The sequence below is a fragment of the Moschus berezovskii genome, chromosome X (genome assembly GCF_049115385.1).
Source record: "Moschus berezovskii isolate FMDL1 chromosome X, NW_MosBer_1.0, whole genome shotgun sequence".
Classification (NCBI taxonomy): Eukaryota; Metazoa; Chordata; class Mammalia; order Artiodactyla; family Moschidae; genus Moschus; species Moschus berezovskii.
Window position 1 is genome coordinate 92,265,479 of NC_142488.1, and position 72,089 is coordinate 92,337,567.

The following is a 72,089-nucleotide window of genomic DNA, read 5'->3' on the forward strand; positions in this document are numbered from 1 at the left end:
CCAGTTATTCATAGTATTCTTATTAACCTTCTGATTTCTATAAGTTCAGTAGTAATGTACTCCCTTTTACTTCTGGTTTTAGCAATTTTTATCTTCTTTTTTTGTTAGTCAGTCTACATAAAAGTTTCTAAATTCTGTTGATCTTTTCAAATAACCAGTTTTGACTTTTTTATTCTTTCCATTGTTTTCCTATTCTTTATTTTTATATCTCTGCTGTAAGTTTTATTATTTTCTTTCTTTTGTTAGCCTTGCATTTAGTTTGCTCTTCTATTTATAGTCCTTTAATATATGAAGTTAAATTATTGATTTGATACCTATCTTTTTATTATAGATAATTATGGTAATAATCTTTTTGAGCCTTGCAAGTTTTGCACCCATAATTTTTATATATTGTGCTTTTCATTTTTTCATTCATCTCATCTTAACTTTAAATTTCTCTTGTGTTTTCTTTTTGAGCCAGTGGTTGTTTAAGTATCTGTTTCATAATTTTCACACCTTTGTGAATTTTCAAGTTTTATTTCTTAGTGATTTCTAGTTATATTCTTTCATGTTCAGAAAATATACTTTGTATGATTTTAATCTTTTTACATTTATTAAGGCTTATTTTGTTTTCTAATATATGATTTATCCTGGATCCATGTGCACTTGAGATGAATGTGTGCTCCACTGTGTTGTATGGTAAAGTGTTATATATATATATTATATTTTGTTGGTTTATAGTGAGTGAAGTCACTCAGTTGTGCCCGACCCTTTGCAACCCCATGACTGTAGCTTACCAGGCTCCTCTGTCCATGGAATTGTCCAGGCAAGAGTACTGGAGTGGGTTGCCATTTCCTTCTCCAGGAGATCTTCCCGAGCCAGGGCTTGAACCCCAGTCTCCCGCATTGCAGGCAGACACTTTACCATCTTAGCCACCTGGGTTTATAGTATTGTTCAAATCTTCTATTTCTTTACTGATCATTTCTGTAATTCTATCCATTATTGTAAGTGGGACATAGAAGACTATATTATTGTAGAATCTATTTTCCCCTTAAATTCTATCAATTTTTGTTTCATATATTTTGGGGTTTTATTTTTACCTGTGTATATGTTTTTAACTGTCAAATATTCTTGCTTACCTGACCCCTTTATAAATATATAATGCCTTTCTTTGTAACTTAATTTTTAAAATCTAATATTAATATAAACAACTAACCCTCTTTTGGTTATTCTACTCAGGTTTATTTTAATTTTTTCTGCTGTTGTATATTGTAGTTTTCTGCTTAGTGACTTTTCTAATTTTTCTGTCTTTGCAAAGAATGTATTGTTTGCTGTGTGTGGTCACTGAAGTCTCTGTTCCATTAGCCTAGCTGCCAGCTAGTAATTTGACAGAGATTTCCTTAAAAGCCTGGAGTCAATAGAAAAAGAGAAAGTACAAGTAGAAGAAAGAGGAGGAGGAGAGGAGGAGGAGGAAGGAAGAAGAAGAGGAAGGAGATGAGGAGGAGGAGGAGGAAGAGAAGAAAGAGGAAGAGGAGGAAAAAAGGAACAAAGCACAAACAAATAAGCAAGAAAACCTCTCCTGTTCTTTGTGCACTGACTCTGAGTTGGGGCATGCTTTCAGTGCTTAGCCAGGCCATTAAGAAGTCAGCCTTAGGTTTTACTTCCTGCTTATATTGAGGCTTAAGACTGAGCAGAGGTTAAAGCTCGGGCCTTCTTAGGTCTTTTGTAACTATGCATCTATTCTTGGGTATTCATGTGTCCTTTGAGAATCCTCAGTATAAACAAAAGCATTTCAAAACACTGTTCCTCCATGTATCTCCTTCCCCAGCTTCTTCCTTGCAAGCCTTTTCGGTTTGTCTGCTTCTTGCCATGTCTGTTGTTCCTTGCTCCAGATGGTGACTTGTATACTTTTACATGTGTGCTTGGTTGCTCAGTCATGTCCAAATGTTTGCAACCCCATGGACTGTAGCCCACCAGGCTCCTCTGTCCATGGAATTTTCTAGGCAAGAGTACTGGAGCAGGTTGCCATTCCCTTCTCCAGGGAATCTTCCCAAACCATGGATTGAACCCGGGTTTCCCACGTTGTAGGCAGATTTTTTACTGTCTGAGCCACTAGAGGAGCCTTTGTTCCTTTACATGCTTTCGACATACACCACCAGAGAGGCTACTCAAAACCTTGAGGGACGTTCTGAGAGGTGCAAAACAAAGGGAAGCCTCAGAATGGCTTTCAGGGAGCTGCCAGACAGGTCACAATACACAGCCACATTTCTCTGAACACAAGGTTCATGTTGCTCCTCTGGCGCTAGCAAGCCATATCAGGAATGTTCCTTATGAACATCTCCGAGCTGACAAATGGCAGATGATATTTAGGTAAATAAAAATGTTTCAACACGCTCTTACCAGCAATTATCAACTTCTTTCTTCTTTAAGGACTCTCCAGGTGTCATGTTTTTTAAAATTGTGGTTAAAAAAGCCACATAACATAAAGTTTACCATCATAATTATCGATAATTGTTTAGTTCAGCAGGGCTACATATATTCATATTCTTGTGAAACAGATTTCCAGAACTTTTTTATCTTGCCAAACTGAAACTTTGTATCCCTTACATAATGATTCCCCTTTGCCTTGTCCTGTAGCTACTGGTAACTCCCATTCGACTTATATTTCTATGAATTTGACTATTTTAAATACATAGTGGAAGTGGAGAAGGTGCTTGAGAGTACCTTGGACTGCAAGGAGATCAAACCAGTTAATCCTAAAGGAAATCAACCCTGAATATTCATTGGAAGGACTGATGCTGAAGCTGAAGCTCCAATACATTGGCCACCTGATGCAAAGAGCCGATCATTCGAAAAGACCCTGATACTGGGAAAGATTGAGAGCGGGAGGAGAAGGGGATGACAGAGGATGGGATGGTTGGATAGCATCACTGATTCAGTGGACATGAGTTTGAGCAAACTCCAGGAGATGGTGAAGGACAGGGAAGCCTGATGTGCTACAGTCCATGGGGTCATGAAGAGTCAGATACAACTTAGCAACTGAACAGTAACAACAGTAGAAGTGGAATCATACAGCAATTTGTCTTTTTGTAACTCACTTATTCCACTTAGCATAGTATCCTCAAGGTTCATCTATGTGATAATGTGTGATAGGATTTCTTTCCATTTTAAGGCTGAATAATAGTGCATTGTATGTGTATACCACACTTTGTTTACTTGTGCATCTGTTAGTGGACATTTGGGTTCATGTTCAATGTGTTTGATTAAATTCAGTAGTTTAAAAAATGTTGATTCTCACAGTTTTTGGAAGCTTATTTGTTGCTTCAGTGGATTGAAAGTTCCTTGGACTTTTCTACACCACAATTTCAGCAGAGCCACTTAATAAATATTTAAAATTTTTAAATTTAAAAATTTAAAAATATTACCTGTCACACATTGAAATCAATAATGAAATGTGTATAACATTTAGCAATTTTTATTTGCAACTATTTACCTAAACGTCCATCTTTTTCTTAAAACATTAACTTATGAAGTAGAAGGAAAATGGATAATCAACCATTGAATAGGAAATGCAATATAATTTTTATTAAAGGAGCTTTTGTAAAGTGAGGGAGAAATCAAGAAAGTGGTCTCATTCTTTAGATAAACTCAGTTACAACAGTCATTACTGTGAAAAAAATGTGTAAATGACATCATATGTGAGGGCAGTTCATGTACCATAAAGCTTAAAATGCAGTTAGGCCTAGGTTAAGATCTTAGTATTCATTTTCACATCAAGTTTTTTTTTAATAGTTTTTCTAACTTCTTTTTTAAAAATCTTGTTTCAAGCTAAGATAAAGTTAATTGGCTTCAGATTTAAACTTTTAATTGTGTATGCAGGCATGTGTCATTTTATTGTATTTCACTTTATTGTGCTTCACAGATATTGTGATTTTAATCGAAGCATAGTTTATTTAAAATATTTTTAGTTTCAGGGGCACACATAGTGATTTGGATATTATATGCCATTATAAGTTATTACACGATATGGAATATAATTCCATATCTGTGCTAGGCAGTAAATCCTTTTCGCTTATTTATTTTATGTGTAGTAGTTTGTATCTACTAATCCCAAATTCCTCATTTGTCCTTCCCTCTCCCCTTTGGTAACCACTGGTTTGTGTTCCGTGACAGAAACAGACTCACAGGTTTCTTAGATACACATTCATTTGCATTATTTTTTAGCTTCCACATGTAAGTGATACCATGTAATATTTGTCATTGACTGGCTTATTTTGCTAAGCATAATATTCTCTAGGTCCATCCATGTTGTTGCAAGTGAAATATTGTGCTAAGTTGCTTCAGTCATGTCCGACTCTTTGTAACCCAAAGGACTGTAACCCACCAGGCTCCTCTGTCCACCAGATTCTCCAGGTAAGAATACTGGAGTGGGTTGCCATGCCCCTTTCCAGGGATTGAACCCATGTCTCTTAGGTCTCCTGCATTGGCAGGCAGCTTTTTACTACTAGTGTCACCTGGGAAGCCCCATTTTCCTTATAAACATACTTGGATATGTAACAAAATGAAATATTATATTGTATCTTTTACAAATTGAAGGTTTGTGGCAACCCTGAGTCAAGAAAATCTATAAGTACTATTTTTCCAGCAACATTTGCTCACTTTGTGTCTCTGTCACATTCTGGTTAATTCTCACAGTATTTCAAACATTTTAATTATTATTATATTTGCTATGGTGATCTGTGATCAGTGATCTCTGATGTTATTAATGTAATTGTTTTGGGACTCCATGAACTCATTAAGATGGCAGTTTTAATAAATGTGTGTATTCTCATCACTTGACCAACTGGTCATTCTTCTGTCTCTATCCCTTTTCTTAGGTCTCCCTATTCTCTGAAACACAACAATTTAAAATTAGGCTAATCAATAATTCTACAATGGTGTCTAAGTGTTCAAGTGAAAAGAAAACTCACTTGTCTCTCACTTTAAATCAAAAGCTAGAAATGATTAAACTTAGTAAGGAAGGTGTGTTTTGAAAGGTGAGATAGGCTGAAAGCTAGGCCTCTTGTGCCAAACATTAGCCAAGCTGTGAGTGCAAAGGAAACATTTTTGAAGGAAATTAAGAGTGCTGCTCCAGTGAACACATGAATGATAAGCAAGTAAAACAGCCTTATTACTGATTTGGAAAAAGTTTCAGTGGTCTGGATGGAAGATCAAACCAGTCACATTTCCTTAAGCTAAAGCCTAATGCAGAACAAGGTCTTAACTTCAATTTTGTGAAGGCTGAGAGAGGTGATGAAACTGTAGAAGAGTTTGAAACTAGAAGTTGGTTCATGAAGTTTAGGGAAAGAAACCATCTTAGTAACATCAAAGTGCAAGGTGAAGCAGCAAGTCCTGATATAGAAGTTGCAGCAAGTTATCCAGACCATCTAGCTAAGAAAATTAATGAAGGCAGGTACATGAAGCAACAGATTTTCAATGTAGAGGAAACAATCTTATGTTGGAAGAAGATGCCATCTAGGATTTTCATAGCTAGAGAAAAGTCAATACCTGGCTTCAAAGTTTCAAAGGACAGGCTAACTCTTTTATTATGGGCTTACACAACCAGTGACTTGAAGTTGAAACCAGTGCTCACTTATCACTTACCATTCTGAAAATCCTAAGGCCCCTAAGAATTATGCTAGATCTAATCTGCCTGTGCTCTTTAAATGGAACAACAGAGTCTGGAAGAAGGCACAACTGTTTGCATGGTTTAGTGAATATTTTAAGCCCTCTGTTGAGACCTACTGCTCAGGGAAAAAAAATTCCCTTCAAAATATTATGGCTATTGACAATGCACCTGGTCATCCAAGAGCTCTGATGGAGATGTGTAATGAGAAACTGTTCTTGAAAGAAAGTCAATCAATGTGGCAAATTTTGTTGTTTTTAGTCTAAGGAATTGCAACAATCACCCCAACCTTCAGCAACCACCACCCTGATTAATCAGCAGTCATCAACATAGAGACAAGACCCTCCATTAGCAAGAAGATTATGGCTTGTTGAAGGCTCAGATGATGGTTTGAAATTTTTAGCAGTAAAATATTTTAAAATTAAGGCATGTACATTTTTTAGACACAAGACTATTGCACATTTAAGACTACATTATAGTGTAAATATGACTTTTATATGCCCTGGGGAACAGAAAAATTTGTGTGACTAGCTTTAGTGTAATATTTATTTTATTGAGGTGGTCTGGCACTGAGCTGGCAATATCTCTCAGGTATGCCCGTATTTAACCATATTCGGGTAACTGTCATATTTACCTAACTGGAGTCTTTTTTATGTAACACATTTCTAAATTCTTAAATCCTGGTTCATTTACTCCTTCTAGGAACTTGGAATGACTTACCAGTCAGCATTTACATTACTGAAACTTATTGGAGCTACTCTATGAATAGACCAGACAATAAAGCTTGCCTGGCTTATAACTATGTTTTTGGAGATACAGGAGTCAGAACAAAGTGCTTGAATTTCCTACAGATACATCAAATTAGATGGGCTCTTAAGCAATCAGCCTGGCCTCCTACTCATAGAGTAGCCTAATCGTTGAATATAATGATTCCAGCTGCTTTTTACATGTTGTCAGATGGCTATATTAAGAAACCCAGTCACTTTCATTTAGGAAGACAGACAAAAATCTGTCTGTTTTAAGAAGTCACCCAGCCACTGAAGAAGTGATACTCCTATAAATGAAATTTCAGAGAAGTATATAGTGAACAATCTTTCTCAAGGCTGCCAAAATGATTTATTGCATGCTGAGATTTCATACACACACATACAGACTGCCTTAACATTATTTTTTAAACACAAGTATTTTCTTGCAAAACCAACTGAAGTTAGTGATAATATATATTATCCCTGCCATTGGTTTGATATCTAAAAGTTGTTTTTCAAAAATAAATAGTCATAACAGGGGAAAATTAGGAACTATGTTAAAAAGAAATCCAATAATTTATATCAATTATGCCTACTACTGTGGGCAAGAATCCCTTTGAAGAAATGGAGTATCCCTTTTAGTCAACATGAGTCCAAATACTGTAGTTGGATGCAATCTCAAAAACTACAGAATGATCTCTGTTCATTTCCAAGGCAAACCATTCAATATTACAGTAATTCAAGTCTATGCCCCAACCACTAATGCTGAAGAAGCTGAAGGTGAACAGGTCTAGGAAGACCTACAAGACTTTCTAGAATGAAAAACACCAACAAAAAAAGATGTTCTTTTCATCATAGGGGACTGGAATGGAAAAGTAGAAAGTCAAGACATTTAAGGAGTAACAGGAGTTACTCCTGTTAATTTGGCCTTGGAGTACAAATGAAGCAGGGTAAAGGCTAAGAGAGTTTTGCCAAGAGAAAGCATTGATCATAGCAAATACCCTCTTCCCACAACACAAGAGAAAATGCTACACATGTCTATCACGATGGTCAAAACCAAAATCATATTGATTATATTCTTTGCAACTAAAGAATGAGAAGATCTATACAGTCAGCAAAAACAAGACAAGGAACTAACTGTGGCACAATAAAGATCGTGAACTCTTTTATTGCAAAATTCAGAAGTAAATTGAAGACAGTAGTGAAAACCACTAGACCATTCAGGTATGACCTAAATCAGATCCCTTACAATTTTACAGTGGAAGTGACAAATAGATTCAAGGGATTAGATATGATAGACTGAGTGCCTGAAGAACTATGGACGGGGTTTCATAATATTGTACAGGAGGTTGTGATCAACACCACCCCCAAGAAAAAGAATTGCAAAAATGCAAACTGGTTGTCTGAGGAGTCCTTACAAATAGCTGAGGAAAGAAGAGAAGCAAAAGGCAAAGGAGAAAAGGAAAGATATACCCATCTGAATGCAGAGTTCCAAAGAAGAGTAAGGAGAGATAAGAAAGCCTTCCTAAGTGATCAGTGCAAAGGAACAGAGGAAAACAATAGAATGGGAAAGACTAGAGATCTCTTCAAGAAAATTAGATATACCAAGGGAACATTTCATGCAAAGATGGGCAGATTAAAGGACAGAAATGGTATGGACCTAAGAGAAGCAGAAGATATTAAGAAGAGGTGGCAAGAATACCAGAAGAACTGTACAAAAAAGATCTTCACGACCCAGATAACCATGATGGTGTGATTACTCACCTAGAGCTAGACATCCTGGAATGTGAAGTCAAGTGGGCCTTAAGAAGCACTGCTATGAACAAAACTAGTGGAGGTGATGGAATTCCAGCTGAGCTATTTCAAATCCTAAAAGATGATGCTGTGAAAATATTGCACTCCATATATCAGCAAATTTGGAAAACTTATCAGTGGCCACAGTACTGGAAAAGGCCAGTTTTCACCCAAAGAAAGACAATGCCAAAGAATGCTCAAACTACTGCACAATTGCACTCATCTCACAGGCTAGCAAAGTAATGCTCAAAATTCTCCAAGCTAGGCTTCAACATTATGTGAACTGAGAACTTCCAGATGTTTAGGCTGGATTTAGAAAAGGCAGGGGAACCAGAGATCAAATTGTCGACATCCATTGGATCATAGAAAAAACAACAGAGTTCCAGAAACACATCTACTTCTGCTTTATTGACTATGCCAAAGCCTTTGGCTGTATGGATCACAACAAACTGTGGAAAATTCTTCAAGAGATGGGAATACCATGCTACCCTACCTGCCTCCTGAGAAACCTGTATGCAGGTCAAGAAGCAACAGTTAGAACCAGACATGGAACAATGGACTAGTTCCACATTGGGAAAGGAGTAAGTGAAGGCTGTATATTGTCACCCTGCTTATTTAACTTATATGCAGACTACATCATGTGAAATGCCAGGCTGGATGAAGCACAAGCTGGAATCAAGATTGTTGAGAGATAAATCAATAACTAGCCTCAGATATGCAGATGACAGTATCCTTACTGTAGAAAGCAAAGAGCAACTAAAGAGCCTCTTGCTGAAAGTGAAAGAGGACAGTGAAAAATCTAGCTCAAAACTCAACATTCAAAAAACGAAGATCATGGCACATGGTCCCGTCAGTTCATGGCAAATAGATGGGGAAACAATATAAACAGTGACAGACTATTTTCTTGGGCTCCAAAATCACTGCAGATGGTGACTGCAGCCATGAAAGTAAAAGACGCTTGTTCCTTGAAAGAAAAGCTATGACAAACCTAGACAGTGTATTAAAAAGCCGAGACATTACTTTGCCAACAAAGGTTTGACTAGTCAAAGCTGTGGTTTTTCCAGTAGTCATGTATGGATGTGACAGTTGGACCATAAAGAAAATTGAGCCCCAAAGAATTGATGCTTTTGAACTGTGGTGTTGGAGAAGATTCTTGAGCGTCCTTTGGACTGCAAGGAGATCAAACCAGTCAATCCTAAAAGAAATGTCTTGAATATTCATCGGAAGGACTGATGCTGAAGCTGAAGCTCCAATACTTTGGCTACCTGATGCGAAGAACTGACTCATTGGAAAAGACCCAGATGCTGGGAAAGACTGAAGACAGGAGAAGGGGACAGCAGTTGATTAGATGGTTAGATGGCGTCACTGATTTTATGGACATGAGTTTGAGCAAGCTCCAGGAGTTGGTGATGGACAGGGAAGCCTGGCGTGCTGCAGTCTATGGGGTTGCAAACAGTTGGACACGACTGAGTGACTAAACTGAACTGATACCAGTTAAGCAAAAAAAAAAAAAAAGAATAGTTATGGGAAAATATACATTAAATTTAAACAATTATTGTTACTTAGTATCTGACACCAATGAATTTTTATGTTAAAAAAGATAATGTGAATTTTATTTTAAAATATTAAGTATGCATACATGAAATACATATTTTCCTTTAAATTTGAGGAATTGAGTCATTTCATCTAAGTTTTAAAATTTGTGCTTATAGTGTTATTGATAGAATTTTGTCATTCTTTTAACATCCAAGGAATCAGTAGTGATATCCCCTCTTTCATTCCTGATACTGGTCATTTGTTTCTTCTCTGTTTTTCTTGGTTATCCAAGCTAAAATCTTATCAAAACCTTTTCAAAGAAACAGATTAAGTTTCATCGATTTACTCTATTCTTTCCTTGTTTTCAATTTCTTCTACTTGTTTTGGATCTAATATGCTTTTGTTTTTCTGGTTTTCTAACGTGAAAACTTAAGTTATTGATTCTGGTAAAGGGAGTGGGGGAAATGTTGGACTCCATCGTTGCCAGAACTGGAAAATTACTAATTTTTAATAGCTTTCATATATGAAAAAGTTTTAAATCATTAATAAACATTTTGATCCTAAGATGCCTACTTATATTTTATAAAATATTTAATTATTGCAGGTTATTTTAGCCTGAAGGTCCAGAAAAGAGAGTGTGACACAAAAGTTTCCATTTGAGTAGTGCATTTGGAAAGTGGTTCTAGTAAGTCAGAGTAAGGAAAACATATGAGAGAGCTGGACAATAAAAAAGCCTGAGTGCCAAAGAATAGATGCCTTGAACTGTGGTGTTGGAAGACTCTTGAAAGTCCCTTGGACAACAGGGAAATCAAACCAGTCAATCCTAAAGGAAAATCAACCCTGAATATTCATTGGAAGGACTGATGCTGAAGCTGAATCTCCAATACTTTGGCCACCTGATGTGAAGAGCCGACTCACTGGAAAAGACCCTGATGCCAGGAAAGATAGAAGGCAGGAGGAGGAGGGGACAACAGAGGATGAGATGGTTCGATGGCATTACTGACACAATGGACATGAGTTTGGGCAAACTCTGAGAGATGGTGAAGGACAGCGAAGCCTGGTGTGCTGCAGTCCATGGGGTCACAAAGAGTCAGACATGACTGAGTGACTGAACAACAACAACATGGTTAAGCAAGGAAGGGGGAAATGTCAAACAATGGTATGTTAGAAATTGTACATCACTATAGGCAAGTGGTGCTTGACCCTATGGGTCCAAACTTGGCATCCATTTTTGTGATGATGAATAACTACCACCTCTAAGATAGAGTAGGTGCAGTATATTCGATGTAGGATGAGGTAGATGGATGATATCCTTGAAGGAAGGGATGGAACTGAGTGCCCAGGATCAGATGTTGCTCTTGGGGAGTTGTACATTTAGAAGTGGGAGTAGCTTGATCACCCGTGGAGAGAGCCAGTGTTGTTGAACTCAAGCTTAGGCTCCAACCCTGCCACCAGGATAGTTCATGGGCTCATTGTGCCGAACCACGATGACTGAGGAGAGAAGCTGTTTGATAGCCACATGAGTCATCAGATACATTTGGTTTTTAAATGCCTTCTCTACAGTCAGTTCCTTGGATGATCATTAATTACAGAGTGAAGAACCTGATGTAATGCTCACAGTTCTGCCAACCGGCAGTTTCCTGCTTCAACATTATTCTACTCTAACTGAAACTGAAGTGTGGTGGCAGTCCATTTACAGCTATCATCGATATTTAATGCTCATACATCTGTGCACTAAGTTTGAGATTAATAATTTCCTCTTCCAGTCGTTGTTCATAGATCACCCCCTGCCTCATGAGGGGCATCATTGTAGCAGCATTCAAAGGCATGAGGGTTTGTACAGTGAGCCAATTTATTTGTGCTTTCTCAGGCTGGATCCTGGAGCATGTCTAAGGTACTATGGACTGCTATGGAGCTTGCCAGATCTTATCACTTGGTGAATATCATAGCGTACAGCTTGTGGTGGGCAGCTCCTGTCATACAGCACCTTACTTGCTATCCCTTGGTAAGGCACTCCATATATATTTCTACTGAACTCAACAGCATGTAAGGAGCTATGTTTTAATTGGCAAGTAGTTTACTGACATAGGAGATATGAATTTTGCTCAGAACCTCAGGATTCTGTGTTGTAACTCCCATATTATGGCTTAGAATGACTTAGATAATGCTTCCTTATCCATCATAGATACCGTAAGCATTATAAGATATACTGAGGCATATGGCCTGAGTAACAGAAGAACTTGCACTGCAGATCTGAAAACGTGGTAGGGGACCAAGTCTGTTAACATTAGACTTTTTGACTTGTCAAGTCTCATGTTTTTCTTTTCATACAAAAGAACTGTTCAAAAGAAAATTAGTATTGTGTGAATTCTGAAGCACTTTCAACATGTTGTAGGAATAATGTGGACTTTCTTGAGTTTTACACATTCATAAGTAAATGGTCTGTATCTTGTGCCTTTGTTGGTTTTCTGTGAGCTGTAGTTTCTGGGAATTGAGCAGCTCTTATTCCTGTAACTCTTGTAATCCAGTCATTCGTGTGCCTCCTTCATGAGGATTCAGTACGGCTGTGGTGCTGTTATCCCTCTGATAGGAACTCTAACTTGGTGTAAAGCCCCAAAGGTCTGTTACTTATTTTTATTTTATATTGTACTATATTTACAGTGTTGTGTTTGTTTCACGTGTACAGCAAAGTGATAGTCATATATATATATATATATATATATGAATTAACAAAAGCAGTTCCTGTCTTTTGATGGGGTGCTCATGGTTTATAACATAAATGGCATTATTTTGAGAGGGGGATAACTTAGGTATGGCATTGGGTTTTTTTTCTTTTTGCAGCTTGAGGCAGTTGTAAAATAACTTAATGTAGCTTTTTACAGCTGTGTATTCTATAGTATTTTTTTCATTTGGTGAAATTTTAACTGTTAATGTTTTTGGCAATGTGCTTTGTACAATTTATTAAGTATTTAAAAAAAAAAAAAGAACTGTTCATGTATCTAGCCCTGGAATACTATCAATAAAGCATTACCACAGACTTCAGTCAAGCTAGTTTGATTCTACTCTGACTGTGCTTCCCATTATGGTAATTATACTTGTCCCTGAGATTTTGTGCAGCAATCTGGGCTCTGAAATCTTATTATCTCCATTAGAACATAGTTTACTTCTAATGATGACTTGCAGAGGAAAGCATACACTGACTTTTATTAAAATGTCAAATGTTGCCCTTCACCAATGTCAAGTGTTCCTCCTCACTACTTTATTATAGTAGTGTCTTCTCTGCCCTCTGAGGGAAATATACTTTAGAGATAGGTCCTCTTGTCTCCTGTTATTCATGTTATGAAGGTAATTATTTCTAATACCTTCATTCTTTTTGACCTTCTCAACAATTCCTCAGTACTCCGGCAAGCAAGTTCTAATATCTTCTATCTCGTTTACCATACATAGCCTGTTGCCCAAGCTTCAAGATGTCACTCAAACAGCATATGTGAATGCAGCTCCAGGTCACTGACCTCTGAGTCATATGTATGTACTCCCATGTCAGTGAGTCCTCAAAATCCATTCTAACTTGTATTATCCCAGTTCACACAAGTACCTATTAGCCAGTTCCTAGAGCCCTTTCTTGGAGAAGGCAATGGCACCCCACTCCAGTACTCTTGCCTGGAGAATCCCAAGGACGTGGGAGCCTGGTGGGCTGTCGTGTATGGGGTCGCACAGAGTCGGACACAACTGAAATGACTTAGCAGCAGCAGCAGCAGCAGCAGCAGCAGCAGCAGAGCTCGTTCTGGATATTCCACCTGAACAGAGACTGTGTTTTGGTCTTGTGCTGTGATAACACCTTACCCTTGCCATGAGTTGAAAGCAATGAAAAACATCAGTGTTGGCTGTTGAGTAAGACAAGCAGTCTTTTCGAGGCAGCTGCCTTAGATGAGGCTATTGCCCTGTTTTCCAGGGACAGGGAGGTTGCTCTCCAATTGTAAGGGTTAGGGGGCTACTTTTGCCAAACTGAGTGTACAGGGGATGATAGGGATTCAAGATTTTTGCACTTATTACTATTCCAGGTCTCAGAGGTCTGCTCTTTCCTTATTAGGATACATATATTGATATAGAGATCTAAGTGTTATGTGGAAAATTCTGAAAGAGATGGGAATCCCAAACCACCTGACCTGCCTCTTCAGAAATCTGTATGCAGGTCAGGAAGCAACAGAACTGGGCATGGAACAACAGACTGGCTCCAAATAGGAAAAGTATGTCAAAGCTGTATATTGTCATGTATATTGTCACCCTACTTATTAAACTTATATGCAGAGTACATCATGAGAAATGGTGGGTTGGATGAAGCACAAGCTGGACTCAAGATTGCTGGGAGAAATATCAATAACCTCAGGTATGCAGATGACACCACCCTTATGGCAGAAAGTGAAGAGGAACTAAAGAGCCTCTTGATGAAAGTGAAAGAGGAGGGTGAAAAAGTTGGCTTAAAGGTTAACATTCAGAAAACTAAGATCATGGCATCCGGCCCCATCCCTTCATGGGAAATAGATGGGGAAAAAGTGGAAACAGTGGCAGATTTTATTTTTTTGGGCTCCAAAATCACTGCAGATTGTGATTGCAGCCATGAAATTAAAAGGCACTGCTCCTTGGAAGGAAAGTTATGACCAACTTAGCATATTAAAAAGCAGAGATGTTACTTTGCCAACCAAGGTCCGTCTAGTCAAGGCTATGGTTTTTCCCGTGGTCATGTATGGACATGAGAGTTGGACTATAAATAAAGCTGAGTGCCAAAGAATTGATGCTTTTGAACTGTGGTGTTGGAGAAGACTCTTGAGAGTCCCTTGGACTGCTAGGAGATCCAGCCAGTCCATCCTAAAGGAGATTAGTCCTGAGTGTTCATTGGAAAGGCTGATGTTGAAGCTGAAACTCCAGCACTTCGGCCACATAATGCAAAGAGCTGACTCATTTGAAAAGACCATGATGCTAGGAAAAATTAAACGTGGGAGAAGGGGACGACAGAGGATGAGATGGTTGGATGGCATCACCTACTCAATGGACATGAGTTTGGGTAACTCTGGGAGTTGGTGATGGACAGGGAGGCCTGGCGTGCTGCAGCCCATGGGGTCCCAAAGAGTCGAACACGACTGAGCGACTGAACTGAAGTGTCATGAATGCAATTTCCATTCAGGTCTGCAACCTTGCAATTAGAATCAGGGTCTGCTATTCAGCATTCTGTCTTATGACTGGTGATGAGGGTCTTCTTAATCCAATGGATTAGGGTGAATGACAGGCTGTGTATTCCCATTAGACACACAAACCTAGATTACAGATCCAGTTTAAGGCACTCTTAGAGCCTGCCCTAAAAACCACTTGAGGCTGAAAGGGACTTCTGAATTCATGCTGAGCTGGAAGCCAAACTCATCTATTTCCACATCCCAAATGCCAACTTACTCAAAAATGAAAGTGTAAGTAGCTCAGTCGTGTCCAACTCTTTGCGACCCCATGGACTATACTAATACTACTGCTAAGTCACTTCAGTCGTGTCTGACTCTGTGTGACCCCATAGACGGCAGCCCACCAGGCTCCCCCATCCCTGGGATTCTCCAGGCAAGAACACTGGAGTGGGTTGCCATTTCCTTCTCCATGTGTGAAAGTGAAAAGTGAAAGTGAAGTCACTCGGTCATGTCTGACTCGTAGTGACCCCATGGACTGCAGCCTACCAGGCTCCTCCATCCATGGGATTTTCTAGGCAAGAGTACTGGAGTGGCTTGCCATTGCCTTCTCCGCATGGACTATAGAGTCCATGAAATTTTGAGGGCAGAATACTGGAGTGGGTAGCCTTTAAGAAGAAAATCAATGTATATTTGAGGCACATCTCCCTTACTTCAATATATGCCACAATATAAAAAACATCCTAGGAGCAATGTAGGTGCCCTTCCTTTACCCCAAGGCGCAATCTCTGATAGCTCAGATGGTAAAGTGTCTGCCTACAATGCCGAGACCCAAGTTCGATCCCTAGGTCAGGAAGATCCCCTGGAGAAGGAAATGGCAACCCACTCCAGTATTCTTGCCTGGAAAATCCCATGGACTGAGGAGCCTGGTAGCCTACAGCCCATGGGGTCGCAAAGAGTTGGAAAGGACTAAGCGACTTCACTTTCACTTTCTTTCACTTTACTTTACCCCAAAGCAGACACCCAGGAACTCACAAACATGGGGAATCCTGGGGCTCTGCTTTTCAAATACAGTCTATGACATTAAGAAATATTTCCCACTATTATGATGAAGTATATCACTATTATGATGAAGAAGTGATCTAAGATGACTAAGGTCATCTGGTTCACTTTAAATCTGGCATCTTAAATCCTCAGAGCAGAGCTTTAAACCACACATTATTTTTTTCCTTGACTCACAATCGTATGACTAAATGAATGAATAAATGAACTAGGTAGGAAAATATGAGAACCAAGGAGATAGTTAGTTCCACTGAGAAAATAGAAGGTGGGTAATATATTCAAAGGAACACAATATTACAGAGTAAATACAGTGTGTTTTCCCAGGGTATAAGCCCCACGTATATTGTGGTGATGGTCTGCTGTCAAATGATCCTCAGGATCATGAGGAAACTATGTGGATTGGTTCAGGCTGTATGCCCGAGGAGTCTTGGTCATTGTCAGGCAGGAGATAGGGTCTAAAGAAGGTTCTGTGGAATCTGAAGTTTATATACTTCTGAAGGTTTTCTTTTAAAATAACACAAAATCAATCACAACAGTGAGTATTTATTTAGAATGATAAGATAATGTATAACAAGCATTAAAATTATGACAACTGCAATAAGCAAAAATTCCAAACAAATCATGTGTGTGTGTATGTGTGTGTGTGTATGCAGAAACACCACTTATGCAGCTGCACAATCTGAAGTATGGTGAAGTGAACATCCAAGGTGAAAGGTATAATAGTTTTATTGAAAAGCAAAACATCAAGTTTCTGCAATTTTTACATAAACACAAGGCCATGTGAACACATAACAAAACCCAGGTGTGATATTTGTCTTACTTTGAAAAATGCAGACAGGTTCACGTTAAGCCTTTAGGATTTAATTTTACATCAAGGTTTTAAAATAAAATAGCTCTCAGTATTTATTCTCATTAAAAGTCTTGTTTCAAGTTAGAATAAACAGTTTATTGACTTCAGACTTTAACTTTCAATTGTGTATCTTTAAACATGTTGGGATAATTGTCATATTTGTCCAAACAGAGACTTTTTCTGTGACCCATTTCCAAATTCACAGATTCTGGTCCACCTATTCTTTCTAGTAATGTGGAATGATTTACCAATTGGAATTTATATTATTGAAAGCAACTGGAACTACTGTACAAATAAGCCAGATGATAAAAAATGCTTGGTTTGAAGCAAGCAACTCTTGTATTTGGAGATACAAGATTCAGAACAAAGTGCTTGCATTTTCTACAGTTTATATCAAACTAGGTGGGCTCTTAAGCAGTCAGTCTGGACTCATACATCTAGAGTAGCCAGACCATGAATATGATTCTAGCTGCCTTCTATATGTGGTCAGCAAACTATATTAAGATACAGCCAATGTTAGTTATGAAGGCAGCAGAAAGCCTGTCTGTTTTAACAAACTGTTCTGGATATTGAACAATAGACACTCCCACACATGGAATTTCATGGAACTGTAGAATGAATAATCCTGTTTAAGGCTGCCAAAATTATTTTCTGCATGCTGAGATGTTATTCACACATACATCGACTGCATGCAGATAATCCATTTACTTTATTTTTGAAGTCCAGATTGTTTTCTTGCAAAAGCAATTGCACTCAGTTGTAATATATAACAAAGCATCTCTATCTTTGGTTCTATATCTCATATTTTTTCAAAAATAAATAAGCATGGCAGGAAAAATAATTCAGCTATCTTAAGAGAAAGTCTAACATTTTATAAAATTTAAGCAAAAATATATATATTGATGCTTTTTTCTAATTATTTTGCTTAATATCTCATACCAGTGCAACTTTAATATTAAAACGATTGCGCACACTATATTTAACTATACAGCATAGACACAAAAATGTCAAAAAACAAAATAGTACTTTCCTTTATTAATCATATTGGAATTATGTTTTCTAAAAATGCACAGGAAAGTAGAACTGCTGAAATATGCTAATAATTTGATGTTGAAGAAGTGAAGAAAAAGGAAATGAAGATGCAGCAACAGGTCATAGATCCTAGATACTGCAAAAAGAAGTGAACATATCACCCAAAGTCTTCCATTTCTGGAAAAAATATGCTAAAATCATTCAGAGATTTTTCTTTTAAACTAGAATCTATGGAAGCTCCCTGTTACTGGACCCTCAGAAGATTTAATGATCTTCCTTTGTTAACGGTTTCCGCCTCTTTTCAAACAAGATTTTTGAATCAAATAATTCTCTTTCCCTGTATCCTAGAGATGGCCCCTTCAGATACTTTGCTTCTGCTGCCTTGTAATCTAATCCATCAACAGCAGAAATTGAACAGATGATTGCTTCTGGCAGAAGAACTTCCAGGATAAATTTAATTTTATCATCTCTTATCCGAGTCAGCATTTTTTCATCTATTTGTTTGTAGACTTCTTGCAAATATTTCACCACCTCGTCCAACTGATCTTCATCTTCAAAGTATGTTTCAATACAGGGTGTGAATCTATGTGCATTCAAGAATGATTTTAGCCACCTGGACCCTTTTGTGCCATTTAAAATGGCTAAGAGATGGCTCTCTGTTCCCTTTGCATTCACGATGAAGTCCACTAGGTTCTTGTTGGCTCGGTCCCGAGCAGACTTCATTCGGTCTGGAAGAATTTTCTGGAAGGACATTTTCTTGGTCTGGGAAGTCACAGACATTGATCCCCCAGTATTTTCATTTTGCAGCATTGGAAATAAATTCCTGAAGGTATCCTGTTTGATTATTTTCCTAACTGGATAACTAATGTCAGCAGCGTAATACTCAAAAAATGAGCCTGCAAAAGAACCACAACCTAATCTAACTCTGTAGTCACAAATAAGTGAGATGCACCAGTCAATACTTTCACTGTATTCCTCCCTGGCTTTCTCCACTAGTGCCTGCTTCTCTTTACAGTCAAATTTCTTTAATCTTCTAAAAGGCACTCTAACGCCTCTCTTTTCAGGATTCATATTTGCTTCAACAAAAATCACACTTGCTTTTCTCTCTTTTCGCCTGATGCTTTTTATCACTGATGGCCAAAATGGATATTTTTGATACTTAAACCAGACAATCATCCCTGTTTCAAATGAACGTTGCTCATAATGAAAAAGGAAACGTGGAAGTTCTTCTTCTTCTTCTTCGTCATCTAATATGGATGCAGCAATCGAGCTTACACGCGCTGACTTGTCAGAAGCTTGAAATTCTTCCTCAAATTCCTCAAAATCCAGTCTCTGAAGATTTCTTTCATTACTCCCAAGGAGTGAATAATCCCCGGAATGGCTAGAGGCACTCAGCGAAACCTGATGTTCCAATGAAGGCTCGGGGAATGCCTCAGCACCCGTTTCTGATTCCACAGTAGGCTGATTCTGGCTGGCAACTGAGCATGGATCAGAGGGACCCTCTCCAGGATCTTCAGTATTCTCTAAGAAGGCAGAGCATTCAGAGGAAGCGGCCGGGGCCTCTGGGTAGATGTCTTCTGGCTCCTTTTTTATAGCTTTGGGCACAATGAAGCCATCTGATGGTAAAGTTGGACTGAATTTTTCTTCTTTAACATTTACATCTTCCTCTTTAATTGTGGAAAGCAAAGGCAAAATTGAGAGGTCAATCTTTTTCTTGCTCTCTTTTTCATCCTCATCTTCTGAAAGTGAAGGGAAAGTCTGGCACCAGCTGAGGTTTTGTGATGATTTTGTTTCCATTTCATTTGGAATACTATCAATCATTGCATGCACCTGTGATTTATCATCATACAGGGAATCATCACTCTCTGATGATACTAACAGGATTGTTGAATTTTCATTTTCCTCCAGACACTTTGGTAAGTCTCCTTCTCCTTCGTGCTTCCGATACTTTTTACAAGGGGGTGAATCAGATGGCTTTTGTGGTATGTTTTGAGACAGTATAGTGGTATCTTCCTCATCTGAACTGCTTGCTTGAATCAAATTTGTTCTCTCATTCAGAATATCCAGTGCCATTTTTAGTGACCTGGCATAGGCTGTTTCCTCTCCAGGTGGGTCACTGACCTCTGACTGTGTGGCTAGTGAGGAGGCAATAGCTTCAACTTGAGATTTAGTCAGGATCTTTGTTTCTGAGCTTTCCATTTGAATTTTTTCATCCAGTGAGAGTATTTGAACTTCCAGGGAAAATACCTTTTTTCTCTTACTATTTGATGAAACCTCGGATCTGGACAAAACTTTTGCTGGCCACAACTGGTCTTGCCAATTGCATAAGACATACTCAGCATCCATTATGATTTAGATTTATGTGCCAAGAGGTTAATATCAGAGATTTATGTGTCTGGCTATTCTTGTCACTGTGAAGGAAGTCCCTGCCACAAACAATACTTTGACCAATGTCCCTTTTAGAACTACAAAGAGTTACAAAGCGTTTATAGCTTGTGTGGCCTCTTCTCTTCCAGCTGAACTTCCCAAGGATGCTTGAACACGTTGTTTGAATGGACAATATGGAAGATTCTGAAATAGCAAAAAGGCAAAGAAGAATATCAGCAAATAAAATTATTTTGCCAAAGTAGGTGAGCAATTGCAAATAGAGAAGAGGCAGATGAAAAGACTCATCTGATGCTCAGTGGGGCATCAGATGGAGGAGGAAAATGCAGAATAATAAAAGGTGCAGGATAAGAACTAGAAAAGTGTTTTTATAACATCTCAAAGAACTTCCTTTCATTATTGCACAGGATTATTAAAGTGTGACTCTATGTGCATGATGCCAGAAGTGGTGTGTCAGGGACTCTATGTATTAAACATTTGGGGACTGGTGCCCCTAATGTTATACCTAGAGAAGCAGGACTCTGAACTTGGTGTGCATCAAACTCATCCAGAGAATTCTTAAAACTAGATTTCTAGGCCCTATCCTAAGAACTGTATTCAGATGCTCTGGATAGGATCCAAAGTTTTGTACTTCTAATAAATTATCAAGTGATGCTAAGGGTACTTGTCTAAGAACTCTTTGGAAGCACTGTTCTAGCTAAACACACAGCTTTATAATTTTTAAGCTGTAAATGCTTCCCTGTCTACCCAAAGCAGGCAGACAAAGATAATAAGGTCTGTATCTCTTGAACCTAGACCACACACAATGACCTTGTTAGTAGCATGAGCTTAGAAGGCAGAGATTCAGAATGGCTGCCAGGTTCACATATTGGATGGGGTAATTATCAAGGATTTTTTGAGAGTCAGGTGGCTGGCTAGGACTTCAGATAGAAATCTGATTAGTCTCTGGCATGAATTCTTCATAGCAGTTTGACACATGAGATTCCTCCCCCAAAGCAGAAGCTATTACTTTTAATTACAAAACATTATGGCTAGAGAACAGGGAGCAAAATGAATTACACCTTAAATTCTCAACCTAATATGATTTTAATATGAAATGTAGTTTTTAATATTGCTAAGGCTTTAGACAAAGAAGCAAAATGAATTATACCCTGAGTTCTCAACATGTTTTTGATGTGAAGTATTTTGCAAAATGAAAAGAGCCTTACCCAATGTCACGTGGATCAGGAAGGGTCTGGATCTGTGATCTGGTTGACTTGATTCTTACTCCAAAAGGAGACAGGCTGTCTAAAAGGAGACAGGGAATTAAATTAAGTGGCCAAGGCATAAAGAAACTTTTCTACCAAAACTTTAGCACACATGTCATTCAGAAACACAGGAATGAAATGAAATCTTATCTATGATGTAGATATTTATTTCCTTGTTTATATTATTTTAACTTCTCTCTGAGTGATATAGTTATGATATCTGGTTCATGTTTAAATCATATTTCTCAGGAAAAGAGTGAGGCAAAGACAAGAAAGGGAAGTAACAATTGCCTTGTGTCTACTATGCCCTTCCCTGATGGCTCAGAGGATAAAGAATCTGCCTGCAATGGAGACACAGGAGACAAGGAATCGATCCCAGGGGAAACTATCTTGGAGAAGGAAATGGCAACCCATTCTAGTAGTCTTTCCTGAAAAATCCCATGGACAGAGGAACCTGGTCACAGTCAGACATGACTGAGTGACTAAACACATACACACTACTATGAACAAGACTACAGGTTTTGTTTGAATCCTCAAATCAACCACTATGTGAATTTTTCCTCCTTTACACATATAATTTTTTCAACAGAATTTTATTCACACTCTACATGCTGTCTCACAGTTCACTCATACAAAATATGTTTCATTACTTTATTGTCCCACTTCATAAAAATGGTTGCCTGGAGAAAATTTAGGAAATTTGGCCACCGCCATCTTGTGACCAGAAGCAGAACTGCAGATTTTGCAGGCGCTATATGCAGAGCTTCAGTTGCTCAGATTTTTCTTATGAGAGAAGGATGGGAACTACATTTAGCCAGCCACCTTTCCAGGCTTATAGAACTTTCTAAGTTCAAGGGGTTTGCTGTGTAGGATAAGAGGATCATAATGTCTTCAACTATAATGTTTCTGGTTATAAAACACGCAGAAGCTTATTAAAAATCAAAAAGATGCAAAAAGATGTAGGTAAAACTAAGTACAAGCCTCTATATAAATAATCTGAATATTTTCCATTTTCCAGACTTTTTTACATGTATAGATAAATGCATATCATTTCAAAACAACATCAGATCTCAATAAGAGCAGTCTGAACATTATTCTACCTAAGGTTTTTTCACATGATTTATGAATTACTTTAAATGAGTTTTTTCTCACATTTGTAACATTTTATCTCAGTATTTTTCCTGATGATGTAAACAAGTAAATGAGTAAGAATATATTAATACTCTAAAATTAGACAGCAGTAAAGCTAGTCCTGTCTCTCCAACTACGCAAATAAATAGTCATGTTAATAGTGTGGCAGGTATGTTTTCCCAGAATTGGCTGCATGAATTACACAGTAGCATATATATGTTCTGCTAACACACATATTTTGCTAAAGCTGAAACTGCAGTACTTTGGCCACCTCATGCGAAGAGTTGACTCACTGGAAAAGACTCTGATGCTGGGAAGGATTGGGGGCGGGAGGAGAAGGGGACGACAGAGAATGAAATGGCTGGATGGCATCACCGACTCGATGGACGTGAGTTTGAGTGAACTCTGGGAGTTGGTGATGGACAGGGAGGCCTGGCGTGCTGTGATTCATGGGGTCGCAAAGAGTCGGACACGACTGAGCAACTGAACTGAACTGAACACACATATTTAATTTTGTGAGATAATGTTACAATTGTATGCTACAATTTATTTTTTTCACTTTATTTCTCAGACATTTCAAATCTCTACATGTAGAGTTTTACGTTTTTATTTTCCAGACACATAGTATTCCACTGTATGGATGCACCATGCCCTATAATATTTTTTTAAAACTGCTAACAGAAATACCAAATCATCTGTCTCACTCTTAAAATACTTTAAAGATACAGAAAATGGTTATTGCTGACCACAGCTATACCTGTGATCTGAAAGAAAGAGTTGCAAGGAAGATACAGACAGGGCTGTAGCCAACACAGCAACCAGGCTACGCAATTGATTAGGTCCAGGAAAATTTCCACTATTGGCAAAAGATGGGCGGGGGATGTCTGCATGTCTGTGTGTGTTTGTGAATGCTTATGTGTTTGAAGCAAATTGGATACGCTGTCAGCTTCATTTTTATTTCATGATTATAAAAGTAATCATGGGGAGATGCTGATATTGGCTAAGAATTAGTATTAAAATAGTAACTTGATTATCCAGAAATGCTGAATAACATGGGAGCTTATTTTCTCCCAGATTTTTTAAATCATGCGAATATACATGCATATATATGTGTAAGTGTCTTCACTCAAATACATACTCGTTCCCCTTTCCGTGCTCATGTACAGGTGACACACACATAGTCTATGTGCCAATCAAATTATAGAAGTACTTCCCCTCATGCTGCCATGCATTTTTATCCATCATTTTCTGTGTAAATTAATAATGCTTAAACATTCAAACAGTAACAGAATGTCTAGCAATGTAAACATGGAATGCCAATTCAATAAATTAGCATGAATGCCCGTGCTGCACTGAAGTCTTAATATAGAGGCTGTAATCTGATCACTCCTTCTTCCACTTGTAGACTTTTAAAGGATTGGGAGATACACAAATTCCAAAGGATTAATTCTTTCAAAATGCTAACAATTATCTCAAACCCACACACCTTTCCCACTACTTTAAGACCACTGTTCCTATTTCTCTCATCTTCATCCTAGGGTCCTGAGAAATCCCTATAAAATAACTAGATTTAAGACAGCCATTACCTTGAAGCTTCTTGTCAGCTGCAGCCCGGTGAAATGCTGCTCCTCCCCCAAGACTGGCCAGGCACAGCTCACTCAGAGCTTCAGAAGCTTCTCAGAGAACACTGTGCCCCCTCCCAGTGATGAAGACAGATGGTCCTTCTCTGAATTAGGGGAGGGAGAATTGCCAAATTAAATTGCTGAAGTATAAAAGGGTAGAGATGTTCCTTTTTAAAGAACTTGAAAGTGAATTAGCAACAATTGTCTGTTTAATTTCCCTTAGGGTGGTGATTTCTTGAAAAAAAAAAGGTTGTAAATCACTTTACTTTAAACAAAAGTCTGATTTAAACTATTTCACCATTTTTTCTTTTTTCCTTGCCTTCTCTGCATCTTACCTTGGTAGGTCAATTTAAAATCCAGCTGGTCATGCTTCATTAAAATAGTCCACTAAGGATGTTGATTGGGATCGCAGCACTAAAACTGTACACCGTTTTAGGGAACATGACATAATTTTTAAATCTGTTTTCAGGACATGGTATGTCTCTCCTTTTATTCAGTTCTTTTCTTAAATGCTTCAGAAATTTCTAGATATATCTTCAAGGAACATGGATATTTCTGACCAGAGGCTGGAAATCTCTGGTTTGCAGGCAAATGTCTATTTCATATACTCTCATCAATAACTGGCGAATCCTCTTATATTTTATTAGTATTTTTCACTCACACAAATCAACGTGGGGAAAATTAATTTTAAAAAATTTACATGTATTTGTTTTTCTGTATGTCTGAAAAATACCTTGCACATTTTGTTCATTAAAATTCTCCTGTGTCAGATTAAAATTCAGCTGATTTAACTTAGAAAGCTAACTTAAAATATTGCTAGGGATAATTTTGAAAATGAAAATATTTGGGAATGAAGTGTTTTATTTGACCTCTGTATAATCTAATATATATTTAAATTTATTGTTATATATTTTATTTTATATAAAATTTATTTATATAAACTAAATAAACACATATATATATAATATTTTATTACAGTAGAACAAAGTAAACTGGCCAAAGAGAATGACTACATGTTCCTGATTAATTTAGAACCCAATTCAACGTCTAGAAATACACATACTTAACAAATGTCTGACAGCATTCAATGTGTAAAACCACTTTCAAATTCAGAATGTGAGATGTAAAAGGACACAAGATATGATGGGTTGTGAAGATCTCAGTTCTAGGGTTCTCCCAAACTTTGGATGATGTTAGGTAACCCTCTGACAAAGCAGCCAAGGCCTTAGTTTTCTGTGGTTGGTGAGTGTCTACAGTGAGTTCTACTTTATTTCTTTTTTAGAGAGGTCTAGAAAACACTTTTATTAGTCTTGCCTAGGTGTCTATGGAAACAACTCTATATTAGCACTCAAAATACATAATCATTTTTTGCTGTTAAGTGTACAGTATAGTGGTTCACGGGCATCCCTGGTGGCTCAGCTGGTAAAGAATCTGCCTGCAATGTGGGAGACCTGGGTTCAATCCCTGGGTTGGGAAGATCCCCTGGAGAAGGGTAAGGCTACCTACTCCAGTATTCTGGGCTGGAGAATTTCATGGACCGTATAGGCCACAGGCTCTCAAAGAGTTGGACACGACTGAGCGACTTTCACACATAGTGGTTCACAATTTTAAAGATTATACTCCATCTACATGAGTTTGAGTGAACTCTGGGAGTTGGTGATGGACAGGGAGGCCTGGCATGCTGTGATTCATGGGGTCACAAAGAGTCGGACACGACTGAGCGACTGAACTGAACTGACAGTTATAAAATACTGGCTATATTCCTTTCGTTGTCCAATAGTCCTTGTAGCTTATTTTATACATAGTTTATACCTCATAATCCCCTACTCCTATATTGTCCCTTCCCACTTCTCTATTTCCACTAGTAATCATTAGTTTGTTCTCTGTATCTTGTGAGTCTGCTTCATTTTTTAAAATATTTACTAGTTTGTGGTATTTTTTAGATTCTGCATGTAAGTGATATCATATAGTATTTGTCTTTCATTTAGCATAATACCCTCTAAGTCCATCCATGTTACTGCAAATGGGAAATTTTTACTCTTTTTTTATGGCTGAGTAGTATTTCATTGTATATATACCACATCTTCTTTATCCATTTATCTGTTATGTACAGTTAGGTTGCACTCATATCTTGGCAGTAGTAAATAATGCTGCTGCTACAAACACTGGAGTGCATGTATCTTTTCAAATTAGTGGTTTTCTTTTGGTTTTTAGATATATACACAGGAGTGGAACTGTGGGGTCATATGGTACTTCTGTTTTTAGTTATTTTGAGAAACTGCCATACTGTTTTCCACAGAGACTGCACCAGTTTACATTCCCACCAACAGTATACAGGGGTTTTCTTTTCTCCACATCCTCACCAAAATTTGTTAGTGATTCTGATAGGTGTGAGGTGGTATCTCATTGTGATAATTTGGGGGATGCAGTGTTTTATTTGGCCTCTGTATTATATAATACATAATATATATAAATATATATATTTATACATAAATTTTATATATAAATGTGTTTTTATGTAAAAGCACCTCTATGTAAGCATTAATATTAGAAAATATATAATAATAATGAGGATAATCCCCAGGCTAGTATTTTATTGACGGCTCTAATAATTACAGTATGTAATCTTTTGTACTATGCTGCTGCTGCTGCTAAGTCACTTCAGTCGTGTCTGACTCTGTGCGACCCCATAGACGGCAGCCCACCAGGCTCCCCTGTCCCTGGGATTCTCCAGGCAAGAACACTGGAGTGGGTTGCCATTTCCTTCTCCAATGCATGAAAGAGAAAAGTGAAAGTGAAGTCGCTCAGTCCTGTCTGACTCGTAGCAACCCCATGGACTGCAGCCCACCAGGCTCTTCCATCTATGGGATTTTCCAGGCAAGAGTACTGGAGTGGGGTGCCATTGCCTTCTCTGTTTGTACTATAAACCACCCCTAAATCTCGGAGGCTCAGCCCCAAAAGAGTTTCTAATGCTGATGTCAAAGTTCAACTGAGGTCATCAAGTGGCCAGAGAGGGAGAGGAGTCTCTGTTCTAAGCAGGCATTAAAAGACTCAAACTTCCTTCATTCTATGACCCTACCATCTTCTTTGGCCTTGAAGTCCTCCACAGTCTTTGCACCTGGCTAACGACGGTCACAAAAGATTCAGACACGACTTAAGTGACTAAACAACAACTACAAAAGATCTTATGAAGATGGTCATTGGAGAATCCCAGGAAAGGTTTCAGAGGCCAGGATTGGCAAAGATCACTATTGGTCACAGTCAACTAGATAAAACTGTTAAAGAGGCTGGGGAATGTAGTCTCCTTATGACCCAGGAGGAAAATGAAACACAATTTGGTGAACACATAGCATTCTCTCTGCCAGAGGAAGTTTTCCCTTTCCATCTTTTATGAACTTTTGTTGTTTGTTTAATGTTGTTTTCTTTTCTTTTTCGGCTGTGTAACATATTTATAAAGACTAGGGCAGACATTTCTATTTGCCCACCCTACATTCACTTTTTGCATTCTTTGTCATTAACAGAACTCCAGTTGCATTCAAGGTGGCAGTGTAAACTCTTAAAATATTCTTTTCCCCACAATCCTCCAAATAAGCCCTGGCCACAAGATGGAATTTCTTGCCGAAGAATGTAAGCAGAAATAGTTGTTAAGATTCTAGAGAAGGTACCTCCAAAGGGGAAAACTGTCTTCTTGGGCTTTTTTTTTTCCCCTCACTTTCCCTTTCTCTTACTCCCCCCTAGAATTTGACCACAACAAGATTCAGACAGACATTCTGGACCAAGAAGTGATTTAGAAAAAAGATGCAACTCATTAGGGATGAAAGATCCTCAACCCCTGAATAATGGGTCCATCCCATTCTAATCACTTTAACCCAGTGGAACAATAAGTTTCTATCTTACCTAGGTCACTGTGTTTTCTAGTTACATAGTAGGAAAAGAATTTGATCTTATATACGATTACCAACAAAAATAATATTATTATCACAGAATTAATCTTTTCAAAGCTTTCAAATTATTATTACATAATTTAAAGAGGATTATCAGGTTAGTATAAATATGAATTTATTTAAATGAAGATATATATTTAATTATATATTTTACAAGTAATATTTCTCATTCTGTCTCATTTCACACTTTTTAGAAAAGTCAAGTGCACACATGATATGGTCATTATATTAAAATTATACTATCCTGTGTTTACGTTGTCTATTTGCTATATTGCATGCTCAGTCTCTAAGTCATGTCTGACTCTTGGCAACCCCATGGACTGTATCCAGCCAGGCTCCTCTGTTCACGGAATTTTCCAGGCAAGATAACTGGAGTGGGTTGCCATATCCTTCTCCAGGGGATCTTTTTAACCCAGAGACTGAACCCACACTTTCTGTGTCACCTGCAATGGCAGGGGCAGATTCTTTACCACTGAGCCACTTGGGTTAAATCAGAAAATATTACAACACCTCGCCATTTTCCAAACAAAATACAAAGGAAAAGATTAATTCCTTGGACAATATTTTATATTTCATTGTTCTATAGAAACAGTGGGAGAAGAAGGATTACCAATAATAATTAATGCTAATACTGCTGCTAAGTCACTTCAGTCGTGTCCAACTCTGTGTGACCCCATAGACGGCAGCCCACCAGGCTCCCCTGTCCCTGGGATTCTCCAGGCAAGAACACTGGAGTGGGTTGCCATTTCCTTCTCCAATGTGTGAAAGTGAAAAGTGAGAGTGAAGTTGCTCAGTCATGTCTGACTCGTAGCGACCCCATGGACTGCAGCCTACCAGGCTCCTCCATCCATGGGATTTTCCAGGCAAGAGTACTGGAGTGGCTTGCCATTGCCTTCTCCGAATGCTAATACTACCACTACTATTAATGAAGATATAGAATAATTATAGATATAATAATATCTAACATCTATGACCCTGGTGGCTCAGAGGTTAAAGCGTCTGCCCCCAATGCGGGAGATCCAGGTTCGATCCCTGGGTTGGGAAGATCCCCTGGAGAAGGAAACGGTAACCCACTCCAGTATTCTTGCCTGGAGAATCCCATGGACGGAGAAGCCTGGTAGGCTACAGTCCACGGGGTCGCATAGAGTCGGACACGACTGAGTGACGGAACGGAACGAACGAACGGAACATCTATGAACAGGATCAAAAGGCAAAATGATAGGATACTGAATGAGGAATTCCCCAGGTTGGTAGGTGCCCGGTATGCTACTGGAGATCAGTGGAGAAATAACTCCAGAAAGAATGAAGCGATGGAGCCAAAGCAAAACAAATACCCAGTTGCAGATGTGACTGGTGATGGAAGCAAAGTCCAATGCTGTAAAGAGCAGTATTGCATAGGAACCTGGAATGTTAGGTCCATGAATCAAGGCAAATTGGAAGTGGTCAAACAGGAGATGACAAGAGTGAACGTCGATATTCTAGGAATCAGTGAACTAAAATGGACTGGAATGGGTGAATTTAACTCAGATGACCATTATATCTACTACTGTGGGCAGGAATCCCTTAGAAGAAATGGAGTAGCCATCATGGTCAACAAAAGAGTCCAAAATGCAGTACTTGGATGCAATCTTAAAAACGAAAGAATGATTTCTGTTCGTTTCCAAGGCAAACCATTCAATATTACAGTAATCCAAGTCTATGCCCCAACCAGTAATGCTGAAGAAGCCGAAGTTGAACAGTTCTATGAAGACCTACAAGACCTTTTAGAACTAACACCCAAAAAAGATGTCCTTTACATTATAGGGGACTGGAATGCAAAAGTAGGAAGTCAAGAAACACCTGGAGTAACAGGCAAATTTGGCCTTGGAGCACGGAATGAAGCAGGGCAAAGGCTAATAGAGTTTTGTCAAGAGAACGCACTGGTCATAGCAAACACCCTCTTCCAACAGCACAAGAGAAGACTCTACACATGGACATCACCAGATGGTCAACACCGAAATCAGACTGATTATATTCTTTGCAGCCAAAGATGGAGAAGCTCTATACAGTTAGCAAAAACAAGACCAGGAGCTGAATGTGGCTCAGATCATGAACTCCTTGTTGCCAAATTCAGACTTAAATCGAAGAAAGTAGGGAAAATCACTAGACCATTCAGATATGACCTAAATCAAATCCCTTATGATTATACAGTGGAAATAAGAAATAGATTTAAGGGACTAGATCTGATAGATAGAGTGCCTGATGAACTCTGGACGGAGGTTCGTGACATTGTGCAGGAGACAGGGACCAAGACCATCCCCATGGAAAAGAAATGCAAAAAAGCAAAAGGGTCGTCAGGGGAGGCCTTACAAATAGCTGTGAAAAGAAGAGAAGCGAAAAGCAAAGGAGAAAAGGAAAGATATAAGCATCTGAATGCAGAGTTCCAAAGAATAGCAAGGAGAGATAAGAAAGCTTTCCTCAGTGATCAGTGCAAAGAAATAGAGGAAAAAAACAGAATAGGAAAAACAAGAGATCTTTTCAAGAAAATTAGAGATATCACGGGAACATTTCATGCAAAGATGGGCTCGATAAAGGACAGAAATGGTATGGACCTAACAGAAGCAGAAGATATTAAGAAGAGGTGCAAGAATACACAGAAGAACTGCACAAAAAAGATCTTCACGATGAAGATAATCACGATGGCGTGATCACTCACCTGGAACCAGACATCTTGGAATGTGAAGTCAAGTGGGCCTTAGAGAGCATCACTAAGAACAAAGCTAGTGGAGGTGATGGAATTCCAATTGACCTATTTCAAATCCTGAAAGATGATCTGTGAAAGTGCTGCACTCAATATGCCAGCAAATTTGGAAAACTCAGCAGTGGCCACAGGACTGGAAAAGGTCAGTCTTCATTCCAATCCCAAAGAAAGGGAATGCTAAAGAATGCTCAAACTACCGCACAATTGCACTCATCTCACACGCTAGTAAAGTCATGCTCAAAATTCTCCAAGCCAGGCTTCAGCAATATGTGAACCGTGAACTCCCAGATGTTCAAGCAGGTTTTAGAAAAGGCAGAGGCACCAGAGATCAAATTGCCAACATCCGCGGGATCATGGAGAAAGCAAGAGAGTTCCAGAAGAGCATCTATTTCTGCTTCATTGACTATGCCAAAGCCTTTGACTGTGTGGATCACAATAAACTGTGGAACATTCTGAAAGAGATGGGAATACCAGAAGACCTGACCTGCCTCTTGAGAAACCTGTATGCAGATAAGGAAGCAACAGTCAGAACTGTACATGGAACAACAGACTGGTTCCAAATAGGAAAAGGAGTACGTCCAGGTTGTATATTGTCACCCTGCTTATTTAACTTATATGCAGAGTACATCATGAGGAACGCTGGGCTGGAAGAAGCACAAGCTAGAATTAAGATTGCTGGGAGAAATATCAATAACCTCAGATATGCAGATGACACCACCCTGATGGCAGAAAGTGAAGAGGAACTCAAAGGCCTCTTGATGAAAGTGAAAGAGGAGAGTGAAAAGGTTGGCTTGAATCTCAACATTCAGAAAACTAAAATCATGGCATCTGGTCCCATCACTTCATGGGAAATAGATGGAGAAACAGTGGAAACAGTGTCAGACTTTATTTTTTTGGGCTCCAAAATCACTGCAGATGGTGATTGCACCCAGGAAATTAAAAGACACTTACTCCTTGGAAGGAAAGTTATGACCAACCTAGATAGCATATTAAAAAGCAGAGACATTACTTTGCCAACAAAGGACCGTCTAGTCAAGGCTATGGTTTTTCCCGTGGTCATGTATGGATGTGAGAGTTGGACTGTGAAGAAAGCTGAGCGCCGAAGAATTGATGCTTTTGAACTGTGGTGCTGGAGAAGACTCCTGAAAGTCCCTTGGACTGCAAGGAGATCCAACCAGTCCATTCTAAAGGAGATCGAATCTGGGTGTTCATTGGAAGGACTGATGCTAAAGCTGAAACTGCAATACTTTGGCCACCTCATGCGACGAGTTGACTCACTGGAAAAGACTCTGATGCTGGGAGGGATTGGTGGTGGGAGGAGATGGGGACGACAGAGAATGAGATGGCTGGATGGCATCACCGACTCGATGGACATGAGTTTGAGTGAACTCCGGGAGTTGGTGATGGATAGGGAGGCCTGGCGTGCTATGATTCATGGGGTCGCATAGAGTCGGTCACGACTGAGTGACTGAACTAAACTTAACCGAACATCTATAGAGTTTTCCATGTGCCAGATATTGTTCCCAGCACTTGACATATTATTTTATTTAATTATTAGATGGCTATTTCAGGTAGGAGAGTCCCATGCCCGAGTCATTTTGCATAACACGAGCAGCAATATTGCTAATAATAATGATATATAATGACAGAAGCCAAAAGTGTTTTCTTACCATGTGCCAGGCACTCTGCCAAGTGCTCTGTTTACACCATCTCCCTCTATTCTCACAAAATCCTGTTAGGTGGGTATTCTGAGTATTACCACTTTATAGATTAGGCATTAGAGAGGTTAATTAACTTTTACAAGGATACCTAGAGACTATTGGGCACATGGGATTTGAATCCGGGTACTCTGACTCTCGGAGTCCATGTTTTTAATCATTAAAACACACTGAACCTACCTCATCCAAATGAAAATTGCTCTATAAATGTGGACTGGATGAATGGTGAATTAATTAGTGAATTTGAAATAGCTATGTACTAGAAATCATGGAAACTTAAAAGAGAATACTGTATCTTATTAAACATAAATTAGTTTTTTATAATGTAATTATAAGAGTGAGTGACAGCCCATCACTTTTCCCAAATTCTACTGATTGGAAGCAAGTCATAGGTTCTGGCCATACTTAAGGGGAAGGAATTACATAAGGGGGTGGGTCACTTACGGTGTGCCCACAATACTGTATGATTCCTCTTATGTGACATTTTCAGAATGAGGAAAACACAGTGACACGATCAGTGGCTGTCAGGGATTACAGGTAGATGGAGGGTGTAACTACACATTGTTGGCACAGAAAGTTGTGAGGGTGATAGAATCTTCCACATCCTGTCTGTGACAGTGATTTTATGAATTGTATGGATGTGAGAGTTGGACGGTGAAGAAAGCTGATCGCCGAAGAATTGATGCTTTTGAACTGTGGTGTTGGAGAAGACTCTTGAGAGTCCCTTGTACTCCAAGGAGATCCAACCAGTCCATTCTAAAGGAGATCAATCCTGGGTGTTCATTGGAAGAACTGATGCTAAAGCTGAAACTGCAATACTTTGGCCACCTCATGCGACGAGTTGATTCACTGGAAAAGACTCTGATGCTGGGAAAGGTTGGGGGCGGGAGGAGAAGGGGACGACAGAGAATGAGATGGCTGGATGGCATCACTGACTCTGTGGACATGAGTTTGAGTGAACTCCGGGAGTTGGTGATGGACAGGGAGGCCTGGCGTGCTGTGATTCATGGGGTCGTGGAGATTCGGACACGACTGAGCGACTGAACTGAACTGAAAATCCAAAGAAGTGTATACAAAAAAATCACGTATTGTGTATGATGCTTTAAGTATGATTTTAACATATATAATAAAAAATAAAATTTAAAATGGAAAAATTTAATAATTATTGTATAAAAATAAGCTATTTATAAAAATATGCTTTAGAAATATGCTTCTTCCTGAAGCATATTTAATAACAAAGAAAACAAAAATAACACCCATACACGTATTATTAGAAAGCATCAGTTCCATTTTGACTTAAGATACAATAAGCCATAAGAGGAGGAAGGAACAAGATGGCAGAGGAATAGGATGGTGAGACCACTCTCTCCCCCACAAATTCATCAAAAGAACATTTGAACGCGGAGTAAAGTCCACAAAACAACTTCTGAATGCTGGCAGAGGACATCAGGCACCCAGAAAAGCAGCCCATTGTCTTCAAAAGGAGGTAGGAAAAAACATAAAAGATAAAAAGAGAGACAAAAGAGGTAAAGATGGAGCTCCATCCTGGGAAGGAAGGCTTTAAAAAGAGTGAAGTTTCCAAACACCAGGAAACACTCTCACTGACGAGTCTGTGGTGAGTCTTGGAACCTCAGAGGGCCACATAACCGGGAGGAAAAAGAAAGAAATAATTAAAACCCACAGATTACCCACCAAACGGTAACTCCCAGCAGAGAAGCAGCGCAGATGCCTGCATACGCCATTAGCAAGTGGGGGCTGGGCAGGGAGGAGTCGGCTGAACTGCTTAGAGAGAGGACTGGGCTTGAATGCTGCGAGAACAATCTGAGAGAACTAACTGGGGATAGCAAAGCAGACTGGGATAGCTTCCCCACGAAAAGGCAGAAAGCTCTAACCTAAGACTCTGCCAGCCCCGCTCACAGAACAAAGGGCTGAGCAGAGAGAGCCGGCTGCAGTCGACCCATCCCCCATCCCCCACTGAGACAGGCAGGGAGGTCAGCCAGAGCCAGAGGGGGGAACTGCGGCCCCAGAACGGCATCCGATACAAACTGCAGGCAGGCTTGTTGCTAATCAAGACTTCTTGGGCTTGGGCCGGTCGATATCCGCCTGAGAAGGTGCGCCGGTTGTACACCCAGAAAACCGAGTGGCAGGGACTGGGGAGGTGATAAGTCACAGCAACCGTGCTCACCAAACACCTGGTCACCTGAGCTGCTCGGACCAGGGAAGGCACAAAACGCAGGCCCAACCAAGTCTGCGCCTTTGTGGAGTACCTGAGAAACTGAACTTGAGACGCTCAGACCTGGGAAGTGCATACAACCCAGCGCCAGCCTTGGACAGTTCCCGGCAGAGCAACCTAGAGCCTGTGCAGTGTAGACTGGGACAGCACATGCGCTGTGAGCAGGGGCAAACCCAGTGTGGCTGAGACGCTGCGAGCACTCCCCACAGACGCCAGAGATATTTGTCTGCAGCGTTCCTCCCTTCCCAGAACAGGACTGAACAACTGAGCCTTAAAAAGTATCCACCCGTCCCCTAGTATCAGGGCGGAAATTAGACACTGAAGAGACCAGCAAACAGAAGCTAAAAGAGAGGGAACCACCTTGGAAATGACAGATAGAGAAGTCTAGAGACTACTCCAAGAATAAGACCAAAAACCAGAGGCAAGAGGCTTAAGCCCAAATCCTGAGAACACCAGAGAACTCCTGACTCCAGGGAACATTAATCGATAGGAGCTCATCAAACGCCTCCATACCTACACTAAAACCAAGCACCACCCAAGGGTCAACAAGTTCCAGAGCAAGACATACCACGCAAATTCTCCAGCAACACAGGAAAATAGCCCTGAGCTTCAATATACAGGCTGCCCAAAGTCACTCCAAACCCACTGACATCTCATAACTCATTACTGGACACTTCATTGCACTCCAGAGAGAAGAAATCCAGCTCCACCCACCAAAACACCGACACAAGCTTCCCTAACCAGGGAACCTTGACAAGTCACCCGTCCAACCCCACACACAGCGAGGAAACTACATAATAAAGAGAACTCCACAAACTGCCAGGAGAGGGAAAGGCCACCCCAAGCAAAGCAATATAAGCAAGATGAAGAGGCAGAGAAATACCCAGCAAGTAAAGGAACAGGATAAATGCCCACCAACACAAACAAAAGAGGAAGATATAGGGAATCTATCTGATAAAGAATTTCAAATTTTGATGGAGAAAATGATTCAAAATCTTGAAAGCAAAATGGAGTTAACAGATAAATAACCTGGAGAAAGGGATTGAGAAGATGGAAGAAAGGTTTAATAAGGACTTAGAGGAAATAAAAAAGAGTCAATATACAATGAATAATGCAATAGATGAGATCAGAAACACTCTGGAGGGAACAAACAGTAGAATAACAGAGGCAGAAGACAGGATAAGCGAGCTAGAAGATAGAATTGTAGAAATAAATGAAACAGAGAGGAAAAAAGAAAAACTAATTAAAAGAAATGAGGACAATATTAGAGACCTCTGGGACAATGTTAAACACTCCAACATTCGAATCATAGGAGTCCCAGAAGAAGAAGAAAAAAAGAAAGACCATGAGAGAATACTTGAGGAGATAATAGTTGAAAACTTCCCTAAAATGGGGAAAGAAATAATCACCCAAGTCTAAGAAACCCAGAGAGTCCCCAACAGGATAAACCGAAGGCAAAATACTCCAAGACACATATTAATCAAATTAACAAAGATCAAACACAAAGAACAAATATTAAAAGCAGCAAGGGAAAAGAAGCAAATAACACACAAGGGGATTCCCATAAGGATAACAGCTGATCTTTCAACAGAAACTCTTCAGGTCAGGAGGGAATGGCAAGACATACTTAAAGTGATTAAAGAAAATAACCTACAGCCCAGATTACTGTACCCAGCAAGGATCTCATTCAAATATGAAGGAGAAAGCAAAAGCTTTACAGATAAGCAAAAGCTGAGAGAATTCAGCATCACCAAACCAGCTCTCCAACAAATGCTAAAGGACCTTCTCTAGACAGGAAGCACAGAAAGGGTGTATAAACTTGAACCCAAAGCAATATAGATGGCAACGGGATCATACTTATCAATCATTACTTTAAACGTAAATGGGTTGAATGCCCCAACCAAAAGACAAAGGCTGGCTGAATGGATACAAAAACAAGAACCCCATATATGTTGTCTACAAGAGACACACCTTAAAACGAGGGACACATACCGACTGAAAGTGAAGGGCTGGAAAAAGATATTCTATGCAAATAGAGACCAAAAGAAAGCAGGAGTAGCAATACTCATATCAGATAAAATAGACTTTAAAACAGAGGCTGTGAAAAGAGACAAAGAAGGAAACTACATAATGATCAAAGGATCAATCCAAGAAGAAGATATAACAATTATAAATATTTATGCACCCAACATAGGAGCATTGCAATATGTAACATAATTACTAACAAGTATGAAAGGGGAAATTAACAACAATGCAATAATAGTGGGAGATTTTAATACCTCACTTACATCTATGGATAGATCAACTAAACAGAAAATTAACAAGGAAACACAAACTTTAAATGATACAATAGACCAGTTAGACCTAATAGATATCTATAGGACATTTCACCCCAAAACAATGAATTTCACCTTTTTCTCAAGCGCACACGGAAACTTTTCCAGGATAGATCACATCCTGGGCCATAAATCTAGCCTTGGTAAATTCACAAAAATTTAAATCATTCCAAGCATCTTTTCTGACCACAATGCAGTAAGATTAGATCTCAATTATGGGAGAAAAACTATTAAAAATGCCAACATATGGAGGCTGAACAACATGCTGCTGAGTAATGAACAAATCATAGAAGAAATCAAAAGAGAAATAAAAATACGCATAGAAATGAATGAAAATGAAAACAACCCAAAACCTCTGTGACACTGTAAAAGCAGTGCTAAGGGGGAAGTTCACACCTTAGCACACCTCAAGAAACAAGAAAAAAGTCAACTAAATAACCTAACTCTACATCTAAAGCAACTAGAAAAGGAAGAAATGAAGAACCCCAGGGTGAGGAGAAGGAAAGAAATCGTAAAAATTAGGGCAGAGATAAATGCAAAAGAAACAAAAGAGACCATAGCAAAATCAACAAAGCCAAAAGCTGGTTCTTTGAGAAGGTAAATAAAATTAACAAACCACTAGCCAGACTCATCAAGGAACAAAGGGAGAAGAACCAAATCAATAAAATGAGAAATGTAAATGGAGAGATCACAACTGACAACACAGAAATACAAAGGATTATTAGAGAATACTATCAGCAATTATATGGCAATAAAATGAATAACCTGGAACAAATGGACAAACTCCTAGAAAAGTACAACTTTCCAAAACTGAACCAGGAAGAAATAGAAAATCTGAACAGACCCATCACAAGCACGGAACTAGAATCAGAAATCTTCCAGCAAACAAAAGCCCAGGTCCAGAAGGCTTCACAGCTGAATTTTACCAAAAATTTAGAGAAGAGCTAACACCTATTCTACTCAAACTCTTCCAGAAAATTGCTGAGGAAGGGAAACTTCCAAACACATTCTATAAGGCCACCATCACCCTAATCCCAAAACCTGGTAAAGACCCCACAAAAAAAGAAAACTACAGGCCAATATCACTGATGAACATAGATGCAAAAATCCTTAACAAAATTCTAGCAATCAGAATCCAACAACACATTAAGAAGATCATACATCATGATCAAGTGGGCTTTATCCCAAGAATACAAGGATTCTTCAATATCCACATCAATCTATGTAATACACCACATTAACAAACTGAAAAATAAAAATCATATGATTATCTCAATAGATGCAGAGAAAGCCTTCGACAAAATTCAGCATCCATTTATGATAAAAACCCTCCAGAAAGTGGGAATAGAAGGGACATATCTCAACATAATAAAAGCTATATATGACAAACCCACAGCAAACATTATCCTCAACGGTGAAAAACTGAAAGCATTTCCCCTAAAGTCAGGAACAAGACAAGGGTGCCCACTCTCACCACTACTATTCAACCTAGTTCTGGAAGTTTTGGCTACAGCAATCAGAGCAGAAAAAGACATAAAAGGAATACAAATTGGAAAAGAAGAAGTAAAACTTTCACTGTTCGCTGATGACATGATCCTCTACACAGAAAACCCTAAAGACTGTACTAGAAAACTATTAGAGCTAACCAATGAGTACAGGAAAGTTGCAGGATATAAAATCAACACACAGAAATCCCTTTCATTCCTATACACTAATAATGAGAAAATAGAAAGAGAAATTAAGGAAACTATTCCATTCACTGTTGCAACGAAAAGAATTAAATACTTAGGAATATATCTACCTAAGGAAACAAAAGACTTGTACATAGAAAACTATAAAACACTAGTGAAAGTAATCAAAGAGGACACTAATAGATGGAGAAATATACCGTGTTCATGGATTGGAAGAATAAATATTGTAAAAATGAGTATACTACCCAAAGTAATTTATGCATTCAATGCAATCCCTATCAAGCTACCAATGATATTTTTCACAGAACTAGAACAAATAATCTCACAATTTGTATGGAAATACAAAAAACCTCGAATAGCCAAAGCAATCTTGAGGAAGAAAAATGGAACAGGGGGAATTAACCTGCCGGACTTCAGGCTCTACTACAAAGCCACAGTCATCAAGACAGTATGGTACTGGCATAAAGACAGAAATATAGATCAATGGAACAAAATAGAAAGCCCAGAGATAAATCCACGCACCTATGGACACCTTATCTTTGACAAAGGAGGCAAGAATATAAAATGGAGAAAAGACAGTCTCTTTAACAAGTGGTGCTGGGAAAACTGGTCAGCCACTTGTAAAAGAATGAAACTAGAACACTTCCTAACACCATCCACCAAAATAAACTCAAAATGGATTAGAGAGCTAAATGTAAGACCAGATTCTGTAAAACTCCTAGAGGAGAACGTAGGCAAAACACTCTCCGACATAAATCACAGCAGGATCCTCCAAGACCCACCTCCCAGAATATTGGAAATAAAAGCAAAAATAAACAAATGGGACCTAATTAAAATCAAAAGCTTCTGCACAGCAAAGGAAACTATAAGCAAGGTGAAAAGACAGCCTTCAGAATGGGAGAAAATAATAGCAAATGAAGCAACTGATAAAGGATTAATCTCCAAAATATACAAGCAGCTCCTGCAGCTCAATTCCAGAAAAATAAATGACCCAATCAAAAAATGGGTCAAAGAACTGAACAGACATTTCTCCAAAGAAGACATAAAGATGGCTAACAAACACATGAAAAAATGCTCAACATCCCTCATAATCAGAGAAATGCAAATCAAAACCACAATGAGATACCATTTCACACCAGTCAGAATGGCTGCTATCCAAAAGTCTACATGCAATAAATGCTGGAGAGGGCGTGGAGAGAAGGGAACCCTCTTACACTGTTGGTGGGAATGCAAACTAGTACAGCCACTGTGGAGAACAGTGTGGAGATTCCTCAAAAACCTGGAAATAGAACTGCCATATGATCCAGCAATCGCACTCGTGGGCATACACACTGAGGAAACCAGAATTGAAAGAGACACATGTACTCCAATGTTCATTGCAGCACTGTTTATAATAGCCAGGACATGGAAGCAACCTAGATGTCCATCTTCAGACGAATGGATAAGAAAGCTTTGGTACATATACACAGAATATGTATGTGCATTGGATAGGACTGATGCTGAAGCTGAAACTGCAATACTTTGGCCAACTCATGCGAAGAGTTGACTCACTGGAAAAGACTCTGATGCTGGGAAGGATTGGGCGCAGGAGGAGAAGGGGACGACAGAGAATGAGATGGCTGGATAGCATCACCGACTCTGTGGACATGAGTTTGAGTGAACTCTGGGAGTTGGTGATGGACAGGGAGGCCTGGCGTGCTGTGATTCATGGGGTCGCAGAGAGTCGGACACGACTGAGCGATTGAACTGAACTGAATTGAACTGACTGAATGAGGTGGATGAAACTGGAGCCTATTATACAGAGTGAAGTAAGCCAGAAAGAAAAACACCAATACAATATACTAACACATATATATGGAATTTAGAAAGATGCAAATGATAACCTTGTAAACGAGACAACAAAAGAGACACAGAAGTATAGAACAGTCTTTTGGACTTTGTGGGAGGGGTGAAGGTGGGATGGTTTGGGAGAATGGCATTGAAACATGTATATTATCATATGTGAAACGAATCGCCAGTTCAGGGTCAATGCATGTTACAGGATGCTCGGGGCTGGTATGCAGGAGTGACCCAGAGGGAGGATAAGGGGAGGAGGGAGGTGGGAGGGGGGTTCGGAAGGGGGAACTCATGTGCACCCGGGGCGGATTCATGTCAATGTATGGCAAAACCAACCAATACAATATTGTAAAATAATTAGCCTCCAATAAAAATTTTAAAAAATGAAAGTAATGGCTGGAAAAAAAAAGATACAATAAGCCATAAGAGAATGTCACCCAAAATTTAATGATAAAAAAATGTAAGTAATCCACAAAACCATAATATCCCTGAGCTCATCACAGAACTGAGGTAAAATGAATTCCAAAGGGTAACCAGCCCCTTTGGCAAAGCATGGAGACAGAAGTAGCTGTCATGCAAGCAAGTTAAAAAAAAATCAGCTGAATACTTAATGAATTTTTAAAATCTTAAACTCTTAATGGGCTAGTGTCTCAGTAGTTTGGAATATGTGGCACCCAAGACACTTATACACTCACTGCCAAGTTATTTTTCAGTCCTTAACCAGAAGCACACAAATATGACTGTGGACAATGCAGAAGACCAAAAGAGCCCATGTCAGTGGCTCAGGTATGCAGGAGGCAATCAACTGTTGCTGGCAGACAGACATGAAGCCCCACACACTTATACAAACCCTTCTATGATGGGAAGCAAATGTCTTAAGCCACCAGGGGAAAAGCAAAAGCCACCTTCCCAGGGAAGGGAAGATAGGAAACCCTCCTATCCCCAAGACAAAGGCAGAAATCCATAGCTGCTGGGGAGCAGTCAAAGCAAAAAACCTCTTCCCTTGAGAAGGAGCAGAAAACCTTTCAGTACAGCTTTCTCTATGAATAAAAAGCAGTGGTCAGCTACTGCTGAGGAAGGGGCAAGAATATATCAACCTTAGATCCCTGGTTGCTCAGATGATAAAGAATCTACCTGCAATTCAGGAGACCTGGGTTCAATCCCTGGGTCGGGAAGATCCCTTGGAGAAGGGAATGGTAATCCAACTTCAGTATTCTTGCCTGGAGAATTCCATGGACAGAGAAGCTTGGTGGATTATAGCCCATGGAGTCACAAAGAGTCAGACACAACTGAACGACTAATACTAGATATAAATCAGAGGTTAGCTGCCATTTGGAGAGGAAAGAATGCTGAGAAAGTGCAACCATCAGATCTATCTACATAGGTCCTCCCTAAAGCTGAGGCTGGACAAAAAGCAAAGAACACTCCCTGCCTCACCAGGAATCTAGCATCTAACAATAACAGCAGCTCACTGCTGGAAAACAGGCAAGGGCATGAGGAGGGACATCACCCTCTCCAACATGTGGCACAGATGTAAAGGAATCATTGAAAATTTAGAATTGAAAAAGATCACTGAGAAAAAACCTCTGGCACTCAGGCTGCACTCTAAGCAAAAAGTTTGTTATGAAAGTAGATGATAATGAAATGAGAAAAGGAGGACACAATCTCCAGCTTATTTTATGATACCAGTATTAACCTCATACTAGAGGAAAAAGTATAAAAGGAGAGAAAATTATAGATCAACTGTGCCTCAGAAACAAAGACACAAATCCAATGATACAGATACAGAAATGATATAGAATTACATAGAAAATGATTATAGAAAAAGGGAAAAATATTATGACTAAATGGTGTTTATCTTGGAAGCGTAAGGATGTTTATACATTTGCCAGTAAATCAATGTAATTCACCATATCAACAGACTAAATAAAGAAGAAAAATAGAGGTCCTCTCAACTGACGCAGAAAAGCATTTGACATAATTCCACAGACATTCATGATAAAAAAATGTTTGTCATACCAGTAATTAAAGGGATCTCACTCAACTTGATCAAGGGCATCTACAAAAAAGCCTAAAGTTAAAATCCTACTTAATAGTGAAATATGGAATGTTTTTCTCCTAAAATTAGGAACAAGGATGTCTGCTTTCAACACTTCTATTCTACATTATATTAGAGATCCTAACCAATAAATCGGAGAAGGCAATGGCAAGCCACTCCAGTACTATTGCCTAGAAAATCCCATGGATGGAGGAGCCTGGTAGGCTACAGTCCGTGGGGTCGCTAACGGTCGGACACGACTGAGCGACTTCACTTTCACTTTTCACTTTCCACTTTCACACATTGGAGAAGGAAATGGCAACCCACTCCAGTGTTCTTGCCTGGAGAATCCCAGGGACGGGGGAGCCTGGTGGGCTTCCGTCTATGGGGTCACACAGAGTCGGACACGACTGAAGTGACTTAGCAGCAGCAGCAGCAGCAACCAATAAATAGCAACTGAAAAATAAAGGCATGCAGAATGAAAAGGAAGAAATAAAGCTGTTTTTAATTGCAGACAACATGATGATCTATGCAGAAAATTCCAATGAATTTAACAAAAGAAAACAAAAGCTACTAAACCTAATACCTGTTTATCAATATCATCAGCTATAAGGCCAACATAATTTATTTCTATAGAATAAAAATTAGAAGTTGAAGTTCAACAAAGTACCATTTGTAATATCAGTTCAGTTCAGTTTTTGCTGACTGTGATTAAAGTTGTTGTATACATTCCAGTGTCTCAGCAATAAGGAATCTGCCTGCGATGCAGGAGACATGGGTTTGATCCCTGGGTCAGGAAGATCCCCTGGAGGATAGCATGGCAGCCCACTCCAGTATTCTTGCCTGGAAAATTCCATTGACCGAGAAGCCTGGTGGGCTACAGTCCATGGGGTCCCAAAAGAATCAGACACAACTTAGCTACTAATCAACAGTATACATTCCAGAACAGATCTTTGTACATAAGTTTCATTTCTCTTAGTTGATTTTGGTAAATGTATGTTTAAATATATTAGAAACTGCCAAACTGTTTTCTGAAGTAGCTGTATTTCTACCAGCATTGTATAAGTTCCAGTAGCTCTGCATCATTGCCAGCAGTTGATACTGTCAGATATTTTCTCTTTTTAATATTACTTTTATAAAGGTGTTAGTGGTATCTTATTGTAGATTTATTTGCATATCCTTAATTGCTAATAGTGTTGAATATCTTTTAATGTGTTCATTTGGTATTTATATATCTTCTTTGATGAGGATCTATTTAAATTGGGCCATTAATCTTACTGAATTGTAGGAGTTCTTTATATATTCTATATACAAGTTTTGCTTTTTTTAAATCTGATACTTGTTCTACAAGTATATTCTCCCACTCTGGATTTTCATTTTAGTTTTTGAAGAGCAGAGAACTCTTCAAGTCAAATTTATCAAAATTTTATGGTCCATGTTTTTTGTGGTCTGATAAATCTTTTGTCTAAATGAAGGTTTCAAAGATTTCCTGCTTTGTTTTCTTCCATGAGTTTCATGGTTTTTGCTTTTACATTAAAGTCAGTCTGTCATTTTGAGCTAATTTTTGTGTATGGTCTTAGATATCTAAGGGTTCAGGGTGAACATTCTTGCATATAATGTCTAATTTTTCCAGCATTATTTTTTGAAAAGACCATCACTTCTCTATTTAATTACCATTGTCACAGACCATATTTGCTGGTCTGTTTCTATTTTATTTATCTATATGTCTATCCTGTGCCATTAATATTCAATACACTGTTTTGTTTACTGTAGTCTTTAAATCAGGTAGTGTGAGTCTTCCAACTTTGTGTTTTCTTCTCAGAATTACTCTGTTCTCCTAGTTCCTTTGCTTTTCCATATACATTTTAGAGATACCTTCTCAATTTCTACATAAAGCCTGCTGGGATTTTGATTGAAATTGCAATGATTCTATAGATATGTTTGGGGAGAAGTTACAGCCTAGAAATAGTTCATCTTTTAGTCAATGAACTTGATATCTTTCTCCATTTATTCAGCTCTTCCTTAATTTCTCTCACCATTTTTAAAGTCTTCAGTGTGCAAATCATGCACATATTTGTTAGATTTATTCTAACTTAGTATTTCTTTGGGTTTGAGACTCTTGAGAGTCCCTTGGACTGCAAGGAGGTCCAACCAGCCCATTCTAAAGGAGATCAATCCTGGGTGTTCACTGGAAGGACTGATGCTAAAGCTGAAACTCCAATACTTTGGCCACCTCATGCGAAGAGTTGACTCATTGGAAAAGACTCTGATGCTGGGAAGGATTGGGGGCGGGAGGAGAAGGGGATGACGGAGAATGAGATGGCTGGATGGCATCACCGACTCTGTGGACATGAGTTTGAGTAAACTCCGGGAGTTAGTGATGGACAGGGAGGCCTGGCATGCTGTGATTCATGGGGATGCAAAGAGTCGGACACGACTGAGTGAACTGAACTGAGTTCATTCTTCTATGCAAAGCAGGAATCTTATCTATAGGTATCCTTGGAAGGAAAGGAGTGACCAACCTAGATAGCATATTAAAAAGCAGAGACATTACTTTGTCAACGAAGGTCCGTCTAGTCAAGGCTATGGTTTTTCCAGTGGTCATGTATGGATGTGAGAGTTGGACTATAAAGAAAGCTGAGTGCCGAAGAATTGATACTTTTGAACTGTGGTGTTGGAGAAGACTTTTGAGAGTCTCTTGGACTGAAAGGAGATCCAACCCATCCATCCTAAAGGAGAGCAGTCCTGGGTGTTCATTGGAAGGACTGATGTTGAAGCTGAAACTCCAATACTGTGGCCACCTGATGCGAAGAACTGACTCATTTGAAAAGACCCTGATGCTGGGAAAGATTGAGGGCAGGAGGAGAAGGGGATGACAGAGGATGAGATGGTTGGATGGCATCACCAACACAATGGACATGGGTTTGGGTGGACTCCGGGAGTTGGTGATGGACAGGGAGGCCTGGCGTGCTGTGGTTCACGGGGTCACAAAGAACTGGACATGACTGAGCGACTGAACTGAACTGGTCAAATGCCAATCCACCTAAAGGGGAAGGACATCAGAAGAAAACTCACTAAGGGTGAGCACTCCAGGTAAGAAAAAGGCAAGCCAGACAGAAAATCACTGCCAGGGCCAAAGGGACATGATAATTTTTGGTCAAATGTATGTAAACATGATAGGGAAAAAAGAAAAAAAGACCAGCCAGTGACCTAGAGATCACAAGAATATAAACTTGCCATGTTCGGAGAATTTTGTATTTTCTGAGTAATGCAAAAACTTAACACAGTGCCCATGGATGATGCTGCTAAGAATTCAAAAAATAGGATGATGGGATGGAAAACATTAAAAGAAATAAAATGAAAGAAAGGTAGATGAGGACCCCACAATGTAATAATCACAGCACACAACAAATTAACTTTTATTACTCTCTCAGTATTTAAGCAGATAAAACTAGGCTGCAGTGCTCTTCACAGGATTATCAATCTAAGAGAAAGACCTTTATTGGATTTGCCTTGGTGGATTTAAAGATAAAGGGAATTCCCTTCTTACTGTGATCCCCACCCCCATCATCCTCTGAGAACCCATAGTAAAAGAAAGATCCAGGTTGGACCAAATTTATTCCTGTCAGCACTCTGAATAAAGGTACTTATCAGTTCTTAAGTGAGGAGATATGAGAGACTTAAAGGTATACTCTAAACTTCAGAGTTTCTCAGACAAGTGTTATGGCAATGTTGTTATGTGTTAGAAGTTCTCAAACAGATATTCAGGCATGGGTTTGGGACTGAGTTCTAACTTTAATAGCTCACTAAAGAAACCACTGGTACTACCATATATCAAAATAGATTACAAGGTTAAAATAATTTGTAAAAGATCAGTTAACAGTCTAAGTGCCTAGCAAGTAGATATGAACATAAGGAGAAAGGGGAAAAGATGTTCAAAATGAGCCACTAATGATCTGAATGTGCATATGATTGATTGGTACATCTAGATATAAACTGGAAATCAACCAGTGAACTCTGAATCATCTAGAAAAATCTTTAGGTCTTTGGTCTGTGTGCCTGGTTAACAAAAACAGTAATTTTAGAGGCATCTATTGCTTAGGTCTGGTGCTTCCCAGGTGGCTCAGTGCTAAAGAACTCACCAGCCAATGCAGGAGATGCAGAAGATAGTGGTTAGATCCCTGGGTGGGGAAGATCCCCTGGAGAAGGAAATGGCAGCCTGCTCCAGTATTCTTGCCTGGAAAATTCCATGGACAGAGGAGCCTGGTGGGGTACAGTCCATATGTCACAAAGTGCCTGAGCACACACAGGCACACACATTGCCTTAGGGCTACTAACTAGTTTCCTCCTTCTGTGCTTATACATATTCTCCTGAAAACTTGTAAGGAAGCTTAAACAAACAATTCTGAATGGGTGATATTCACTTAAAGAAAAAGGAAAGAGAATAAGCAAAGGGGTTTCCCCTGTCAAAGGAGAAGGAAGGTGGAAAATAAAAACAGAGCAGACAAAAAGATGAATAAATACTGGGCACCACAGAAACATACTGTGTTTGGGGAAAATATTTAACAATATAAGAAAAGAGAAATAGCTCTATAATACCCCTGTATTTAGGCATATTATAGCTATTAAATATAAAGAATGAATGAGTGTGTGATGACAGGAGCTTCAGGAAGGGGAGTGTTGAACAATGAAATGCATCAGGAACACCTTTGTTTTTTGGGGTGTTTTGAAATTTTTTGGTTAAGCTGGAATCAAGATTGCCGGGAGAAATATCAATAACCTCAGATATGCAGATGATACCACCCTTATAGCAGAAAGTGAAGAGGAACTAAAAAGCCTCTTGATGAAAGTGAAAAAGGAGAGTGAAAAGGTTGGCTTGAAGCTCAACATTCAGAAAACGAAGATCATGGCATCTGGTCCCATCACTTCATAGGAAATAGATGGAAAAACTGTGGAAACGGTGTCAGACTTTATTTTTTGGCTCCAAAATCACTGCAGATGCTGATTGCAGCCATGAAATTAAAAGACGCTTACTCCTTGGAAGGAAAGTTATGACCAACCTAGATAGCATATTAAAAAGCAGAGACATTACTTTGCCAACCAAGGTCCGTCTAGTCAAGGCTATGTTTTTTCCCGTGGTCATGTATGGATGTGAGAGTTGGACTGTGAAGAAAGCTGATTGCTGAAGAATTGATGCTTTTGAACTGTGGTGTTGGAGAAGACTCTTGAGAGTCCCTTGGACTGCAAGGAGATCCAACCAGTCCATTCTAGAGGAGATAATCCTGGGTGTTCATTGGAAGGACTGATGCTGAAGCTGAAACTCCAATACTTTGGCCACCTCATGCGACGAGTTGACTCACTGGAAATGAGTCTGATGCTAGGAGGGATTGGGGGTGGGAGGAGACGGGGACAACAGAGAATGAGATGGCTGGATGGCATCACCAACTCGATGGACGTGAGTTTGAGTGAACTCCGGGAGTTAGTGATGGACAGGGAGGCCCGGCGTGCTGTGATTCATGGGGTCGCAAAGAGTCGGACATGACTGAGCGACTGAACTGAACTGAACTGAAGGTTTATTTTAAGGTAATCTTTTAATTTTTTAAAGATATTGTACTGCGCTATCTACCCAAAGCAGCCAGACACATATCCTGAGGTTTGTGTCTCTTGCATTCAGACAACAGCACAATGATCTTATTAAGAGGATGAGCTTAGGAATCAGATAGTTGGAATGACTGTCATGGCTATTTATTGGATAGGGTGGTTTTCAAGGATTTATTGAGAGTCAGACAGCTGGCTGAAACCTACAAGTCTTCCATAAGTAGACATCATCATACTCATTTGCAGAACTACTTTTTTTTTTTAAAAAAAGAAGATATCTACTTTAACTTCAAAGCACAGAAATATTCTACCTGGTATCAATCTCAGCCAGCAGCTCTCCTCAGATGGCCAGCACAGGCCTTGGGGGACACAAGGGTGGTATGACCTGGACTGGGGCTGTGTCATTTGTATAATTTCTTTATAGGAGTTTAATACATCTAATTCTTTCTGAATATAATTTGTGTTTTTTCATTTAAAACATGGTCACTGAACAGAATCAAAACAAATTGCACTCCATAGTCTCAATTTAACCATGTTTTAACAAGAGATGGGCAGAGCCTTACCCAATGTCACATGGATCGTGTAGAGTTGCCCCTGTGATCCTGTTGTTTTTATTCTCACTCCAGCTGCTTGTCCTTCTGTGGTCGCACTGCCCTTCTGGGGTTCAACTGGTGTCACAGATGCCTGAAGATTCCCCACGTCATGTGTATCTCAGATATTAAGCTAAGCTGTGCAAAAGGAGACAGGGAAGCAAACCAATTAAATGGAAAAGGCATAAAGAAGCTTCCCTACCAAAACTTTAGCAGGCATGCTCTTCTGAAACACAAGAATGATACAAAATCTCAACTGTGATGCAGAGGCCTTGTTTATTTTCCTTCTTGTTCCTGGTATTTGAAATGTTCTCTGTGACACAGTTATGTTATTAGGTTGATATTAAAATCATCTCCCTCATGAAAAATATGCTTTGAGAGCAGGAAAGAAGGAAAGTAACAATTGTGTTATTCCTTTCTATAGGCCAAATCTGTGTAGTTATCTCTCTCTCTTTTTTTTTTTTTTTTTTGCTTTGAGTTCTCACATCAGTCCTCATGTGGGGCTTGGTCTTCTAGACACATACAATTTTTTCAGTGGAACTAAAACCACATTCTACAAGCTGTCTTGTAGTCTGCTAATATAAAATACGTTTCACAGCTTTGTTTGCTCACTTCAAAAAAATAGTTGCCTGGAGAAAATCTGGAAAGTCCGAGAAGCGCCATCTTGTAAGCAGTACCAGAGTTGCATCCTGTTACTACTAGATTCTTAGAGCAAAAGGGTGGGAACTTACATCCTGGCAAGCCAGCAGTTTTCTCAGGCTTCTAGGATATACCATACTAAAATTTAGAGTTTCGTTATGCATCACAAAAAATGGAATGCTAATGCTTTTAGTTGCAATGGTCTGACAAAAAATGCATGCTTACTGAAAACTGAAAAGATATGATTTTTAAAAGAGAGTATAATTCTGTAAAAATAATCATTATTATTGTTTTCTGAATTATCTTTCCATATCTTTCTATATATACGTGTATATATACATATATGAATAGATATTACTTTAAAACTAGCTTTTTACTGTGCTCAAGCACACAGTTTGAAAATTTTTCCTTACAAGTATTTCCAATGTGATTTTGTTTGAATCACTTCAAATGTAATTTCCCCCTAATTTATAACATTTTACCTGAAACTCTTTCTCTGATATTGTTAAAAAATGTTTTTTAATATAGAGAGTAAGGACTGTACTGTCTCTCAAACTATACAAATAATCCCATTTAGTGAAGGTACCCTCCTATTTTTCCTGAAGTTACACATATTGTATTAACACAGTCCTCTATCTTTAAATGACATAATATGGTGTTTGCAATTATGCAATTTTAAGTTTCCCCTAATACTACTTTTTAGACATCTTTTCAAATCACTACATGCTCGTGCTTCTGCTTGTCAGCTATATAAGTTCAATTGTAATTGTATGGATGTACCATGTCACATATTTTTAAAATGGTTAGTAGAAACAATCCAAATCCTCTTCCTGCTTAACTATTAAACTTTAAAGATACAGAAAAACGGTTATTGCTGACCATGGTCATACCTGTTGTCTGAAAGAATGAGGTGCAAGGAGGACGCAGACAGGGCTGTCGTCAACACAGCAACCAGGCTACGCACTTGATCAGGTCCAGGAAAATTTCAACTATCGGCAAAAGATGGGGGGGTTGGTTATGGCTGCATGTCTGTGTGTTTATGAATGATTATGTGTCTAAAACCAAAGGGTACAAATTTGTTTCAGTATCATTTTGCTTTACTTTTTTAAAAATCATTTATCAATGATAAAAATGATCATGGAATAAAGCAGTTCTAAAAATGCTGAAACTGGTTAAAAATATATTTTGAAATCCCCAGTAATCTGAATACTCCAGAGATGCTGACTATTAACATGGAAATCTAGTTACCAATACACGTTTTTTTTAAAAACAAATTGTTGATCACTCAACAGGATATCTGAATCCCTTCCATGTTCCTTGTACATTTATATTTTACATGTCAAGCACTTTTTATGGTTACATTTTTCCTGTCAGTTATTTTCTGTAGAATAATAAACACTTCAATAAAATCTGTACCAAAGATAGAAACATGGAATGCCATGTAAAAAATTAACATGAACAGCATGCCTCACTGAAGTCTTAATTTAGATGCAGTAATTTGATCACCCATTCCCACACTGTGGACTTCAAAAAATATCGGAGAAACTGCATTTTCAGGGGATTGATTCTGTCACAGTAACGGGAATTTCCCCCAAAATATATTCTATTCCCACCTCTCCCAGGCAACAGCCTCTATTTTCTTCCACCGTAACACTAAAGCCCAAAGAAATCCCCAGAAAAAAACTAGCTTTAAGACAGCCATTACCTTGAAGCTTCTTGTCAGCTGCAGCCTCGTGAAATGCAGCCCCTCCCCCAAGAGTGGCCAGGCACAGCTCACATCCAAGCTTCTCAGAGGATGCTCCGCCCCCTCCCTGTGATGGGGAAAGGAGGGGGCCTTTTCCTCAATTAGAGGGAGGAGAATTCCCAAGTTAACTGAAATTCACTTAAAGGAGAAAAACGTTCATTTCTAAAGGACCTGAAAGAGAAATGGCAACTTGTGCCTCTTTCATTTCCATTCAAACCACAAGGGTAGGTGACTTCCTGAAGAGAAACAGCAAATCCCTTTATCATATAGTAAAGAACCAGTTGAAAATATCTCTTACATATTTTCTTGCCCTTTCTGTTAACATTTTTACAAAAGATTTTAAGACTCAACTGGTCATGGTCCACTAAAAAGACCTGCTAAGTCCTTGCCTGTGATTACAGTGAATGAATACACTGTTTTGTGGAGAATTAAAACTGTACAGTGTTAATTCTTCTGGCACTGGGACATGGTATGTTTCTCTGTTACTCAGTTTCTCTCATTCATCCTTCAGAAAGTTTCAGCTTTTTTCAAGTCAAGTCATTTTTTAAACACAAACATCTACCAAAATCCTTAATGAAGACAGACATGAGAAATATATCTCTGAATATACTAGAACTGAAAAAAAAATCTATTTATGGTTTAAAAACACTATAAAGCAAGTTGAAAACACAAGAATAAATTTGACAAACTGGTTCTGATTCAAAAAATAGCCCTAACGTAGCTCTTACATATTAATAAGGAAAAGAGTGAGGTTAAAAAAAATGAGCAAGAGACATAAATAGACAATTCACAATGTTCTGAGGGAAAAATTCTTACCCACTCCCAATATTAACTTCCCTGTGAGCAAGCTCATACAGAGCAACTACAGGGACCTCTGTCCTTCCCATATAGTTGCAAACCTCCAGGCTGTTTGGTAAAATTGTTTAAATTTGCTGTTTTAAAGTCCACTTGACTCAATAATCAATGCCCTGCAGCTTACTTTCACCTTGAACAAAAGCTGATGTTTAGGCTTCCATCTGCAACTTCATTTGTTTTACATCAGTTTGTTCAGCGGAGAAAGGGGATATGCTGTTCAATGGGGCTCCTCAAAACTCAAATATCCAAAATAAAAATTAAAACTAAACAATCCATAAAGATATTCACTTTTCCTAATAAAGAAATGCAAATGTAAACAGCAATGAGATTTCAATTTTACTTATAATGAAGTGGGGGAAAAAATGATTCAATGGAGAGTTGAAAAGAGTGACAAAATGAGTACTCTTGCTCATGTGCAAGGTCACAAAGCTGGGAAGAAGGCAAAACAAAATTAAAGCAAAAGTCTTAGAGACTTCCCTGGTGGTCAGTGATTAAGACATCACCTTTCAATTCAGGGGATACAGGTTTGAGGGCTTCCCTAGTGGCTTAGACGGTAAAGAATCCACAGTGCAGGAGACCTGGGTTGATCCCTGGGTTGGAAAGATAGCCTGGAGAAGGGAATGGCAACCCACTCCAGTATTCTCGCCTGGGAAATCCCATGGACAGAGGAATCTGGCAGGCTACAGTCCATGGGGTCACAAAGAGTCGGACAAGACTGAGTGACTAAGCACAGGCACAGGTTTGAGCCCTGGTTGGGTAGCTAAGACACCACATCTCTCGTGGCCAAAAAACAAAAACATAAAACAGAAGGAGTACTGTCACAAATTCAATAGAGACTTTTAAAAAGATGGGATGGTTAAGATGGTAAATTTAAAGAACAAAACACCCAAAACCCAGTTTTACCTGAGTTACAAACAGAAAGATATGTTCTCGTGATCAGTACTCACGGCTTTCTGCACTTTGAATCCTGTCTTTTGAGGATTCTGGAGTAGAACAAAGGATTATGTCATTCACTTTCTGATTGTAGGGAATTAATGACTGCAACCCCCAGCGAGTGTTACTTAATCTACGTCCTTCTTGGTGAACCACAACAATTTTCAATAACTGCCACACTTATCTATGAACTCCCCATTTTCACATACATCCACATTCTCACACAAATTAAAAAATGTATTTCTGCACTATGCTCTTACACTGACCATATCTGCATTATAGTTTCACTCAACCATAGACTAGTTACAACATATCTCTTCTGTGTCACAGGGACCTGGCAGTACGACAATTGATAATCATTGGTTATGGAGAGAAATGTTTATTTCATCCAATCCTCATTTACAATTGGCAACTCCTTGTGCTTTTGTTGTTTGCAATTCAATATCCTCTTTATTGAGCATTTTTATTCACAAAATATTCAAGAAATTAAGAGTTAAATTTAGATTTTTATTGCCTTTAACCTGGAGGTGTCATTTCCCAGTAAGTGACAAAACCTACATACTGCCATATGGATCATTCTGAGGGTTAGTTCTCTTAAGATAATGTTTTGCTAATTCAGAAACTACTGCTGCTGCTGCTGCTACTAAGTCGCTTCAGTCGTGTCCGACTCTGTGCGACCCCATAGACGGCAGCCCACCAGGCTCCCCCGTCCCTGGGATTCTCCAGGCAAGAACACTGGAGTGGGTTGCCATTTCCTTCTCCAATGCATGACAGTGAAAAGTGAAAGTGAAGTGGCTCAGTCGTGTCCGACTCTGTGCGACCCCATGTACTGCAGCCCACCAGGCTCCTCCGTCCATGGGATTTTCCAGACAAGAATACTGGAGTGGGGTGCCATCGCCTTCAAAAACTATAATATATAAAGTGTAGGTAAAGTTGGTAAAGCCCTCATAACACCATCCATCATCACAATGAACAAGTAAACACGACCCCTGTCTGTTGGCACCTCTGACTAATTCAGGTTAGAGAAACGGAGCTGCAGTATGACACAGCTCTTCCTGTGATTAACAAACAGAGCGAAAGAAAACTGTGCATCAGGGGCTCCAAAGAGAGAAGCCATCATTCTTCCACAGACATATAATAGGAGGGTCAGGCTAGATCAAAATTATTCCATTAAGCAATCTGAGTAAAGGACATCAAGGGTTCTTTAGTGAGATGATACAAGTTTGTCACGGAGGCATTATGACAAGGAAGCAGGCAGACAGTTGTGGGTTTGAGACCTTTACTAGCTAAGTGGAGAGAAAAATTTCAAATCCTTGATAACTATGCTAACTTGTTATGTCTCCATATTAGATCCCAGTTAAGAAACACACATAACTCAAAAGCATCTCTTACAGTAACCTAGGTTGTCTAAATATGAAACCACATTTAATAGTACAGTAATTAAAAAAAAGAGTTTAGTAGCTAAGTGTGTAGTGAGAGCTAGATGAGACAGGAAGGATATGGAAACGGGTAAAAGAAATCCTACTTTAACCACAGAGAAACTGAATTTGCAACATACTCAGTTAATGCACCAGGATATAGATAGGAACTCAACTAATAGATACGCAGTGTCCTGAAAAATTCCTCAGGACACTGATCCAGTTCTAGCTGCCTAGTTTTTCAGAAAAGCAGTTTTTGAAGGGCCCTTAACTCTACTTCAGTAGGGTTAGCAAATGGCTCTCACCTGCTGTAGCCTCTTCTTATCCTCTGAAACCCACAAAGTAGCCAGAATAAAGTGTTTTCAACAGGTGCCAACTGGATTAGATTAAAATATGGCAAAAAACAAAAAGGATCAGATAAGAAGTTTACCCTGCTAAGCAGAAAGAACATGGACAATGATGATGGAGACAAGATACAAATCAGAAGAATAATATCAGAGAGAGGAGATCAGAGACATGGACATCTTTTGGAGGGGAGGGGGAGAAAAACAAAGAAGAATTAAGATAATACAGACCCAATATCACATCTTTATTATTTTTGTTGTACTGTGAGAAAAGAATGCATGTGGGAGGGGCTTTGGAAGTGGCAGGACATTATTTGTGTTCCTGGATAATTTGGGCCTTTTAAATCCCACAGGGTTATCACAACGGAATTCTGGGCTTTAATGTTTCCAAAGCTGTTAGTGCTGCCTTGCCTGTCCAAAGCAATCAAAGATCTCATGGACACAGATAATGAGGTTCGGCATCAACAGCCTTATTCAAGAGAGTGTACAGAAGTCTATTTGAGGAAGGCTGTGAGACCTTAAGCAGGTCTTAAGAAATACTTGTAACTACGCTATCTAGTGCTTCCCTGGTGGCTCAGTGGTGAAGAATGTGTCTGCCAGTGCAGGAGACGTGGGTTCAATCCTTGGGTCAGGAAAAGCCCTTGGAGAAAAAAATGGCAACCCACTCCAGTGTTCTTACCTGGAAAATCCCATGGACAGAGGAGACTGGTGGGCTACAGTCTACAGGGTCACAAAGGGTCAGACACAACATAGTAACTAAACAACAACATGCTGTCTAGTAAGTGGTGACAACAACTGAGCAAAACTGTCAAGGATTGTAGAGTCAGGTCCCTGGCTGCAACCTCTGGTAGACACCTGAATAGCCTCTTCAATTATTTCTTCATACTGGTTAAACACATGAGATATTTTCTCCAAAACTAGAAGCGATGGCTTTTAATTACAAAACATTAGGGCTGCAGAACAGGGGCAAAAGTATTGTATCTCGAATTATCAACCTAACATAATTTTAGTATGAAATGTGTTTTTTAATTTAAAATGTTATGGCTATGGAGCAGGAAACAAAATAAACTATACCTCTTATACTGCAAGTTCTCAACATGTCTTTAATGTGAAATATTTCATGAGATGGGAAGAACCTTACCCAATATCATGTGGATCATGCAGGATATGCCCCTGTGATCCGGTTGTTTTTATTCTCACTCCAGCTGCTTGTCCAGCAGAGCCTTCTCCCTGTTTGGCTGTGCTGTGGTCGCGCTGCCCTTCTGAGGCTCACCTGGTGTCACACACAGATTCCCCAGGTCATGTGCCTCTCAGACATTAACCTAAGCTGTGCAAAAGGAGACAGGGAAGCAAACCAATTGAATGGAAAAGCTGTAAAGAAGTTTCCCGACCAAAACTTTAGCAGGCATGCTCTTCTGAAACACAGGAATGAGATAAAAATCTCAACTGTGATGTAGAGGCCTTGTTTATTTTCCTTCTTGTTCTTGGTATTTGAAATGTTCTCTGTGACACAGTTATGTTATTAGGTTGATACTAAAATCATCTCCCTCATGAAAAGTATGCTTTGGGAGCAGGAAAAAAAGGGAAATAACAATTGCCTTGTGCATCTCTATAGGCCCAATCTGTGTAACTACCTTTTTTTTTTAATGCTTTCTATTTGAATTCTCTTATCAGTCTTGGTGTGTTTTTATTTTATACATGTGCAATTTTTCAACGAACTGCAATCACATTCTACATATTGTCTCATAACAGAAAATATATCTCATTGTTTTGTCTGTCCACTTCATAAATATGGTTACCTGGAAGAAAATTTAGGACACCTGGAAAGTGCCATTTTGTGACTAGAACCAGAACTACTGCAGATACTCAGGTCTTTCATCAGGAAGGGTGGGAACTATACTAACCAGACTGTAGCCTTCTCAGGCTTCTAGATGGGTTTTTTTGTTTTTGGTTTTTTTGCTTCTAGACTTGTTCATTCTCAACTTCAGAGTTATGTAGGTGTCATACAAAAGTGGGATTATATTTCCTCACTTTAATGTTTGTTATTATATCCTTCATGCATACTGTGTATCTTCCTTCATCTCTTGACTTTTCAAGAAAGAAAGCAAATTCTCACAAATAGCAGTCAAAATATAATGACTTGCTCTATATATTTTTCTTAAACATATTAATAAATGTGCATGTTTTTGGAAACCAGACCTTTATCCTTCCTAATAACATATTTTAACATCTTCTCACATCAATAAATATTTTCTACATCATCTTTTGGGCTTCCATTATAGCTCAGTTGGGAAAGAATATGTCTGCAATGCAGGAGACCTGGGTTCAATTCCTGGATCAGGAAAATCCCCTGGAGAAGGAAATGGCAACCGACTCCAGTATTCTTGCCTGCAGAATCTCATGGATGGAGGAGCCTGGTGGCCTACAGTCCATGGGGTCACAAGAGTCGGACATGACTTAGTGACTAAACCACCACCACCACATCATCTTTTTGTGAATAACTTTTATAAGATAATCCTACATTTCTCAAATTTTATCTCATTTTCTCATAATGAATCTGATTCAAGCTTACTATTTTCAGAATAAGATTTTTTACATGGAAAAATGTAATATATAAAAAGTTGAAATGTTCTGTTTCCAATTATACTTATATATCTCCAATTAATAAAGTTAATGCATATTTCCAAAATTTTATTGCATATAATGTACAATATTATTACAGGCCATTCTGCAATGTGCTTATTTTTAGAATATACCTTTTATATCTTTTCTTATTTTTGCACTTAGCTCACTACATTAGCTTATTCTTTTTACAGCAGCATAGTATTCAAAATTATGGTGAACTATCCTACATGACTATTCCATAATATGCTTTGAACATTTTTTGAATTCTTTCTCAAAAGTACATAAAAATACAAATAAATATCTTCTGCTTGAACCAAAGTCTGGACAATAGTCTAAATATTTGATCTGCAAGCAAAGCACAAGCAACCAGATAACCAGCCTTCTCAGACCCACAGAAAAATCCACTGTTAGCTAAAGACAATGGAGTGTGTTTGAATATCTAAATGTCTGTAACAAAATGGATTTTTCTCTTTCAGCTTCATTCTGTGCTTCCAAAAACAAAACCAAACAAAACTAAAGGTACATAAAAGTCCAAAGAAGAAAATACACATCATTCTTACTCCAACCCCTGAATTGGTTTACTGCTTATATTTGAGCAAAATCCCCTTGATTTTTCCCTCATCATTTGTGTTTGTCTGTGTACATATGTAATTTCAAATAATGTATTCATATATATATATATATGTGTCCTTTCCTCATTCTACATATTAGAATACACTACTTTAAATTATATATCTCCACTAACAAATTTGAACACCTTTCCATGTTTCCATATTTACTCATTTTTTTTGGCAGGTAGCTTTTCCCCCCATGTTTTAAAATTCTCATCTCAATTTTTTTATGCTGACATAGCTATTCATGCTCAGTGAAATCTGGGCAAAGTAGTGGAAAATTTCCTCTTTTTTCGTTAGATATCATTACTAGATATATTGTTAGATTACTAGACATATTACTAGATATATTGTTAGATTACTAGACATATTACTAGATATATTGTTGTGTTTTATTATATCAGTATAAGGCTATTATTCTTCAGCTCATGAACTTACAGATATTTTTCATATTACAGTATAAACTGGAACATATCATTCTTTTGATAGCTAGGTAGAGACACAGACAATGATCATCCTTTACACATCCATAAAAAAAAGTGATCCTTTTAAGACACTGAGTATTCCCTGACAATAAACTAAACTTCTTACTGTTTTCAGTACTTAAATTCGCAGTTATACACTATTTCAGATTATTACTATACAAACTCCACCAAAACAGCAAGATTTGTTGGAAATACAATCAACAACCAAAGTAATATAAAAACCCAACACTCCCAACTAATAACTTCATTTCTCATTTGGCATTATCACAACATAATCTCTTTTTTTTAATAAGGAAGATTAATTTTTCAAGTTTTATTTCATCATTTATCTCTGTTACTACTGCTTTTTGACTGAAACATAAAATGCCCTACTTGAAAGTCAGCTTTGCAACCTCCCGAAGTATTTTTTCCGCAGGTGTAATCTGATCACCTCCCCCACTCTTAAAGTGTGGAGTTTTAAAATATCTGGAAGGAATACAAAATTCAGACAGAATTCCCTCAAAGAAACTACGACTCTCACAAAACAACGCTCCTTTCCCACGACTCCAAAGCAGCAGTCCCTACTTTTCTCACCTTTACTGCCGAGTCTCCAGAAATCTCCGAAAATAACTATCTTTTCACGACAGCCATTACCTCCAAGCTTCTCTTCTCTCTTCTGCGAGGCCTCCGAAGTCTGTATGTTAGGCGGCTCCTCCCCCAAGACTGGCTAGGGCCGGCTCACTCTTCCAAGCTTCTAGAGGATGCTCCGCCCCCTCCCTGTGATGGGGAAAGCAGGAGGTCCTTCCCTCATTTAGAGGGAGGAGAATCTCCAAGTTGAACCGAAATACAATTAAAGGAAAGAAGTGTTCATTTTAAAGAACTTTAAAGTGTATTGGAAATATACGCCTGCTCAATTTTCTTTCAAACCCCTAGGGTCTGTGTTTTCCTGAAAAAAGGAGAAAGAAAAAGTGATAGCAAATCTCTTTTTCATATAATAAAGATACAGTTAAATATTCCTTACATATTTTTTCAGGCTTTCTCTTGTACTTTAGTAAATTTAAGACCTGCTAGTCAAGCTTCACTAAAATCATGCTAAGTGTCTTGACTTGGATTGTAGTGGATTAATAACTATTTAAGATAGAATTGTGGTGTTGGAGAAGACTCTTGAGAGTCCCTTGGACTGCAAGGAGATCCAACCAGTCCATTCTAAAGGAGATCAGTCCTGGGTGTTCATTGGAAGGACTGATGCTAAAGCTGAAACTCCAATACTTTGGCCACTTCATGCGAAGAGTTGACTCACTGGAAAAGATTCTGGTGCTGGGAGGGATTGGGGGCAGGAGGAGAAGGGGACGACAGAGAGTGAGATGGCTGGATGGCATCACCGAGTCGATGGACGTGAGTTTGAGTGAACTCCGGGAGTTGGTGATGGACAGGGAGGCCTGGCGTGCTGTGATTCATGGGGTCGCAGAGTCGGACACGACTGAGCAACTGAACTGAACTGAACTGAGTCAAGCTTCACTAAAATCATGCTAAGTGTATTGACTGGGATGGTAGTGACTTAATAACTTTTAGATAGAATTAGTTTTTATAATTTTGAATCTGAACCTGGACCACATTGCAGTATGTCTCTTCTTTAATTCACGCCTACTAATACTTCCTTACTTTGGCCATTTCTGAAGAAAAATCCCCAAACAAAATCTGACTATACTGAAACTGAAAAAAAAAAAAAATCAATGGTAAAATCACAATAAGCCACAGTCAAATATCAACCACAAACAGAGATGCTTTTAATGTATGTGACTGGATAAACAAAAATATCCTTAAACTGGCCGTTATATTTCAATAAGAAAGAAATGATCAACATAGTAGAATCAGGCAAAGACACTAGCACACAATGCACGATGTTCTTTCTTACTTCTGATGTTTGTGTGCCCAGTCTTGTCTGACTCTTTTCGACCCCATGTACTGTAGCCTGCCAGACACCTCTGTCCATGGACTTTTCCAGGCAAGAGTACTGGAATGGGTTACCATTTCCTACTCCAGGGAATCTTCCTGATCCAGGGATCAAACCCACGTCTTCAGCTTTGGCAGGCGGTTTCTTTGCCACTGTGCCACCTGGGAAAGTCCTATTACTTCCCTATTAAGAAGTTCAAGCAGTGAAACTCCTAGGTTCTCTCTGCTTCTTCTAGACTAGAAAGGCCTCTAGGTGATGAATAAGTTGCTTAAATTTGTGTTTCTATCACTCATTTATTCTCATAGTGAGAGTGCATGCATGCTAAGTCGCTTCAGTTACGTCTGATTCTTTGCGACCCCATGGAACTGTAGCCTGCCAGGCTCATTTGTCCATGGGATTCTCCAAGCAAGAATACTGGAATGGTGGCCATGCCCTCCTTCAGGGGATCTTCCCAACCCAGGGATCAAATCTGTGTCTCTTATGTCTCCTACATTGGCAGATGGGTTCTTTACCACTAGCAGCTTCTTTACCACTAGTGGCCACTTGGGAAAACCCCATAATGAGCAATATCTTGCAATATATTTTCCCCTCTTAATAAAGCTGACATTTTGTTTTCATTTACTATTCCATTTGTTTTATTTTTATTTGTTCATCATTTTCAAGATATGACAACTGTGTTGACTTTTGTGAACCCACTAAATAACCTCAGAATGTGTAATACTGCAGAAATATATAGAAATACATGACTGTGCAAGCAAGAAAATTTTGTTTAGCTTTAACAGAAGTGAGATTAAGTGTGGCCAGCTCTTCCTGAGGCTCTTATAGCATACAAAGCATTTTGATCTCTCCCAGATTAAAGTCTATGTATTTGGGCTCTCAGTGTCAAATATGATTTCTAACAGCACATTCTCTCAAGCGCTCTGATACAGTTTCAAAAACCAAGGCTTCTCAATACTTCCACTGAATCAAAGCAGCTTTCTTTTCCTGAGAATTTCTGCAAAATTGTGGGATCAGTTCTGTTCTTTATCAAGGACAGAATACTAAGAAACATTGTTCATTGTAACATAACAATATCAAGAACAGAGAATGTATAAACTTTGTTCTTTAAAATTGTAAGACCTTGAGAAACTGATATTTAGAATGAAAAGATTTTATGCTGAGGGTTGCTCTTTTATTGCTGTTATTTTAATTTTCTTTGATATTAAAATGGTTTTAAAAGAAATTAGTGGGATATAGAAAGAAGATATATCAAAATATAAAATATCAAATATTTCAGCTGTTGGTAAGGGATGAAGAACAACTTGAAGGTGCATAAACTGCTGGAATGTAAATTGGAACCAATATTTTGGGAAGTGTTTGATATTATCTCCTAAAGTTGTATGTTGTAGAGGTTAACAGAGAACATTTCAGGCTTTTGAACAGCAGAGTTACATGTCTAAACTGGTAGTAGAGAAATGATTGCCACAGAAACCTATCTATATTCCAGAGCACATATAAGACTATCCAGTGGGATATATGAAGTATATAATCAAAATTAATTTATTTTTGTTTCAAAACCTTTATTTATAAATATTTTTAAATATTCTTAAAAATTATTTGTATTGAAGAATCACATACTTTATAAAATATTGAACTAAGGGAGGTATCAACAAATCTTTTACAGTAGTGATGACAAAAAATATACGTGGAGAACTCGACGGAGGTTCGTGACATTGTACAGGAGACAGGTATCAAGACCATCCCCATGGAAAAGAAATGCAAAAAAGCAAAATGGCTGTCTGAGGAGGCCTTAAAAATAGCTGTGAAAAGAAGAGAAGTGAAAAGCAAAGGAGAAAAGGAAAGATATAAGCTTCTGAATGCAGAGTTCCAAAGAATAGCAAGGAGAGATAAGAAAGCCTTCCTCAGCGATCAATGCAAAGAAATAGAGGAAACAACAGAATGGGAAAGACTAGAGATCTCTTCAAGAAAATTAGAGATTCCAAGGGAACATTTCATGCAAAGATGAGCTCGATAAAAGACAGAAATGGTACAGACCTAACAGAAGCAGAAGATATTAAGAAGAGGTGGCAAGAATACACAGGAGAACTGTACAAAAAAAGAGCTTCACGACCCAGATAATCACGATGATGTGATCACTGACCTAGAGCCAGACATCCTGGAATGTGAAGTCAAGTGGGCCTTAGAAAGCATCACTACGAACAAAGCTAGTGGAGGAGATGGAATTCCAGTTGAGCTATTTCAAATCCTGAAAGATGATGCTGTGAAAGTGCTGCACTCAGTATGCCAGCAAATTGGGAAAACTCAATAGTGGTCACAGGACTGGAAAATGTCAGTTTTCATTCCAATCCCAAAGAAAGGCAATGCCAAAGAATGCTCAAACTACCACACCAGTGCACTCATCTCACACGCTAGTAAAGTCATGCTCAAAATTCTCCAAGCCAGGCTTCAGCAGTATGTGAACCGTGAACTCCCAGATGTTCAAGCTTGTTTTAGAAAAGGCAGAGGAACCAGAGATCAAATTGGCAACATGTGCTGGAACATCAAAAAAGCAAGAGAGTTCCAGAAAAACATCTATTTCTGCTTTATTGACTATACCAAAGCCTTTGACTGTGTGGGTCACAATAAACAGTGGAAAATTCTGAAAGAGATGGGAATACCAGACCACCAGACCTGCCTCTTGAGAAACTTATATGCAGGTCAGGAAGCAACAGTTAGAACTGGACATGGAACAACAGACTGGTTCCAAATAGGAAAAGGAGTACGTCAAGGCTTTATATTGTCACCCTGTTTATTTAACTTATATGCAGAGTACATCATGAGAAATGCTGGGCTGGAGGAAGCACAAGTTGGAATCAAGATTGCCGGGAGAAATATCAATAAACTCAGATATGCAGATGACACCACCCTTATGGCAGAAAGTGAAGAGGAACTAAAAAGGTTCTTGATGAAAGTGAAAGAGGAGAGTGAAAATTTTGGCTTATAGCTCAACATTCAGAAAACTAATATCATGGCATCTGGTCCCATCACTTCATGGGAAATAGATGGGGAAACAGTGGAAACAGTGTCAGACTTTATTTTGGGGGGGGGGCTCCAAAATCACTGCAGATGCTGATTGCAGCCATGAAATTAAAAGATGCTTGCTCATTGGAAGGAAAGTTATGACCAACCTGGATAGCATATTAAAAAGCAGAGACATTACTTTGCCAACAAAGGTCCAGCTAGTCAAGGCTATCGTTTTTCCAGTGGTCACGTATGGATGTGAGAGTTGGACTGTGAAGAAAGCTTATCACTGAAGAATTGATGCTTTTGAACTGTGTTTTTGGAGAAGACTCTTGAGAGTCCCTTGGACTGCAAGGAGGTCCAACCAGACCATTCTAAAGGAGATCAGTCCTGGGTGTTCATTGGAAGGACTGATGCTAAAGCTGAAACTCCAATACTTTGGCCACCTCATGCGAAGAGTTGACTCACTGGAAAGACCCTGATCTGGGAGGGATTGGGGGGCAGGAGGAACAAGGGACGACAGAGGATCAGATGGCTGGATGACCTCACCGACTCGATGCACATGAGTTTGGGTGAACTTTGGGAGTTGGTGATGGACAGGGAGGCCTGGCGTGCTGAGATTCATGGGGTCACAAAGAGTCAGACATGACTGAGTGACTGAACTGACCTGAACTGCTTTATAGTCTCATAGCCCAAGTAGTGCTCCCGTTTGTCTTCTCTCTGATTTGTATATTTTTGGATTATAATCTCATAAAAAGACTACTCTGAACTTCCTAGTTTGCCTATATACTGATTTCACTGCTCAGAAAAGCTACTGTTACTTCCATTAAATTTTTAAGATAATAATGAGGAAACTGCAAACTGCAAGCATGTAGATCTCAGACAGGTTGAAAGCAGAAGGTTGGTGACACTTTAAACTTAACCTTTCCAACAAATCTGAGAATTGTGCACAAGCAGATCAAGCACCCTATAGCCCCTTCCTTAACACTGCCTTTAAAACTCCTTTCCTGAAAGCCATTGAGGAGTTCAGTTCTTTTGAACATGAGATGCCCGCACTCCTTGTATTTGTTGTTGTTGTTCAGTCACTAAGTTGTGTCCTACTCTTTGCCACTCCATGGACTGAAGCACACCAGTCTTCCCTGTCCTTCACTATCTCTCAGAGTTTGCTCAAATTCATGTCCATTGAGTTGGCAATGCCATCCAGCCATCTCATGTTCTGTCATTCCCTTCTCCTCCTGCCCTCAATCTTTCCCAGCATCAAGGTCTTTTCCAGTGAGTCAGCTCTTCACATCAGGTGGCCAAAGAATTGGAGTTGCAACTTCAGCTTCAGTCCTTCCAATGAATATTCAGGGTTGATTTCCTTTAGGATTGACTGCTTTGATCTCTCTGTGCAAGGGTCTCTCAAGAGAGCATAGAGTATATCAAGCATTTTCATCTTGTGGGGGGTCTGCTTCCTGTAAAAACAACTTAGGAATGTGTGTCAGACCTTTATCTGTATCTTTCAGGGAACAGGGAGTTTGGTGATTCTGCTTTGTGTTGCATTTACAGTCTACATTGTTACCAGTTTCTCTGCTCAACAGCTACTCTTTGTTTCTACATCTTCACATTTTCTAATCATTAACTTTTGAGCTGGCCTTTCAAGACTCAGGGGAGGTCTGTGAGACTAAAGCCAATCTTTTGTTTCAGAAGACAGGGACACTGGGGTTTGTATATGGTTTCAATACCTTCTTTACTTTGATGCTCCTCAATCTTTTTTAAAAAATTATTTTTATTTGTTGATTTATTTTTGGCTCTGATGTGTCTTCATTGCTGCTCAGGCTTTTCTCTAACTGTGGCAAGCAGGAGCTACTCTCTTGTTGCAGTGCATGGGCTTCTCATTGTGGTGGCTTTTCCCATTGCAGAGCATGGACTCTAGGGCATATGGGCTCAGCAGTTTCGCTCCCAGGCTCTAGAGCACTGGTTTGAGAATTGTGTACCTGGGCTTAGTTGATCCTCATCATGTGAGATCCTCCCAGATCAGGAATTGAATCCATGTCCCCTGAATTGGTAGGCAGATTGAAGAAGACCATTAAGCCACCAGAGAAGCCCCCATACTCTTCGGTCTTGAGGGGAACAGGCACAGGAGAAGAAAGGGAATAAAGTTGTGAATAGAGAAGTTAATCACAAACTTAGCTTTAGGGGGAATTCAGTTTTGGTAACACTCTTGATGCATTTATGTAAATATATCAAGGTATATAGAAAAAGAACACAGTTTAAAAGCCCAGATTCAAAGATAAAATTAGTTTGTTACCATTAAGATTGATTTACTTTGGAATTTTATTTGGAAATTCTTCCTAGATGTTGGAGGTTGAATTAAAGTAATAATATCAATATGTACACACTTTACTGATTATCATGATTATAATAACAGTGTATAAAGCAAACCTATGTTCAATTTTTGCTAAATTCAAAATTCTAAAAAGCTAATTAATCAAACAGCAAGTCAAAATGGGAATGAATTGTTTTTTGGAGGGGGAAACCAAGAAGAGTGATATCTAAAGAAAAAAAAAAGAATCCCCAAACTAAGAAATGGACAAACTTTATATTTTGCATCTTCATTTCAGTTTGAAAAAAATTGCTGATGCTAAATTATTATTTGGTATTCTGTTTCCAATCTCTGTTGACTGTCCCATGCTTTCCTGATAGATGGTCCTCTTATTTACTATTGCTGGAGGATGCAAACTTAATCCCAATCTCAGGCAGATATATTCAGAACATTTGCTGCGTAAATGCACTGCTTTTTTAAAATTTTCTGACTGATAGCGTGTACCCTATTGCTACAAGCTTCCTTAGCAACAACTGGCAAGGACATTATGTGTTTAAGACTTCGTAAAATGAAACTTGAATTAGTATTAAAAAACGGCTCAAATTTATATAAGTATTCATAGTCTCCAACTTTGTAACATTCCATTTCAATGTCCTTTTGGAACAGGCACATTCTTTTCTAAATGTTTTTGTTAACTTGCTGTTTCCCTCACTAGCAATTTAATAAATTTTGACACATGTTAGAGATAGCTTTATCTAAAGACTAATTTTTATCAGACTATATACAAAGTATATAACAGTCCCTAAGTCATTGGCCTTGACCAATATCCAAGACTGGCTATGAACAAACAGCATGATCATAGGCACGCATACTGCCTAAATGTTGGCACATCTTAAGTGCAAGAGCAGGATGAAAGAATTTACTGGAGTTGAATCTTCACATACAGAGAAATGCAAGCTAGTCAGTGTCACTGCCCAGGCCAAAAATCCCTGGTCAAATGTGGGGGAACATGGCAGTGAAGGGAAAAGTGCTTTTAGTGCAGAGAAATGTACTCCCACAGAGAACCCTCTGACCTATGACCTCTAGGAATACAACTTTGAGTTGCCCTATTTGGAGATTTTGTTTTGCTCAGTCGATACTAAAACTTCGATACTGCCAATGGCTAATGATCCTATGAGTTAGACCACTTAGGGTGATGGTACAGTAAATTTCTTTAAAAAAATTAAGTAAAGGTGATGAAGAATTGACAATTACATTATCACAGTGTGTGTGTTTGTGTGTGTGTGTGGTGTTAGTCACTCAGTCATGACCAACTCTTTATGACCTGATGGACTGTAGCCCACCTGGCTCCTCTATTCATGAAATTCTCCAGGCTAGAATACTGGAGTGGGTTGCCATTCCCTTCTCCAGGGGATCTTCCCAACCCAGGGATTGAAACCGAGTCTTCCACATTGCAGCCAGATTCTTTACTCTCTGAGCTACCAGGGAAGCGCCAATCACAGTACATAGGTAATTTGAAAAGCAACAACCAATTCTTGCCACACTCTGAGATCACAGGTGAGAGCTGCAGTGTGATACAACTCTTCTTGGGATTAACACCCCAAAGCTGGTCCCTTTCTGGTCTTTCTTGAGGACTCTAAAGTAAGAAGGAATTATCTTACTCTCTAAGGGGCCCATAAAAGAAAGACCAAGCTGGACCAGAATTATTCCTGTATGTACTTTGAATAGAGGTAATCTTCATAGATATGATCTAGAGATGATAGATAGGTAGAAAGATAGATGGATAGTTGTTCACAAGGCTTGCTATTTGGTCTGTAAGAGTTGTCAGGGAAGTGCATGCAGGATTGTTATGTATTTGATATTCTCAATAAGACATACAATCTGATAAATATGAATTTATTCCCCAGATTGCCATTTATTAGTCATGTGAGCTCATGTAGCTCATGTAAGTTTTTAACTTCTATATACCTCAGTTTTTTGAGTATATAAGTATAAAATTAGAGTAATCTTAATATTTATCTCTGGAGTTGATAGAAGTAGTCAAAACAATGCTATAGCTCAATTGAAAAGAAAGTATCTGGGAATTTTCAGGAAACTTATGGAAAAGAACTGCAAGTATGGAACTAACACTTCCATATAAAGAAAGCATAGCAAGAAGAGGAAAAAGGAAAAAAGAAGCCCAAAATGAACCATAGAGTATTTGAAGATACACATGGCCCATTAATGCATTTGAATATGAACAAGAAATCTAGCTTAGATTTTCTATGCTCCAGAAAAGTCCAGTTCAGTTCAGTTCAGTTCAGTCGCTCAGTCGTGTCCGACTCTTTGCGACCCCATGAATCACAGCACGCCAGGCCTCCCTGTCCATCACCAACTCCCGGAGTTCACTCAAACTCATGTCCACAGAGTCGGTGATGCCATCCAGCTATCTCATTCTCTGTCGTCCCCGTCTCCTCCTACCCCCAATCCCTCCCAGCATCAGACTCTTTTCCAGTGAGTCAACTCATCGCATGAGGTGGCCAAAGTATTGGAGTTTCAGCTTTAGCATCAGTATTGGTGTGCGTTTAATTCCTGGTTCTCTTTTAATCAGACTCTTTTGTTTTAGGATTACTAGTTATTCTCACCTTTGAGGCCCTTGTCTTTTCCTCCTAAAACTCCAAGGTGGCTTGAAAACTTGTTTTGAATGGGCAATATCTGAACATACTGGATTAAGGACAAGACAGAGAAGAAGAATCAGCAAAGCAATGTCTTACGTCAAAAAATGAATCTGGTTGATGAGAATGTGATAGAGATATAAGAATGAAGAGGAAAGTGTGGTCTCAGACAGGAGGCCTCATGCATGAAAAGTAGAGGGGGCCTCTACTTGAAAGAAAAGAACTATACGAGTAGTATCATAATACCCCAAGACCAACCTATCCTCATTGTTAATTTATTTTACAATGTAAGTATGTCTGCCTGTCTTCATGTGTGTGAGAGAAAGCAACACTGATGTTGTAGAAATCCACATGCTTGAAGTCACCTGCTATTTTTGTCATTGGAGCCAAAGGACATGAGTGCCCTGAAAGTATGGGGATCAGAGCAGACAAGTGCTGTGTCAGCTTCTGGAATTCTCATGGCTACAGTCAGAGCTAGAGTCTGGAGCACACTGCTGCCTAGGCTGCCAGAGCATCCATGACTTAACTGCACAACTAGGCCCTTTCTGCCTAACAAGGAATCAAGAAAAGAAAAGGGGAGGGAAGGAAAGGCAAAGGAGGGAAAGAAAAGAGAGAGAAGAAAAGAAAGAGGAAAAGAAAAAACAAAACAGAAAAATGGCTTCTTTCTCTCACTTTCTAGTTTCCTAATAGTACTTCCCATTGATATAACCTAATAGACACAAGGCTGGAAATGGCATCTGGGAAAAGTAGTCTATGGGTTTTTATCATCTATAATACAGAAGGATGAGAAAGGTACAATAGGTACAGTAAGAGTATAGTGTCTTTATTGCCAATATTTTTCTGTAGAATAATTACACGTTATAGAAAATGTAAAAATGCAAGAAGATATATATATATATGCATATATGTATATACTGTCTACTACAACACATCAGAGATACTCACTGTTAGTGTCTGTAGTTTTATCTTTCCTAAATTTTCACACATGAGTGCTAATTGAAATGGGAGTTATTTTATCTAACAATTTACTTAAATATTCATATCAAAAATATTCATATCAGGTGGCTCAGTGGTAAAGTATCTGCCTGCAATGCAGGAGATGAGTGTTCAATCCCTGGGTTAGGAAGATCCCCTGGAGGAGGAAATGGCAACCCTCTCCTCTCCAGTATTCTTGCCTGGGAAATTCCATGGACAGAAAAGCCTCGTGGGCTAAAGTCCATAGAGTCACAAAGAGCTCAACACGACTGAGCACGCACACATTAAAATATTCTTTCATCATTTCAAAGATAGTCTTAACAAGATAGTCCCTATGTTTCTAAAATGTTATCTCATTTTTTTGAGAGCAAATATAATACATGTTTTTAAAGAAAATGTGGACAGTACAGAATTGTATAATATAGAAGTGTATAATATTGTAAAATAATTTGCCTCCAATAAAAAATAAATTAATTTATAAAAAAAAAAAAGAAGTGGATATGATCCTGTATCTCATGAATTCCCACCTCCTGACTGTCTACCCTGATGTACTCTGTTAATTATTATTAGATATTTTCCAGATTTTTTAATATATTATCTACACACATGTGTTTTACTTTAAAAACAAGGCTATTTTTCCTTTCTCCTTTACAGAAATAAACACTGAGGTCCTGGGAGATTAAGAGATTATATTTTACAGAAAGAGCACAATCTTTTAAGGTGGAAAGACATGTTTATATCCTTGAATGGTGTCCTCCTCCCCTCCCCTGACCCACCAAAAAAAAAATTACAAGTATTTTTGGTGTTTGGCAAATGAAAGATGAGATTGGTGAGATCAGATGATTGAAGACATCAAACGATAGACAAACAGCCTGATATCCAAGGGTCTGGTTTGCAAGAGGAAGGTTGTTTTTTCTCTTGTTGAGACAACAAATATATATAGGGTTGACTATTACTAGATTTAGAAAGTCACTGGTGTATTTTAATTGTGTTCAATTGTTCTTTTATTTCTTCCTACAGTTTGAAGTCATAGAAAGATATGGATGAAGGAGAAACAATGGATTTATTCCTCATGGATTTTAGATTTTCTGATTTTTAGTAGTCTGTGGGAAATTTTATCAAGGCTGGTTTGCTCCAAAATTCTTCACATAAAAAATAACATACACTGATATCTGGTTTTTCTCTTTTTTTCTGATATGTCTGACAATATATGGAGTTTGCTTTGGTGTCATATCTAAGTAATTTTCATTTAACTGAAGGTAAGAAAAGTTTTCTTTTAAATTTTGTGTAGTTTTAGGTTTTAAATGTAGTTGTATGATCTATCTTAAGTCAATTTTTGTACATAGTGTGTCTTAGATTCCAGTTTAATATTTTTAACATGGATATTCAATTGCTCCAGCAACATTTGTTGATAAGACTAACCTTTCTCTAAAGAATCGCCTTTGTAAAGTATCAATTGTCCAGGTAAGTGTAATCTGCTTCCGGATTCTGTCTTTTATTCCATTGTTCTGTTTATCTTTACAGTAACACACCACTATGTTGTTTAACACATCTTTATAATAAGTTCAGAAGTATGCCTTCCAACTTTGTATTTATCAAAATTGTTTTGGCTGTTCAAATTTCTCTCCAAATCCCTGTAAATTTTAGAATCTACTTCTTAATTTCTACAAAAAGATTGTTAAGATGCTTACTTGGATTGTAGTCAATCAATTTGGGGATAATTGAGACCTTAACAATATTGAGTGCCCTAATTGATGGACACCAGTTATCTACTTAAAATCTATACTGTCTGATATCAGTACAGCCATTCCATCTTTCTCTTGATTAATGTTAGCATAGCATATTGTTTCTTTCCTTTCACTATTTTTGGTGTACCTTTATTTTTATAGTGGGTTTCTTATAGACAGTATATGGCTGAGTCTTGCTTTTTTATTCAATCTTTCAGTCTCTAGCTAAGGAGTGTTTAGACCCTTTATATTTGATGTGGTTATTAATGTGGCTTGGTTTAAATCTACCATCTTGCTATTAATATTTAACCCTCCTGCTCTTTATTATTCTTTTATTCTTCTTCTGCCTTCTTTTGAATTAAACAGGTATGTTTTGTGATTCCATTTTATGTTCTTTTTAAAAATTTACTATTTTTTAGTTGAAGGATAATTGTTTTACAAAATTTTGTTGTTTTCTGTCAAACCTCAACATGAATCAGCCATATGTATACATATATCCCCTCCCTTTTGAAACTCCCTCCCACCTCCCCACCCCATCCCACCCTTCTAGGTTGATACAGAGCCCCTGTTTGAGTTTCCTGAGTCATATAGAAAATTCCTTTTGGCTATCTATTTTACATATGGTAATGTAAGTCTCCATGTTACTCTCTCCATATATCTCACCCTCTCCTCCACTTTCCCCATGTCCATAAGTCTATTCTCTATGTCTGTTTCTCCGTTGCTGCCCTGAAAATAAATTCCTCAATACCATTTTTCTAGATTCCTTATATTTGCGTTAGTATACAATATTTATCTTCCTCTTTCTGACTTACTTCACTCTGTAATAGGCTCTAGGTTCATCCACCTCATTAGAACTGACTCAAATGTGTTCCTTTTAATGGCTGAGTAATATTCCATTGTGTA

The 72,089-nt window shown here is 38.7% G+C and overlaps 1 protein-coding gene across 1 annotated transcript; it reads right to left on the minus strand.

Moving 5' to 3' along the window:
- Positions 1-16,573: 16,573 nt before the first annotated feature.
- On the minus strand, positions 16,574-51,429 carry PWWP3B (PWWP domain containing 3B). The gene is made up of 6 exons (XM_088833887.1): positions 51,283-51,429; positions 50,468-50,566; positions 48,912-49,076; positions 24,179-24,318; positions 21,423-21,501; positions 16,574-20,400 (listed from the first exon to the last, which is right to left on the minus strand). Exon 6 carries the CDS (start codon positions 20,173-20,175, stop codon positions 18,094-18,096), a length of 2,082 nt encoding a protein of 693 aa, XP_088690013.1. The 5' UTR covers positions 20,176-20,400; positions 21,423-21,501; positions 24,179-24,318; positions 48,912-49,076; positions 50,468-50,566; positions 51,283-51,429; the 3' UTR covers positions 16,574-18,093.
- Between the last annotated feature and the right edge of the window lie 20,660 nt (positions 51,430-72,089).

Bases quoted from the DNA above. Each gene is read 5' to 3' on its own strand.
- PWWP3B (XM_088833887.1), bottom strand. From the start codon at position 20,175: ATGGATGCTGAGTATGTCTTATGCAATTGGCAAGACCAGTTGTGGCCA.